The 72089-nt window shown below is 44.1% G+C and overlaps 2 long non-coding RNA genes across 2 annotated transcripts in view; one reads left to right on the top strand and one right to left on the bottom strand.

The window, feature by feature from the left end:
• Window positions 1–20153: 20153 nt before the first annotated feature.
• On the top strand, window positions 20154–52890 carry LOC142828092 (uncharacterized). The gene is made up of 3 exons (XR_012903065.2): window positions 20154–20338; window positions 29741–30011; window positions 51825–52890. It is a non-coding gene; the product is annotated as an uncharacterized LOC142828092 (long non-coding RNA).
• Window positions 52891–65099: 12209 nt separating this feature from the next.
• The window catches only part of LOC149525205 (uncharacterized), a 136457-nt gene continuing 129467 nt past the window's right edge, over window positions 65100–72089 (bottom strand). Inside the window, exon 4 of the long non-coding RNA XR_016349300.1 lies at window positions 65100–66473. This is a non-coding gene — a long non-coding RNA (uncharacterized LOC149525205). The remainder of the gene's footprint in view (window positions 66474–72089) is intronic.

Below are 72089 nucleotides of genomic sequence, written 5' to 3'. Positions count from 1 at the left end.
TGAGATTCGATGTGTAAAAGCATCAGGCACTAACTCCCATCCGAGCCTGAGTGGTTTGCCCAAGATGACACTGGAAGCCCGAGACAGAGGTGGGACCCAAACCCAGATGGTTTCTAAATCCCAGTTCCGGTAGCTTTAGCCCAGGCTATTTATCTATAGAGGAGAACTAGACAGGGTTCAGGCAGGATGGAATCCACTTCCTAGGTCAGACAGGACCTGCAACCCTCAATGGCCAGGATTGGAATAAAGGTCACTATCTCAATATCAGGGTTTGCACAGGGAGCATGGAATCTAACAACTATGCAGATGTTGCAAAATCCTCCTACACAGCCTTTAAATTTCACAGCTCTCCAGGCCTCCTGCTGCCCCATTCTACCAAAAATTCCAGTTACTGTGTACTACATCTTCAGCAGACAGATTTACTATTTTACTACCTGAATGTCTGTTTTGGGACCAGTTCTGTTCAATATCTTCATCAACGATTTTGATATCAGCATAGAGAGGACGCTTATTAAGTTTGCAGATGATACCAAGCTGGGAGGGGTTGCAAGTGCTTTGGAGGATAGGATCAGAATTCACAATGATCTGGACAAACTAGAGAAATGGTCTGAGGCAAATAGGATGACATTTAGTAAGGACAAATGCAAAGTGCTCCACTTAGGAAGGAACAATCCGTTTCACACATACAGAATGAGAATCAATTGTCTAGGTAGGGATCTAGAGGTCAGAATGGACCACAAGCTAAACACAAATCAACAGCATGGCACTGTTGCAAAAAAAAAAAAAAAAAAAAGCAGTAAACATGATTCTGATTAACAGGAGTGTTTAGAGCAAGACAGGAGAAGTCATTCTTCCGCTCTACTCTGTGCTGATTAGGCCTCAGCTGGAATACTGTGTCCAGTTCTGGGCACCGCATTTCAAGAAAGATGTGGAGAAATTGGAGAAGGTCCGGAGAAGAGCAACAAAAAAGGTCTGGAAAATATGACCTATGACTCTGAGGAATCATAGAATCATAGAATAATAGGACTGGAAGGGACCTCGAGAGGTCATCGAGTCCAGCCCCTCGCCCTCAAGGCAGGACCAAGATCCGTCTACACCATCCCTGACAGATGTCTATCTAACCTGTTCTTAAATATCTCCAGAGAAAGACTGAAAGAACTGGGTTTGTTTAGTTTGGAAAAGAGAGGACTAAGATATGATAGCAGTTTTCAAGTATCTAAAAATGTATTACAAGGAGGAGGGAGAAAAATGGTTCTCATTGGTCTCTAAGGATAGGACAAGAAGCAATGGGCTTAAACTGCAGCAAGGGAGGTTGAGGTTGGACATTAGGAAAAAGTTCCTAACTGTCAGGGTCATCAAACACTGGAATAAATTGCCCAGGCAGGTTGTGGAATTTCCATCTCTGGAGATATTTAAGAGCAGGTTAGATAGACATCTGTCAGGGATGGTCTAGATCCGTGGTCACCAACCAGTAGATTGTGAGCTACCGGTAGATCTCAGGGGCTCTAAGAGTAGCTCTTGAGCCCTCTCTGAACTGCGCACCTGCGCGGTACATTTACATTAGATTTCCTCATTTGAAGAGCAGCTACTCACTAAGCAACAACACAGGTGAGTAGCTGCGAGGAATGGTGGGAGCTGGGAGGTCGGGAGGCCTGAAACACTCCAGCCAGCTGACTGTGGCTTTCACAGCTGGAGCTAGGCGCAGCCTCCCTGGGCTGAGCACAGGGCAGCAGGGCTGGAGGGAAGAGAAGCAGCTGCCCGGCCAGCTGGCCATGGCGCTCAGCCAGAGTGCACCAAGCTCCACGTGGGCTGGCACAGAGGAGAAGCTGCCTGGCCTGCTGGCTGTGGCGTTCAGCCCAGAGGAGGCTGAACCGTGCTCCAGCTGATTGGGCGGCTTCCCCTCTGCGCCTGCCCATGTGGAGCTTGGTGGCACCCGGGCTGAGCACCATGGCCAGCTGGCCAGGCAGCCATTTTTCTTTGCTCCAGCCCAGCTGCCCTGCGGTCAGTCCGGAGGGAGCGTGGGTCGGAGGCTTCCCTCCATGGCTGGTGTAGGGAACTCCCTGCCCCCAACCTTGTTCCCTCACCTCTGCCCCAAACTTGTCCCCCACCCTCCTGGCCCCCTGTTCCCTCTCCCTTGCCCCCCCAACCCCGCTGCAGAAACCTGCCCCCCCCTGCAGAAACTTGTCCCCCGGCACCCTGCCTCCCCCGCAGAAACCAGTTCCTTCTGGTACCCTGTCTCCTACTACAGAAACCTGTCCCCCTGATCCCCTCTGCAGAAACCTGTCCTGGCACCCTGCCCCCTCTCCCCTGCCCCCACTGGCACCCTGTTCCCTGCTCCAGAACCCACTAGCACTCCTCCCCAGTACTGTGTCCCCTGCTCCCAAATGACTTTTCTATGGGTCAGTGACCCCTGACTCAAGGCAGGTTCCCTGCCATTCTCATAAATAAAGACAATGCAGAAACTTTTTGGCTGTGTCTACATTGGCACCCCTTTCCGGAAAAGGGATGCTAATGAGACACTTCGGAATTGCAAATGCCACGAGGGATTTAAATATCCCCTGCGGTATTTGCATGAACATGGCTGCCGCTTTTTTCCGGCTCGGGGTTTTGCTGGAGAAAAGCGCCAGTCTAGACGTGATCTTGCGGAAAATAAGCCCTTTTCCGGAAGATCCCTTATTCCTACTTGAAAGTAGGAATAAAGTAGGAATAAGGGATCTTCCGGAAAAGGGTTTATTTTCCGCAAGAGCCCGTCTAGATTGGCGCTTTTCTCCGGCAAAACCCCGAGCCGGAAAAAAGCGGCAGCCATGTTCATGCAAATACCGCGGGGGATATTTAAATCCCTCGCGGCATTTGCAATTCTGAAGTGTCTCATTAGCATCCCTTTTCTGGAAAGGGGTGCCAATGTAGACACAGCCTTTGTGTTTAACATAGTATTCTATTTAAAAATGAAGCCTGGCCAACAAACCCCCAGTTGGGGCCAAGCCCCCATCTGGCCACAACCACTCCTGCACTCCCCCTTCCCCAGACCCTAGATCTGAGCCTATCAAACACTGGAACCTCATGCCCTCAGCCTCTCACATACCCCAACCCAAATTCCTGCACCCTCACATCCGCAAGCCTGTGGTTTGCTTAGTATCCCAACACTGCCAAGCCTGGAGCCCCCTCCCCGAGCCAGTGTCCCCTTCTCCACCTCCTCCTGCACCCAGATTTCCTCCCAGAGCTTGCACCTCTCACCCCTTCCCACACCCAAATCCCTCATTCCCTCCCCAGAGCCTACACATCCTGTCTCAACACAGCAAGGCTCCAGCTAGACTGCAGGGCTGTGTCTAGACTGGCAAGTTTTTCCGGAAAATCAGCCGCTTTTCCGGAAAAACTTGCCAGCTGTCTACACTGGCCGCTTGAATTTCCGGAAAAGCACTGACGATCTCATGTAAGATCGTCAGTGATTTTCCAGAAATACTATGCTGCTCCCATTTGGGCCAAAGTCTTTTTCCGAAAGACTTTTGCGCAAAAGGGCCAGTGTAGACAGCACAGTACTGTTTTCCGCAAAAAAGCCCCAATCGCGAAAATGGCGATTGGTGCTTTTTTGCGGAAAAGCGCGTCTAGATTGGCCACGGACGCTTTTCCGCAAAAAGTGCTTTTCCGGAAAAGCATCCTGCCAATCTAGACGCACTTTTCCGAAAATGCTTTTAACAGAAAACTTTTCCGTTAAAAGCATTTTCGGAAAATCATGCCAGTGTAGACGTAGCCCAGGAGTTTTTCAGGATTCTGGAGATATCCCAGAAAAACTCTTCTGCATCCAGGGTTGAGTTTGTTCTTCTGCTTTTTTAGTGGAAGAGCAAACAGGCTCTTTTGGTCACCCCTCTATTCCTCTTTCCACAAGGAATAAGGTGGCTTCCAAAAGAAAGGTTTTTTTTCTGACATTTGATCCAGAGTAGACAGGCCAAATGTTGGAAAAACCTCTTCCTACAGAAGAATAAAAAAACAATAAAAATAAGCAGCAGTATAAGGATTGGGGATAGCAAGTGATGGAGAGGAGGAGAATAGAGAGGACGGGGCTTCAAGGAAGGGGCGGGGCTTCAAGGAAGGGGCGGGGCGGTAGATCTTGGCTTGGTCTGTCATTTAAAAAGTGATCTTGGGTGTAAAAAGGTTGGAGACCACTGATCTAGATGGTGCTTGGTCCTGCTGTGAGGGCAGGGGACTGGACTCGATGACCTCTCGAGGTCCCTTCCAGTTCTAGGATTCTATGATGGGAGGGGAAGGAACAACAAATGCACTGGAGAAAACAGGAACTGATGCCAAATGCTGGATAAAAAAATTCAGAACATGCATTAGGAGTCTGCTTTCTCTTCAATTTCTAGTGTGCTTAAAAAGAAGTAGCCTACCCCAAATTTATATAGTCTGGAGCTGTACTTTTATCTTGGTTTTCTGGTTATGATGTGGGCAAATCACTTGTAGGTCACCCTCACTGAAACGATGAATCAAATGCATAGGATGTACCATCAAGTGAAACTTCTTTACTGCATGTTTCCTGAATGGACTGTTCTTACTCTGTCAAATATGGGCATAGAAAGCTTGACCAGCTCCACTGAAGTCAATGGGAATATTTTCATTAATTTCAGGGGGACTAGATTGGCCTAATTCAATACAAACAACATACATGAACACATATGAGTGACTGGATTGATAAATAGTGTTTGAAAAACTGGCCAAATCCTGAGCTGATGTGAAGCAGAAGAGCTGCGTTGAAATCAGCGAAGCTACATTGATTATACCAGCTGAAAACCGAGTTCAATATTTTCAAGCTATATATTTAGCAACACAGGTTTGGCTCTCTCACAGTAAATCTACCCCAATGTGCTGGTGATATACATGCTCTGTTTCTAGATAACCCTTTACATGTATACATAAGGGGTTAGATATAAATTGTGTTTGTGTGCGCGCGCATGCGTGCTTTTAAATTAGAAAGCTTGTAAGTGCTGTATTTTGTAATGATGATCACCAACTGAGGAAATGAAGGAATTAGCCACACAATAAAAACTCTAATTGCTTGGCAACAGCATTTAGGCTCCATTAGATAGATTCGTAACTGCTTCTAGCGAAATAAACTCCTGTGTCATTAGATAACAAGGAAAGAAATAGGTTATTTCCTTTTTGAAAGGTATGAAAGCTTCCAACTGCCTGATGTATTCGCTTAGTAGATTATTTTCTGTCATCTCAGTTAATTGAATTTTATCCATTGCTCTTAGAATTCTTTCCTTTGTATAAGGTTAAAAAGTTCAGAGGAGTCACATTTTTGAACCATGTCCATTTAGTGCATAAACCAACTTCAACTGCACAAAGTACTTTGGGGGAACTGGAGTAACAAAAACTATAATATAATTGCTTTTTAGCGCCTGGGTGAATTGGCGTTCAAATAACTGTTTGTAAAACATCTCCTTGCAGCGCAGCGCCCAGTTGAGATGTTGTAATGAGTAACTCAAAGATATTTACTGCGCCAGCAATAAACTTCCTTTGCGAAGTTCCCTGAAAGATCTGATTGTGGGAGAGCTTGGCCCTTTTATTCCATAGAAAATCAAATTTGAAACCCAGAATGAAGTTGTGGTTTCAGTAAGAACTGGATTGACTAGCTTTCAGGCTGCCCATGGAATAGCTACAGGTTGCGTATTTTTGGGGCCTCTGTGAAGTGTGAATTCTGTGCATGTGTGTGTTTATACACTAGCCAGAAGGCTAGTAACTTTTGTGCTCAAAAGTTTAACTCTGTCTCTGGTCAGGTAACCAATGGAAGGTTGGGACTATATATTAGGTCAATTTTAACCCCAACCCCTTCTGTTGCTAAGGAGGTTTCTGTAACAGAAGGGCTTCTATCTAACTTGCAATAAAACTCCAATAGGTGTCTAAATCTTATTTTTCAGTGTTACCACTGCGTAGCTGAAGCTGAAATAACCAAGTGTCAGTTAGTCAATAAAGAGGAGCCTGAGAAGACTGACAGATTAGTTCCCCTTATCTCCCTGAATCAGCTCATACCGCAAGCTGAATTGAAGGTCAATATCTTGTGATTCTTCTGTGGTAAGCAGGTGTCTGGAGAGTAGGGATTTTCTGCTATGTAAGCTCCACTATCCCTCATTGTTGGCCTACATAGGGCCAATTTCAAAACCGTCAAAATGTATTATGGAAAACCTCCCCTGAACAAAACCCTACATAAAACGTTTCCAGGATTTTTTGTTGCTGTTCCTCCGTCCTATTCCCTCCCCCCTTCCCAACATACAGCATCACTCTCTCATGCCGTGGTGACAGCACTACTCAGCTTTTGAGGTAGCCACACGAGCAAACGGCCCAGGCTTGCTTTTAAAAATCGCTCCTTTTAAACCCCCGCCTTTCCCAAAACAATGGAAGAGAAAAAGTGGGTAGACTTGGGAACTTTTTTCTCAGATCAACTTTCTGTAAATTAACACGAGTCACCGAGAGCTGTGATTTCAAGCGACTGTCCTCATTTCTCCTCATGCTGATTTAAAAACCCCTTCCAGAGGCAACACATGTCATGAGGAAAGAGAAAGAAATAATTCTCCATAGATATGCTTTCTCCTGGAGTTAATTATCCCCACAAACCCCATCGGTCAGTCTAATATATTAATATGGCTCCTCACTACTAAGGTTTCTGCATGCCTCACACTTGATGCATTGATCCTCGTTACACATCTGGGAGGGAGGGCAGTGCTATTACCCCCATTTTATAGATGGGAACTGAGGCAGAGAAAGAGGCTAAATGACTTGTCCAAGGGGCCAGAGGATGTCTGTGTCAGAGCAGGGAAATAAACTCAGTTCTGCAGGAGTTGCCTTGCTTTTCCTCCCCCCGAGAATCTCTCCTACCCCCACTGGTCAACTATTTACCAGTGTTGCCAGTTTAGTCGTTTTCCAACCGCCTCTGTAAATTCGAACATCCCTTCTCATTTCAATTCCTGGGGAAGACGTTTGAGCTAAGCTTGGTTCTGCAGCTAGATCTGCACGGCAGACCACATGGGATGCCCTTTCATTTCATAGGGCTCGGTATAGGACTGAGGTCTGCCCACATGGAGCCAAGCTCCCCAAATCCTAGCTCAGGCAAGAAGCGTTTCCTCTGCGTGAGCTCCAAGCAGAGAGATCAGGACAGAATATTCGGATTCCAGAGGGCACATTGCTACACCTTGGAACGCTATGGGCCATCCATCCTGCTTAGTGTGCAACAAAACCGGGCTGTATCTGAATTCACTAGCAGTGGGGTTCAGCTGTACATCTTTAAACATGCACAGGGGGCCTCCGGGGCTGTCCTCTCAAAGGATTTAACTGGTGCATGCTAATAAAATACAGAAATTGATTTAGTCGCCTGAGTACGAAGCTTTTGGAATACTCAGACTCCCTAGAACCAAAGTTGACTGGGTTAGTTCAGGCCTTCCAGATCGATCAGTTGGTAGCATGCAGCTTCCAGTGTGAAACTCTCAACAGAAAGGTAATCAAATAAAAATCAGGAACATGAATCTTTTAGGTGGCCCTTTACAGTACACAGCTCCCTGCGTCCCTGTCACATCCCAGACACTTTTCATCAGTGTAGGGGGTTTGCCTGGGTAAACCTCAGCTAAAATTTCTTTTCTCCTTCCCTCTTCACTGTTGTGCAGCTTGTGGTTTTCTACTAGTCTGCAGAGCTGCTCCTATCTAGAGGTGGCTGCATTTTGATTGTGATTATGTGTGTGTAGATTTCTGCCCCTTTACCCAGGTCTATACTAGGACTTTATTTTGAAATACCCCTCCCCCCAGGTCAAATTTATAAGCGGAGTGTCCACACAACCAAGCCAGTTATTTCGCAGTAACAGGCCACGGAATCTGAAATGTGCACTCCTGCTTTTCATCAGGAGTAATGTGAATTCCAAAATAGTTATTTCGAAATAGCGATCGTGTGGCTGCACCAGTGCTGCTATTTTGAACTGACTGCTCCCCAGAGTAATTTGAACTACAGGCAGTCCCCGGGTTACGTACAAGATAGGGACTGTAGGTTTGTTCTTAAGTTGAATCTGTATGTAAGTCGGAACTGGCATCAGCCGCTGCTGAAACTGATCAGTTTCAACCGCGGCTGAATCTGGACGCCAGTTCTGACTTACATACGGATTCAACTTAAGAAACCCAGGCGTCCCCAAGTCAGCTGCTGCTGAAACTGATCAGCGGCTGATTCCAGGAAGCCTGGGGCAGAGCAACTCTGCCTCGGGCTTCCTGTAGTCAGCCGCTGGTCAGTTTCAGCAGCGGCTGACTTGGGGACGCCTGGGGCAGAGCAGCTGGGGTGCTGCTGGGTTGCTACAGTAGCGCGGCTCCTCGGCGCTACTGGAGCAACCCGGCAGCCCCCAGCTGCTCTACCCCAGGGGTAGGCAAGAAAAGCCTGGTCTGCTGGGGGGGGGGGGCCACTAGCTGCACCCCCCCCCAGCAGACCAGGGAGACAGGGGTGGAGGGACCGCCCAAGTCCTCCACTGCTTTGCTCCATCTCCCTGGTCTGCTGACCTGGGAGACGCGGAGCAAAGCCGCAGAACACGCGGGCAGCGGGACAGTCCAGGTGCGCCGCGGCTGTCCCACTGCTGGCGTGCTCCGAGGCTTTGCTCCCCATCTCCCTGGTCTGCTGGTCAGACCAGGGAGATGGGGAGCAAAGCCTTAGAGCACGCCTGCAGCGGGACAGCCCGGGCGCGTCGCGGCTGTCCCACTGCTGGCGTGCTCCGCGGCTTTGCTCCCCGTCTCCCTGGTCTGCTGGTCGGGAGACAGGGAGCAAAGCCATGGAGCACGCCCGCAGGGGGACAGCTCAAGCGCGCCCAGGCTGTCCCGCTGCGGGCGTGCTCCGTGGCTTTGCTCCGCATCTCCCTGCAGACCAGGGAGATGGGGAGCAGCTTTTCTCGCCCCGGAGGACAGGGGCGGCGAACCGCGGCGCATCTGGGCGTCCCGCCGCTCCCATCCTCCGGGGCGAGAAAAGCCCCGTTCGTAACTGCGGATCCGACTTAAGTCGGATCCGCGTAACTCAGGGACTGCCTGTAATGACTCCCCCATGCTTCCTGGGGCTCTAAGCTGGAGGTAGCGCGTCCACATTAATAGAGTCTGCCTCAGACGAATTTCGAGGCTTCCCTACAGTGTGGACAAACTAATCTAAATTTGTTGAATTGGGAGTTATTCGAATTTATGAATTTCAAACTAGCCTGCTAGTGCAGACATAAGGCCTTGGAGAAAGATAGTATTACATATACGCATTTTATATCCACATAAAATATGTGTGTGTGTGGGTATAGATGTGTGCATTCATAGATCACTTACATTCTAGCAATCCAATAACGTATTTATTATCCTCTGCTGTTCTTTCCTCTCCAGTGTGAAAATGGGCAGCACCCAGCCCTCATTTTTTTTTAAATCTTGTCATTTATTCCTACCTAAAGCAACCCTGAACAGCTGTTTTTAATGTCTGAGTAACCCATAACATATGCCATTTCCCTCATTATCAGTTAGGCTGTTGCCCTTGAGCTGGGCCAATTTTCTTGTTACTAACTAGCAGGTATTGCTTGCCTGCGTCAGGAACTTTATGACTCCCGGCTGTTGCGGCTCTACAGGGAGCTGATAAGAGGAGTTAAAATTTAATGCTGGTTGGGAGAGAGGCAGTGCCTTGATGCCACTTAATACTGTGGAGAGCTACCAACCAGTGTGTTCAGACTACCCTGGCCTGACTGAATCAACAGGGCAAATGGAGCTGGTATTTTCCTCCGTGAAGGGCCTTTCGTTGCTGTAGGCCAGGAGTGGCCAACCCGTTACAGGCAAAGAGCCAAAATAATTGGGAATATAGTGCAAAGGGGCGGGGGGAGGGGCGGGGGGAGGAAAAGTTGTTGAACAAAAACAAAAAAAAATGACTGCCCCTTTAAAAGGAGCCCTAGGCCTGCCGTTTGGAGGCTTTTTGGCCACATCAGGCTCCCAACAACTGACGCCATATTGAAAACGCCAGATGTTTCCCCTGCCTCAGTGAACACTGGGAGCCAGGGGTCGTTTTCAGGGGTGCAGGGGCCCCACCCTTGAGGGGGGGAGAGCCGCATGCGGCTTGCGAGCTGAGGGTTGGCCACGGCTGCTGTAGGCTGATGACCAGGAATGTGAGGGTCTGGACCTGTTTAAGGAGAGCTGACCCCCTGCTGGGGCGGCTCTGCAAACCAGTGGGTCTGATCCTGGTCTCAGTCTTGCCAGCTCAGCTTCATTCATGTCAAGGCAGGAGTGACTTCTGGTTTACACAGCTGTGAGAGCAGAATCAGGCCCTGTGGGAGTTGGTCACACTGGCTGGAGGGTTGTGGGGAGAGGTGGGGGCTCTGCTCTCTCTCCTCTCCTGCCTTCCCTGGGGGCTCTGGGCTGTGCTCAGTGACAGCCGACAGCAGCCCAGCGAAGTGATAACAAGCTGAGAAACTCCAATTGCAGCAGGCCTAATGGCCCATCCTGCCCATTAGACAGCTGTGCAAGTGGTGGGGTTTTCAAGGAGGGATTATCGATCAAGAAAGCAAACAGCCTTGCCTGCTGTGTAAAAAAGGCGCAGAGGGGTCGCTGTGTTAGTCTGTAACCTTAAAACCAATGCGTAAGGCCTGTGGCATCTTCGAGACTAACCAAAATATAGAGAATCATGAGCTTTCGTGGATAAAACCCACTTCATCAGATGAGCTGGAGTGGAAATACCAGAAACCAGGAGAGATATATAACAGTGGAAGAAGTACCTGTCAGTTGTAGGACCCGTGTTAATGAGGTTAATTAAGTGGGCTCAATATGTCCCATACAGAGCTTTTGATGTGAAAATGTGGATGTTAAAGGTAGGAGAAATTGGCTTTGTAATGCACCAACCAGTTAATGTCTTTATTATTCAACCCCAGGGTAACAGTTCCACGGGCTCTCTCTGTACTTGGCTAAGTCCTTTGTAGAAGAATGGCTGCTTTTAAATCCACGAGTGAGTGTCCAGGCAAGTAAAAATGTTCCCCTATGGGTTTCTGTGTGGTACCATTTCTGATGTCTGATTTGTCTCCATTTATCCATGCTTGCGTGACCGAGGTACATGGGCTGCAGAGGTACTAGAAACAAGGGTGGGACTGTCACATCCCTTGGCCTGAAGTGGTTTCCATGACGTACTGGATTTACAGTTTGGTTCAATGGCTCTCAGTGCCCTCACTACACAAACTGTTCCAGCCCGCCTGCCAAGAGGGGAGGCGGACCCAGGCAGGGAACCCATCTCTTGGTGCCTTGAGTCCCTCCATAGAGATGAGCAAGGAGCAGCAGAGGGAATCACTTTGCCAGGACCATTAAAGCATGAAGCCAGCCTGCAGCTTTACATTGGTTACAGACTCTGTAAGGCAGGCATGTCCAAAGTCCGGCCCACGGGCCAATTGCGGCCCGTGTTCCGGTTTAATACGGCCCCACAGGTAATTTGGCAATATCTATCTTTTAAGGCCCCCAACGAATCCATATATATTGAGATGAATACATTGTAAAATCTCAGTTAATGTCAGTTGGTCTAAATCAGTTATAAATATATTTGGACACAACATGTATACTTGGTGTTATGTTCCTGTTCATATTTTTTGAACTTAAAAGTTGACAGACAACCTTTATTACCAATAATATGTAATGTACTTTACAATGTTCCTGACATATATTTCAGTTTCCTGGATTTTTTTTCATCTGGCCTTCAGATATGAAAGGCAGAGTGATTTAACACCTGTTTAGATTTGTCATCCATGTGACGAAATGAAAAGTATGCCGTTTGCAATAAACTTTGCATAAATTAGTTAATTTGCATTTAATTTTAATGGTTCAAAGAATGTCAGGCAAAATGGTCGGCCCTCACGCATGTTCACTTCATCAAATCTGGCCCTCTTTGAAAAAAGTTTGGACTCCCCTGCTGTAAGGGCTTGATCCACAGACCAGCTGGAGTCCTTCTGGGTATGTCTACACTACCCTCCTAGTTCGAACTAGGAGGGTAATGTAGGCATACCGCACTTGCAAATGAAGCCCGGGATTTGAATTTCCCGGGCTTCATTTGCATAAGCGGGGAGCCGCCATTTTTAAAACCCCGCTGGTTCGAACCCCGTGCAGCGCGGCTACACGGGGTTCGAACTAGGTAGTTCGAATCCTAGTCCGAACTACCTAGTTCGAGCCCCGTGTAGCCGCGCTGCACGGGGTTCGAACCAGCGGGGTTTTAAAAATGGCGGCTCCCCGCTTATGCAAATGAAGCCCGGGAAATTCAAATCCCGGGCTTCATTTGCAAGTGCGGTATGCCTACATTACCCTGCTAGTTCGAACTAGCGGGGTAGTGTAGACATACCCTCTCAGACTTCATGGTCTGAATTTGGTTGCCTACGGGTACATTGCATGGAGAGAAGCAATGCTCCCAGTCACAAATGACTGCAGGTTTCATAACCCCCCTGCAGGCGAGTGCAGCCAAAAGGGATTGTGCAGCGCTAGATTTGGTTCAAAACGGGAAGGCCTCTTTTAACGTCACAGGTCGAAGGAGGTGCATGGAGTCCAACAATGCAAAGATGGCCAGGTTTCCCGCCAACATCAAGCTCAGCAAATTCACCACAAAGCACACGGACCCATTTAATAAACTGATGGGCACTGAAACCAACACAGCAGAAGAATTGACCAACTCAGCAGCACCCAGTCGGGCTAGCAACAGGCTTCACCAGGCCCTGGGCAATGTGAGGCGGGGACTCGGCTCTGAGAGCCCATAAAGGGGCGTGGCCTTGGGCAGAAGGAGTGGGGCTAAGAGCAGTCAGTCCTTAGCACTGCGCAGACCGTACCGCATGGTGGTGATCTAAAGGGTCCGGTGCTGTAACCGCTCCTAGTGCCGAGATAGTAGTGGCTGCCAAGAGTCATGGGTTCTTTTCAATCGCCGGGCCCAGGGGTAACTGTCCTCTTTGCCCCCCGACCCTGGTCAACAGCCCTGGCACCCAGCTTTAATGTAATGCCCTTGAAAAAGCAAACACAAGCTGATTTGAAACTCTCTCCCAACAAGTGAGATTCTGAAGAGAGAAGACCCACAGAAAAGCATTTAGGGTTTAAACAATAGCACTTCCAAAAATACACCACCGGTTATTAGCATAGCGGAGTCAAAAGTTTTGTGGAGAAGCATAATGGAGGGTTACATAAGTGACATTTAAACCCATCTTAAGGCAATTAATCTTTCTTCCAAATGTGAAGAGTTCAGTTATGGGCACCTGGTACTCGACTTCACTCTAAAACCTTTCTTTGCAAATTAAAAAGATAATCAGTCCATGAAGAGGATAAATTAACGGTGTAAGAATTTTGTTCTGACATAGCCATTTCAATTATACAAGTGACACTGCAGAGACAAAATCCAAAAAAGTTATGGCATTTTCTCTGCAGCAGAAAACTTGGCAAAAACACCTATGGGGCTAGGTTGGTAGGCAGACGAAAGAGTTTTCTTTTTGATAAGAGAAAGCCCATCAAAACATTTCAGCTCCAGTGGTACAATGGCTGTAGACAAAGAGAGGTGATCTGTTAAATTTGTCATACACATACACACAACCCAAGTATGCCAGTCATACATACGTATACACACTCGATATGTTTTGCCATACACATCACATCCCGATCGGAAGACGAGGCCATCTGTGTGGAGAGTTTTGCCAGTGCAACTTTACCATCCCCAGCTAAATGAAAACAAGCAGCGTTTAAGCAGCATTTTGCAAGAACTGCTCCTTTTTGGCCATGTGCTATTTGCTTTGTACAACAACACAGCCCTTAATGTAAGTTGATTGCCTGGCCACCAAGAAGATTACCCAAACAGTCAGATGATGACTTTAGAGCTGCTTGATTTTAAACAGTTTTGAAAAGCCAGCTCCATTTTCTGCTTTGGTGAATAACAATTCCCTGTACTGGCATATTAGAATAAATCAGCGCAGTTGGTACTGAATTGTTATAAAGTTCCCAACTATTATAACATAGTTTCTATTAGAGCAGTTTTCTCCTTAGCCAGTCAAGTGGAATGATCCCTGAAAGCAATGGTTTGCGGCAGAGAAATGTGCTTAGCTTTCTCACTCTGAACTCCCTGCCTCATCATAAATTTGTGATTAACACACACACAGAGTCAGACTATTCAGAGGACATTGTTTCTAAATGATAAGGAGAAAGTGAAATATACTACGGCCTAAGAATAGAGCATTAATCTGCTGGGAAGGGACTGAGCAAAAGAAAAAGGAGACAAATCATCCAAAATGGGTAATGTACACGGTGCAAAAACTTTCTGGAGTCTTTATTTATCATTGCATCTGTGTGTGTGTGCGTGTGTATGTTTCATTCTGTCTCTATCATTGTTTCTCCCTCTGTGTATGTCTTTGTATTGCACCCTCTGTGCGCGGGCGCATCCTGCACCTCACCAAACCCAACTCTGAATAGCACAACAAAGGTCCTGCCATCTGGGATACATAACTGCAGGGAAAGAGCCAAATAACAGGGTCCTTAGACCTGTGTAAGCAAACTGAAATACAGATAGACCAACAGGAGACGATTCAAAGAAGGAATCCAAACATCCCCCCCCCCCACCACCCCCCCCAAAAAAAGATGGGTGTGGCATGACAAAAGGTAAGAATGCTGAGCAACCTGGAAATCACTCATTGTGGGGGAAAATGCCCCTTCAACCAGCATATGCCAGATGCAGACAGATACATGAATTTAGACCATAAAAGGTCTGGGGTGTGAGGGTAGGAGGGTGGTATACTGTGCTTAGATGTGGTCACCCCATCTCCAAGATGACATACTGGAATTAGAAAAGGTTCAGAAAAGGCCAACAAAAATGATTTGGGGTATGGAACAGATTAATAAGACTGGGACTTTTCAGCTTGGAAAAGAGACAGTGTGTGTGTGTGTGGGGGGGGTGATATAGAGGTCTATAAAATCATGACTGGTCTGGAGAAAGTAAATAAGAAATGTTATTTACACTTCATAAAACAAGAATTAAGGATCATCAAATGAAATTAAGAGGCCACTGGTTTAAAACAAACACAACACACGATTGACCTGTGGAACTCCTTGCCAGAGAATGTTGTGAAGGCCAGGACTTTAACAGGGTTAAAAAAAAACTAGATAAGTTCATGGAAGTTAGGTCCCTCAATGACTATTAGCCATTATGGGCAGGAATGCTGTCCCTAGTCTCTGTTTTGGGTAGCAGGTTTAAAACTAATAAAAGAAAGTTCTTCTTCACACAGTGCGCAGTCAACCTGTGGGACTCCTTGCCAGAAGACATTGTGAAGACTAGGACTTTAACAGGGTTCAAAAAAGAGCTAGATAAATTCATGGAGGTTAGGTCCATCAATGGCTATTAGCCAGGATGGGTAGAAATGGTGTCCCTAGCCTCTGTTTGTCTGGAAATGGGTGAGAGGAGAGGGATCACGTGAGGATTACCTGTTGTGTTCCCTCCCTCTGGGTCAACTGGTATTGGCCACTGTCAGCAGACAGGCTACTGGGCTAGATGGATCGATGGTCTGACCCACTATGGCTGTTCTTATGTTCTCACACAGAGCAGACCCTTGGGCACCCGGAGCTATCCATGACTGTGTGGTGATGAAGGTTCAGTTGCCGTCACAGAACCAACCTTCTTGCCCCAGGGCCTAGGGATGGAAGTGGGTGTAGGCAAGGGAAGGGCTCACCAGAATGAGTATTACCCACGTCTCTGCACACACATACTTCAACCTAACATCCTCCAGTAGGGAGTTCCTGGCTTTGCACAGTCCTGGAGAAGAGAGCTGGGACTCAGAGCTGACGTGGAGGTCAGGGCCTCCATATGAACCCTCCTAGGCTCCTGAGGAGCTGCGTGGATTTGGGAGGATCAGCAGGATCATGGGGCAGAACCGGTTTTTTTCAGAAAGAGCAACTCACCCAATGGAAAGGTTTCAAGGGGCCTCCGAGGAGGGCCTTTTGGATGTTCCTTCACTTGCTCAGAGCATCCACCCTCAACAGCTTTTCTCCTACCCCCTTTCCTTTTCCACTGCACCTAGCTCTGGTGGATGCAGCCAGGAAAAGCCCAGCAGAGCCTGGGAGACAGCTGCATGAGCTTCGCCAGCCTGGAGGCCCTCGTTGCACATGTCAGGGGGTACATCAGATGGCTACGCTCCTTAGCCCTCTCCTCTGAGCTTGCCCAAGCAATGCCATTCGTGGGGGTCGTTCTGTGTTGTAGACTCTTGTCCAGGAAGAAATAGGATGTGGAGCAACAAATTGTTTGGGAAAGGCTTCCAAAGAGCCACCAGAAGGTGACAGTATTACTACAAAGCTGAGCTGGGTCCAAAGAGCCACCCATCTACACAGCCCCCAAAACTCGATATAAGATGCGCAATTTGCGCTATGCAAATTGCATATCTTATTTCGATTGAATTTCAAAATAGGCTATTTCAAAATTTGGTGCATCTAACAGCACCAAAATTTCAAAATAACGCGCTATTTCGAGACATTCCTTGTCCCTCATGAAATGAGGTTTACTGGAGCGGTCGACAAAGGCTGCCGCGCTGTGCCGGATCAGCTGATTGTCGGCTCAGCACGGCAGCCATTTTTATTTTAATGAAGCGGGGATTATTTAAATCCCCGCTTCATCGACTATGTCGAGTAAATTACTTTACATGGCTCAGTCGATGGAGCCATGTAGTCTAGACGCACCCCTCGGGAAAACATCAACTCATCCAGATATCTGTCTAGTTTTCAAATTGGCTACAGAAAAAGCACTAGAAAAGTCAGCACAAAGTAAAATTTCATGTAGACAGTGACTTCTTTATGCTGCTCTATCTACCTTATATTTGAGAGAGTTTGCCTGTGCGTCTATTCTGTCTGTTCAACTACTCCTCCTAGATGGGAAGAGCTAGGACCACCACATTCAGAATGCAACTTTCTCTGATTATAACTTAAAGCAAGGCCAGGGATTGGTTGTGCCAGGACAATGGGATGTGCCTGGAATGGGACTGCTTCTCATGAAACCATTCATAAAAGAGACAGACTCCTCAGGCAGGTGAAAGGGGGTGGGAGCACCCTGAGCCTCTCGCCTCCTAAGCAGCCTTTAGGGAAGGTGTGTAGTTTCTAAGTGAGGTAGAACTTGGGGATATGCACGACAAGTCGGACTCCTGGAAGGGTACCATAGTGTGGAAAGGGCCAGGCCGAGAACCACTGGCTCCTAGGATCAGAAGAAAAAAGGGACCTTTCCTTTTACACGTGCAGCAAAAGCAAATAGCCACGCTGGTGATCCATAGCAGGAAAATATTCCATCCTGCCCTGTACCATATGCAACCACCTGCAGCATTCACTTGGCTTCCTGCACAGCCAGTTGCCAGGAGGAGAGACACTAGTGTAACAGTTTGCAAAATGGTACACCATTTAAAAAAAAATACGGACACCATAAAATCTCTCTAAATGTGGGCAATGAAAATGCTGTTCCCTATCGCCCTGGGATGGCCGCTGTCACGTCTCTCGCATGGCTTTGCCACTGGTGAAACTTTCCTTTGATGAAATAAAAAGCAAGATTCATCGCCCACACAAAGAGCAGTTTCTCTGTCTTTTGTAAGTGGCTTTTTAGTGTAACTAGTTGGTTGTGTAAAAATAAATCAAGGGGCGATTCACTGGGCTGATGACACATCTGGGGCATGAATTAGAACCGGTCGAAGATGACCACTGCTTTTCACAGATCTTGACTTCCCGACTTCCACATGGTGTTAAAAGAAAGGACTGGGAGCCAGTGTGCTAGAATGTCTTGCCCTCATGCTACTTACTTGCTGGATGGTGCTGAGTGAGGGAATTAGGCCAGGATTTGAACGTATGCTGAAAACTGACATATCCACTGGAAGTAATGGAGCGGCAGTTGCTTGGCTGATCTGAAAACCGGGCTTGAGGCGTGGTCTCTAAAGAATCATAGACTGCTAGAACTCAGGAGGGCATCAAGTCCAGTCCCCTGCCCTCACGGCAAAACCAAGCACCATCTAGACCATCCCTGACAGGTGTCTGTCTAGCCTGCTTTTAAATATCTCCAGTGATGGAGATTCCACAACCTCCCTAGGCAATTTATTCCAGTGTTTAACCACCTTGACAATTAGGAAGCTTTTCCTAATGTCCAACCTAAACCTCCCTTGCTGCAGTTTAAGCCCATTGCTTCTCATTCTATCATCAGAGGTTAAGGAAAATCATTTTTCTCCATTGTCCTTGTAACACCCTTTTAGGTTCTTAAAAGCTGGTTCCCTCTCAGTCTTCTCTTTTCCAGACTATGACACCCCAAATCAGAGACCGCTTAAAAAAATAAGCCCAACGTTTACAAATATTTATAAATGTGTACTGCCACTTTCGGGCTCTTTGGTGAAAGGGCATTCGGTCAGCAGGGAGCTTCCTGGATAGAACCTTGAAATCTACGGCAGCCTAGGAATTGCTATGCATGTTAAAGCAAAACTAAATAGTAATGTTGTGAAAAACATTTGTATATAAAAAAAGGCACTTTAGAGGTAAGCAAGAGAGCCTGACTAACTCAGACCACTGTGGGATAATGACAAATACAATCACAGGCATTCCTTCAGTTTTGTTACCACTTGCCTATCCCAGTCACTGTTTGTTCTTGATAGAAAACCTTAAAATAAAATAACTTAATTTTCTTTTAAAAAATGTGTAATTGTCCTGATTTGACTTAATTTTTACAGAAAAGCCCTTTTTACAGAAAAGCCCATTTTACAGAAGGTTATGATGTGTGTAATATTCACCACAAAATGAAACAGCTCATTTGAAGACAGCTCCAGTCTGTCAGGGAGGGAAGGAGGGAGGGAGAAAGAAAGAAAGAAAGAAAGAAAGAAAGAAAGAAAGAAAGAAAGAAAGAAAGAAAGAAAGAAAGAAAGAAAGAAAGAAAGAAAGAAAGAAAGAAAGAAAGAAAGAAAAGTGCTATGTGATGATAGATAGATGGAGATTTCTAAATTATTTTAAAATGCATAATATTTACCTGCACACACAGCAGGCATTGATAGTCAAATCCTGCTCCCTTTGAAGTCAATGGGTATTAAACCTGGATTAAATACCCATGGGTTCAGAATTGTGCCCTTTATCAGGTACACATTATTTAGTGTTCTTGTAGCCATGTTGGGCCATTTAAAAAAAGGAGTTGAAGGGCATTGTGCTTAATATCTTTGTGTACAAAATAAAACAATTAATGGGATACTGGGCCCAATCCTTTACTCCCAGGAATACTATTTACTCATGCCAGAAGACCCATTACAATCCCATTGCAAGTGTATTGACAAGGTCATATCTCATCATAGTCATCCGCTAGTTATCCTGTAAAATTATTCTCCCAAATCTGAAGGAAGGCAGCAAAGTTAACCTCATGTTGCCAAAACACAGCTTGCTAACCTGAGAAGAAAAGAGCTCTCTTCCTGCTTCCTTACAGAAATAACAATGGGGCTGTTGGGATGACTAAGGGCTAAGAATCAAGTCTGCTGTCAGGTCAAATCTGAACCAAAATGAAAAGGTATGTAGCCAGTTTTCAGATGAGCTCCCCTGATGCCAATGGAAACATCATCATAATTATGGGTAGGATAAAAGGCCTTAGTTATTTCCTTTGGACGCATACTTTCCCAAAATCCATGATGACTGAAACTGTTTCTATTTTTTTAAACAACCCTCATGCAAATAGATTTTTAAAACAAATCAATACGCTCTCTGTAGCATTTGCAGCCCAGAACAGTAAAGAGGCAGAAAATAAAACTGGCTGGAAACAAAAGAGACTGACTTTTCTTTATTTGTTTATTTATTTCTCTCTTTTCTTTTTTTTTTTTCTTTCTTTCTTTCTTTCTTTCTTTCTTTCTTTCTCTCTCTTTTTTTTTTTTTTGCTGAGAAAAATGCAAAAAATAAACATAATCATGACTAAGAAAAAACATGAATCGTGATTTTAAAATCCCTTCCGCTCTAGGACCTGCTCCTGTAGCTCCTTTTAGTAACAAAGGGCAAAGAGATTTTTATGTTATTATTTTAAATATATTATTCTAAAACTGACAACATTACATTAAAAGGACTTTAGCTACTCTCAGAGCCCTTTTGATCTACTGCATCAACACATGGTTAAAGAGTAATACCATGCTCAGTAATAATACATACTCAAAATTCTTCTGGGTAATGGTAATTATACATTCACTGCAGCTCCTCCTAAAGCTGAATGTCTCAGCTAGTCTAACTTGGTGTTTTAAACTCTTATTAGGGATTTGGCTATCCTGTGAACGAACATCGCTTCATCGCTGTAGGGATCTGATCATCAAACCAACTCTATTTTGTGAAAAAAGAAGGAAAGGAAGATGTAAGTGTTGATTTAATGTCTATTGATCTATCCGTTCTATAAAGTTATATTGAATCCAGCCTATATTTGCTCTTCAGCTTTGAACAAATTCGGGCTCCAAACTTGCTCCAATTCAGGTCAATGGCAAAATTCCCAATTCCTTCAGTAGGTGCAGGATTAGACCCCTCCTGTTATTAACATTTGTCTGGCATGGTTTTTGCTACTACTCCTTGTCTTTTAATTGCTTCTTGCACTTTCTAGGCATTAACCAGAATGTGCAAAACAGTGTGCAAACGTCAAATGATTCAGTGTTCTTTACCGCCAGGCTGCAGCTACCCTGTGTTTTTCAATGCTTGGCACACAAAAAAAGTGATCATTAAATAAATGACACATGACTGCATTCAACAGAAAACTGGCAGGGAGAGCATGGAGAACTTTTGGGGTCCCAAAGGCAATCCCTGAACCAAGACTATGTTGTTTGCAAGCAAGAATATTTGTATCTTGTATACTATCTCCTCGGGAGCAATAAAGTCCTATGACCTTATCATAGGAGGGTAAGAAATTAGGATCTTCTGACTAGATCATTGACGTGACTTTGGAGTTTTGTCATTCAGAGACAACATTCACAAAGAGATTTTTGTCCATTGCCATATTTATAGACACATACTTCCCTGACACCACATACACAGAGAGAGAGAAAGAGAGAGAGATTTGGAACGTGTGATACCTGATACTGCTTTATATGGAGGTAATAAACACATCAGGGCCATAAACCTGATCCAAAGCTACTGTATTCAAGTCAATTTCCTTTGCAACTGCCAAAAGAAATTGACTTCAGTGGACTTTGGATCAGGCCCTGTTTCCTGGAATCAAGGAAATGTTTATGCTATCCACTCTAAAAACCACTCCACAGATGGGGAGCCGTTCACACTCTGTGAGCCAGAGGCATGTGTCAGCTAGGTGACATGTTTACAAACAGGCAATATATTTGTGCAGGAGATATATGTAAACTTGACTCTGTCTTCCCAGTAGCAAGCAAGACTTAACAATGCCTCTGAATGCTCAGGGCAGAAAGAAAGAAAAAAAAAGTAAAAGAGGACCCATCAAAGGGGGGTGGGGAAGGGATATGAAATACCTCCTGGATCTTCCAACACTAGTCAAACAGTTACTCCAGGATGACTGCTAGTGATGGACAGATCCTTATTGGTAAGTATTTAATGTTTCTTAGGAAGCACTTCTAAAAGAAATTGGTATGTAATGACAGCTCTCACTGGAAAACAGGCCGATTAGAAAATGCACTAACTTATCTGGTATTCATTTGAAAAGTAAATGGATGCAAGTAAAGGTGAGAGGTCACTACCAATTCAAATATTTTGCTTTAACAGGCTCTAGCACTCCTGCTTTAATTCAAGCAGAAACACAAGTATGAATAATCAAACTGGATGATGCTCATCAAAACCTTTGTGCCTTGCACCATTTCAAATGGTCATTGAAGCTTAATGGCAAAAAATTTACATTATTCCTTTAATTTGTATTCTGTTCCTTCCTTCTGAGTGATGTGATTGTGATTTTCTGTTGCCTGCTGTATTATTTTGATGCAAATGTTATGTGTTACTGGAGTCCAATTTCCTGCTTCTCCGTCCCTTCTCCCCCCCCCCCCTTCTTTGCCTCTACTAAAGAAAGGACTTACTAAAATAGTTCCAAATTGGGTGGTATTTAAATAGTTTCTGAACTACTGGTTCTAATTAAGGCAAACAATGCAGGGTCTTGAAACACCTTGAAAATTAATCATTGCCAAAGGGGTAGAGAAGATGTCAACATTTGTGGCTTTGCTTCCCCCTTTTCTCTCCCCCCTCCAAAGCGAGGAATCCAAATTCTTTCCACAAAAAGAATTAAAAGAAATTTGTAATTCTGCTTAAAAAAACCTCCCTTTGGCTGGCAGCTAATCACTCGGGGATGAATGCTTTATGGAGATACACGGGGTTGCAAGCCAAAGCCTGCAAATACAAGGCCCCCAGGGTGTTCATTGCATGTAATGTATGCACAAGCTAATTTATTATCCTGTGACTAATTTCCATTTCTTGTGCTTAGAGTTGCCTGGCTAATTACAGGGATGTTTTCTTAACTTTCGTAATTATGTTCCCCGCTTTATACCAGGCAACAGAGCAAATGAAGGCGGGCTGGCAGCCCGGGGCTCCCAGGCAGATGCACCCAAGTGAGATGAAATCAGCAGCAACCCGAGCAGGGCAGAGCAGCCTCATCAGAAGTCCCCCCCCAGTCTTTGATCAGCTCCAACAGGCTGCATGGGCAGCCCGCGTGGAGGGGCCAGGCGAGAGAACGCCGCGTAATTAGATTGACTGGCTTAATTAGGGGGAAAGTTGGCTGCTAAATGGAAGCGAGTGCGTCTCCGCTGCGCTCTGATGGAGAGCGGGGGGTCCCCGGCACAAAATCTTCCCCGCTGGGCGCACTGACTCCGGGGCGCGCCGCAGTGGAACCCTGACGCCGGGACCGGCAGCACCCCGGCCGCCAGCCGCTTTCTTCTGGCTCCCTTTGAGGCGCGCAGCCAGGCAGGGGCGCAGCAGGGGGAGCGCTCTGTGCCCAGTTTGTCAGAGCGCCGAGCATGAGGGCCCGCCGGCCCCCAGCGGGCACAATTAGCCAATAAACCCCTCAAGGCTCGACTCGGCCACGCCGAGGGCTCGCTGCCACTCGGACAGCGCGCTGCGCCAGCCTGGCTTGGCCGGCGTCCCCCGGGGCGGCTCGCACGTCGGGACCGGCGAGCCCCTGTCCCTACAGATCGAGATGGGGGGGGAGGGAGGGGAGAGAGACGAGAGCAACATCATTTGCCCTCACTACACCCACGCGTGTGCAAAGCAGGCAGCTAGTTTATGGGGGTCCCCAAGCCAAATGCGCAAAGAGCTGGGTAAGGTTCCCAGGGAGAGAAATCGATTTAAGCGCCTGATGTGGAGCTGCGAGATCCGGCGGGCCTGTGCGCCTCCCGGGTGTCTTTCTCACTAGCTGCCTGTGCTGCTTTGAGACGTTCGTGGCGGGCTAAATGCGTCCACAGAGGAGTGTAAAGGGGGGGCGTAGATAGAGACCCCCAGATGGAGATACACGCGTGTGCGGGACTAGCCAGGTGCCTGTTAGGTGTGTGGTATCGATACTGACAGCGAGAGGGGTGCGGCGTGTGGTGCGTATCGACAGGTAGACTCAGGTGTGCGTCCGCCTGCCTGCGCTTCTACCAATGTCACCAAGCGGCTGTGCTCCGTGGCAGGGGTTCTACACCGGGTAGTCTCTTCTTTCCCACGCTCCAGTGTAGCCAGGCAGGACCGGAACAATTTGGCCCCTTTTTTTGCAACGCCCAAAGAACTTCGCCAGTGGCGACAAGGGGCCGACCCGGCGCGAAGGTCCCACGCACCAACTCCGGGAACTGACTCCCGGCGCGAAGATTTTGTTCCTTCTTCCTCCCCCGAGCTGGAGCAAGCTCCCGCCGCGGGCCGTGCGTCTGTGTCGCTTTCGCTCTCCGCTTTGACTTCTCAGGCTCCGCGCACCGTCCTCCCCCAAATAAAGCAAAGGCCGCGCAAAAGAGGCGCAGGCCGCGTGGCGTGCACAGGGCGGTCGCTGCCGGGAGGCGAGGGCTTGCGCGAATGACCCCTGCCATGGAACCATGTCCCCGAGAAGTGCTGGGTGTCGCTAAGGTTGGCAGCTAACCAGGGGAAGCAGCGACGGCCAAGCGTTAGTGGAGACAAAACCTAGGAGTGCGGGGGCACCTGAGAGACCCAATTGCATTAGGGCCGTGAGCTGGCGGGGAGGGGCGTTTTCAGGGGGCACGCTGCACCCCTCCCCTCTGCTATGTAAATCCCAGTATTCCGAATTAAACCACAGCCCAGGTGCGGATCAGCACTCCAACGTGTCAGTTTCCTGCCCTTGTTAATTTCAGTTCGGCACGAAGGGCGCCACGTGGAACAGGACAGAGAGTTCGGACCAAACTCCTCACTTCGATTCTCTTTCGCCCTGGGGGATGTTTGGGGGTGGCCGAGGCAGATCCCCCCCCCCCCCCCTTTTTTTAAACAATCACAGACACAGGATTTGGCCTCCAAACCGGCTGCCTTTTGCGCCGCTTCCCGACGTGCGGAGCCACGTCCCAACGAAGCGCCAGGCCCTGAATCGGATCCGCCCCCGCTCGCAATTCCGCGCGGCAATTAAAGAGCGAGGAAGGCGCTGGAGTGGAGCTAGACGCACAACAATGCCTGCCGAGCCGCCTTTCAGCCCTGCGAGCGATCCAGGTTCCGCGCCAAGCACGGGCAGCCCAAGGAAATGTAATTACTTCGCCGGCGCTTTCAATTTTTTTAAGGTTATTATTCCTACTTCGGAATGCAAAGTGCTTCTGAAAGAAAGTCGCCTGGCCTTGGTCCCTAAACCGCATTACGTTAAAGGTCAGGCGTGTGTCACACACAATCTACAGTTACTAATTTAATGGCGCAGCGCTGCAAGGCACTGGAGTAAAATAAAAAAAAAATCCCCAATCGTTCGCAGTGTCTGCAGCTAGGAATTGGGTGCGTTTCCCTTTGCTTGTTAAATAGGCCCCACAATACCTTTTGTGCGCAGGAGAACTCATTTTCCTGCGACTCCCCCTTCTCCCCTTCATTAGTCATCTATTTGTCTCCTCTCTAGAGTCTCCTGCGGAAAAAACAACACAAGACTTCAATGGGGCTATTTACCAAACACAGGGCTCTAAATGAGGCTTTGTGGGGAGGGAAGTGTGAATAGTGTCCTTAGGATCTAGGCAAACTCACGCCCGGGCCTGGTGTGAGGAGCGATTGTTGGCGGCGCTTAATCAATGTGCATTAGCAGCGCCTCACTCCACAAACGCGCTGGGGTGGAGATTTCGCCTGCCTAATACATATTGTTCGCGGGGAACAACTGTTTCATCTCAGCAGAGGACCAGCAAACGCACCCCTCCCAGTCACTCTGCCCATTGCACCCGGGAAAGCTCCCAAAGGCCAGTGCCTAATTCAGGTCTCTCTCCTACTCAGTGATTTACAAGCTCAGGGATTTTTAAAAAACCAACCACTCATCCTAAGACACATGCACCTCTGGGGTGAACAATGTATGGAGCTTTCCAGTGAAATGCTCTGGTTCAGGGCTGAACCCACCAAAGATCCCATGAGCCAACAATCAAGTCAATGGAAAGAGGGTGTGGCTTGGGTCAGGTTCCTAAGGGTCGCACCTGTAAACTGTCAGGTTTTGAAACCCGTGACTGATTGCACAGGCACATAATTGGGAGGTGGTCCTGCCATCACCCACACCCCGTTTTGGCCAGGTATGCAAACGGGATTGAAAAAAATTACAGTGAAGTCCATCTTGTCTAATCAGGTATCGCATGGCCTACGCTAATGGTGCCCTGTCAGAGAACCTTCCAAATTCATTCCTATGAAGAACTAGGTGCTGTAATGACTGATTTGCTCTCTCAAACAGCAACAATTATATTTGTGATTTTATGTGGCTCTATCTTGGACCAATAGCTTTATACACACCAAAATGCCCTTATCTACACCAATTTTATCTCCACTACCCTGACTGGATAGTTTGGGATTTTTTCCCCAGTAATCATAATGTATCTCATAAAACACCAAGCCTTAAACATTCAGCTATCTGTGCTGCTTATAATATTTTAAACATATCTCAGTTAGCTCTAATTTTTATACGCTGAAATCACTCATGCATTAAAAATTATTAGACAGATAATCACTTCCTTGAAATAATTTCAGCACTCGTCTATAATAAAAAAGATTTCTTTCAAAGGACTCTTAGTTAAATGGGCTCCGTGCTACTTTCTGTATCATGTAGGTCAATTTAATTCTGCTCTCTACTCTCTATACAGCTAAACAATTGCTTTTCATAAACTGGAGAGCACAGTGAATGCAGTCTGTAATATCCATCCAGAGATGGCCTTGAACACTTTCATTAATAAAAGCTTGACATCTGAAATTCCACTTCTTTATTCGTCTCTTATCAAAGAGTTAGTCAAGATTTCAGAAAATTAATGTCATATTAATAAATATTAATAATTTAGCAGTGAATGGTTCAGAAATGGGGAGCATGGTAAGCATGTCAGATACAACATCCATTTACTTTAATACAGCTACACATGGACAATGCAGGGACAGGATTTCTGGGACAAGAATCTTAAAAGCTCAAGAATATGCCTGAAAAGATGCTGTTTGTAATTCTAGATTTGCGGGTGGCAACTCATTGCTCTGATCCTCCAAATACACATGGACTTAGCTTTACTTGTGTTGGTAGTGCCACTCAAACTGGACTACTCTAGGGTGTCAAGTTCAGAGTGTCTAAGCTGCCAATGTGCTGAGATCAGAGTCTATCATGCTTGCCAATCTGTCTCTCTGTTTCCTTGCACTCCTCCATCTGTCTGCCTGTTTCTGATCAGGTCTTGTCTTGTCCTTAGAGCAGGTCTATACTGTGGGGAGAAGTCAATTTGAGTTATGTTAGTAGCATAACTCAAGCCGACCTAGCCACAAGGTCCACATAGAGTTGGGTCAACAGGAGAAACTCTCCCATTGACTCCCCTCACTCATCTCCTTCTGGTGGATACTGAAATCAGCCAGAAAGCAATCACTGATTGATTTAACAGGCCTTCCCTAGTGGATCCATCTATGCAGCTGTAACCCTCACCAAGCGGATTTGAACCTGGGATCTTTGGAACAGAATATAGGCACCTCTGCTCTCTGAGCTAAAAGCCAGCTGCCTCCCAGCCCCTCCTGTAGAGGTCTCTTGATATTAGCTGTTGCTGTGGTGTAAGTGCCACTTGCATTGCTCAGTAATCACACTAGGGCTATGTCTACACTCATGGCTTCTTGCTCAAGTAATATGCAAATGAGGCTAAGCATGGAATATCACTGAGCCTCATTTGCATACGTAATGAGCTACCATTTTTTTCAGAAGAGGCTCTTGTGCAAGAAGGAGCGTCTACACTGCCCCTTCTTGAGCAAGAAAAACCCTCTTGCGCAATGCCGCTACACCTATTACTTTTCAGGTGTGTGGGTTACACAGCATTAATCCACACAGCAGGCTGGGCAAGCCTTTTTGGCAGTGACCTTTTTTCCCTGTGTTTGTACAATACCTAGCACAATGGGGTTCTAGGGCTCACAGGTGCAATCCCCATTCACATAATAACGTGTGTAAGTCTTTACAGTCTGACTGCACTCCAGAAGAGCATCCTGTAAGATACTAGCCATCCTCAACTTCCATTGGCTTCAATGAAAAAAGCTAAGACTGTTGCAGTCCGGAGACAGTAAAAATGTTATTGTTGCACTCCCAGACAGGGTGGCACATTAGAATGAGCTAATTAAGTCCCTCCTACCTCAAAACAGGGCATTCACAAAGACACATACATATGGGTTCATTTGTCTTCTGACCTACACATACACCAGGCACTTCTGTGCCTCAAATTTAAAGCAGCTACTTGCCACAGATACTGCATAAGTGTAGAAGACAGAATTCCAGGCCTTTGGTTTGCATGCGAATGGTGTTAACTGAATAAAATCCAGACCATTGACACATACACTTGGTGCTTTGAAGGGACCCATTTCACCACACTGAAAACAATTATGAGTCAAATCACTTGGAACCAAGAAATTACTCAGAAAAAAGTGGATGATCATTAGGAACTGTTTAAGAACATTTTATTAGAGGACCAAAATACCAGAATTGAAAGGCCATACTGGTTTAAAAACTCATCGGGTTCAGAGAAGAATTGAAGGCTCATATAAAAAAATTAAAAAATGGAAGAAAGGGGAAGATGGTAGTAATAAACATGTCAGAAGATAAGAACTGTAGAAAATTGATAAGGGATGCAAAGAAACATGGAGAACTCTGTGACCAGAGTTAAGGACAAAAAGAAGCAGTTTTCAAACATATATTATGAATTAACAGAATCCCAACAATGGTATTGGTCCATTACTAGATAAAAATATTAGAATTATCAATACTAATGAAGAAAAGAAAAGTATTCAGTAAATATTTCTATTATGTATGGTGGGGAAGACAATGTAGTCATATCATATTGTAAGTCTTTCCATTCCTCTGCTATCTCTGGAGGATGTTGAAAAGCAACTATTAAAGTTGAACATTTTAAAATCAGTAGACAACTTGCATCCAAGAATTTTAAAAGAGCTGTCTTAAAAGGTCACTGAGCCATTATTTGTTTTCAGTAAGTCTTGGAACAATGTGGAAGTTCCTGAAGACTGGAAGAAAACTATTGTATCAATATTTTAAAAGGGTAAACAGGATGGCATGGATAATTATAGGCCTCCCAGTTTGATATTGATTATCAGCAACATAATGGAGCAGCTGATGAGGGACTCAATTAATAAGGGATTAAAGGAGCGTAATATAATTAATGCCAATCAACACAGGTCTATGGACAATAGGTTCTGTCAAACTAACTTGGTATTTTTTAAATGAGATAAGTTTAGTTAATTAAAATAACAATGTTGATAGACTATACTTCAATAAGACATTTGACATTTTGATTTACATTTGATTTACAAATTAGAAAATCACAAACAGAGGTTGGTCCAATAAAAATATTACTTTACTCACTGTGTCTAATAATTGGGGAGCCACACAGCTGCAGCACACCAGGGCATATATAAAAATAACATGGCACACATGAAACAGTTTAAAAGCTGGGTAACTGACCAGTCTTAAAGCGTCGTTGTAGATAGGGAATCATCCTCAAATGACTGAGTTTCCAGAGAAGCCCCTCGGGGATCAGTTTCTTGGCCCTACACTATTTACCATTTTTATTAATAAGTTGGACAAACAAAGTCACCACTGATAGGCTACGTCTACACTGGCATGATTTTCCGGAAATGCTTTTAACAGAAAAGTTTTCCATTAAAAGCATTTTCGGAACAGAGCATCTAGATTGGCACAGACGCTTTTCCGCAAGAGCACTTTTTGCGGAAAAGCGTCCGTGTCAATGTAGACGCGCTTTTCTGTAAAAAAGCCCTGATGGCCATTTTCATGATCGGGGCTTTTTTTGCAGAAAACAAAGCTGAGCTGTCTACACTGGCCCTTTTGCGCAAAAGTTTTGTGCAAAAGGACTTTTGCCCGAACGGGAGCAGCATAGTATTTCCGCAAAAAGCACTGATTTCTTACAGTAGGAAGTCAGTGCTTTTGCGGAAATTCAAGCGGCCAGTGTAGACAGCTGGCAAGTTTTTCTGGAAAAGTGGCTGATTTTCCGGAAAAACTGGCCAGTCTAGACACAGCCATACAGTTTACAGATGACACAGAAACAGAGGTGGTGGTGGTGGGGGGGGGGGGTGATACATAGTGAAGAGAGGTCACTGACTCAGAGCATGTCCATAAGCTGGTTGCAAGAAAACTTTATGCATTTCACAGGACTGTCAATGGAAGCCTGGAGGAACAAAGCACACTGGCAAGACTCACAGGATGAGGGACACTAGCCTGAGAAGCAATGGCTCTGAATTTGGGGGTCGAGGTGATAATCAGCTGAACATGAGCTCCCCGTGCAACACTGTGACCAAAGGTGCTAACGTGATCCTGGGATGCATGCACCAGGGAATGTGAAGGAGGAGGAGACACGTTATTTTAACCTGTATTCAGCGCTGGTGCCACCACTGCTGGAATCCTGTGTCCAGTTCTGCTGGCCGTAAGTTCAGAAGGACCTTGATAAATTGGAGAGGGTTCAGAGAAGAGCCAGGAGAATGATGAAAGGGTTAGAAAAGCTGCCTTGTAGTGATCAATTCAAGTAGCTCAATCTAGGTCTGTTAACAGAGAGGAGGGGAAGGGCTGACGAGATGATGGTTGAGAACAGGGGTGGGCAATAATTTCTGACGGGGGTCCACTCCAAGAATTTGGAAAGTGGCCAAGTGCTGTTCTCTTCCATGATATTAATGGAAGAGGTGTGGGATCTGGAATGGAGGTTAGGTGCAGAAAAGCTTGGGGTAGAGGATTGGGGTGCAGGAGAGGGTGTGGGGCCTGGGAGGGTATTTAGGTGAAGGAGGCAGTTGTGACCTAAGATACTGGACTAGGGAGCAGGGGGTTGGGTGGTGACCTAGGGCAGGGAATTAGGGTACGAGGGGGTGCACGGGTTTGGGTTGTGAGCTAGGGCAGGGGATTGGGGTGCAGAGGGTTGGGAAAGGGAGGGGTTGCAGTGACAAAGGCAGGCTCTGGCCAGGAGACATATCAGCCCAGCAGTTTCTCAGGCAGGCAGGCAAGGAGCCTGCCCCACCGCCGCACAGGCTGCAGCCATGTGCTTTGTGAAGAATTATGAGCCCTGGAGGGGAGGGGGCATGGTGATTCATGGCTGCCTGTTATGGAAACAGGAAACTCCCATTGGCCAGTTTCTGGCCAGAAATTGACCAATGGGATTGCGCTAGGGGCAGGAGAAGAGCTTCAAGCCTTCTCCCTCCCCTATGGGTTCAAGGGTTTTTAAAGAAAATGTGCCCTATAGTCATGTTTCTGAGTGGCAGGCAGGTGGGGCGAGGCAACCTGGTGCCCCAACCTGGGGTCCCCGCAGCATCCGCAGGCTGGATCTGGTGGCTTAGAGGGTCGGATGTGGCCCACAGGCCATATTTTGCCCAGGCCTCATCTAGAAGTACCCATGGGAAACAAATACTTAATAATGGGCTCTTCACACGTAGCCGAGAAAGACATAGGACAAGCCAATAGAAGCTGAAACTAGACAATTTGAGACTGAAAATAAGGTGTAAACTTTTATCATGGAGAGTAGTTAACCACTGGAGCAACTTGGCTTTGAACTCCATGAATCTCTTACAAATAGGACAAGGAGAGTGTAATCCTTCGTGGGTCTTTCTTCCACGCAGTGGAACCCTAAAGCTTTCCCTGTGTTCGCAAACAAGGAGTAGGTTAAAGTTCTCCTGCCTCTGAGCTCACTGGAATCCCCACGATCTCACCTCTCCTCTCAGCTGGGCAGCAGAAGCTCTAAAAGCTGCCTCATCCAATGGTCTGAGAGCTATTTGCCCCATGGTGCAGAAACATTAAGGGGAGTTAAGCACCTGAGGCCTGATCCAAACTAGAACAACATCAATAGAGAGATTCCTGTTGATGTCAGTGGCTCACAAATTGGGCTGCTGACTCGTCAACCAGGCATGCACCAGAGAAAGAGGCCAGGACAGGATTCCTTGGGAGAAGGATGGTCAGAGCATCACATTCTGCCTTTGGTTAGGCATAGGTTTAACTCTGAAAAAATTCTATGCCCCGCCCTCCCCAGAAAGTGCAGTGCCCAAAAGTCAGTCACGGGGTGAGCACTCACTGCCACGGAGCCTCCTGCTGGTCACCTGGGAATTAGCACCATTCAGCGCTTAAGCGCCCCCTTCTGGCTGGCATCTCCCCTGCTGTTACCTTTTATTCTCCACCACTTTGCGTTAGCATCCACATCCCTCCCAGACTGCGGTGTCCTTGCCTCTGGGGACTGCCCTGCCACAGGGCCACCACACGCTGGGGTTCTCCCCTTCAGGGAACCTTCAACCTCCTATGCCCACCTGGCCTTGGCGATCTTCATCTAGCCTCTGTCATAGGGGCAAACTGCAGTCTGAAATGACCACTCATCACTGGTAAGGGGTGTGGACCTGCCACCTTCTGCAGCCCTAGTAGCCTCAGGCCTTGTCTCAGGCCCTGCAGCCTGGTAGCTTGCCTGGCCAGAGCGCCGCCGCCCCCCCCCCAGCCCTGTTCTAAGTCAGGAAGCCTCTAGCTTCCCTGGCAGCCAGGTCCCTCCTGCTCCACAGCTGAAGCAAAAGTGAGTCTGTCTCCACCCCTCCAGGAGCCCTTATTTATACAGCCCCAGGGCATATAATTGGCTGTCTCCACCTCACCTGGGCCCTAATTGGCTGTCTCCACCTCAGCTGCTGGCTCCACCCTCCAGCCCTCTCCCAGGCCTGGGTTTAACCCTTCTTTAACCAGTGCGGGGCAGATGCCCCATCACAGTCACACAGATGGTTTAACCAAAAATACAAACACCCTCCCACCTCCGCAAAAAAACAAAAAAACCAAAAAAACAACTACAACAACACAAACCACACCACCCTCACACCACCAGGGAAAAAGTTCTGTTGAGAAAAAAAAGGGGGAGTTATTTAAAAAATAAAAAAGCATTAAAATAGCATGGCCCCTTTAAGAAAAGTCTTTAGGCTTTTTGCCAGCAGCCATCTTGTTTTCTTCATCTCATGCCAGAAGGCAGCTTCCCCGTGGAACCAGATAAGCGCTGGAGCAGGGTGGCTGAAATCCGGGGGGGCCGGGAGCCTGGGGGGGGGGGCCGGGGGCTGAGCCTGGTTGCTGAGTGTGCCATAGGGTTGCCAGGTGTCTGGTATTTTTGCCTCCTGGTAGGAAAAAAAAAATCAGAAAATACTGGATTTTCTGCCAGGTGTCCGGTATTTTCTGAATCTTTTTACTGGACAGGAGGCGAAACTACTGGACTGTCCAGGTCAATACTGGACACCTGGCAACCCTAGTTGTTCAATCATCCAAAGGAGGGAATGGTTCCCCTCCCCAATGGATTCTTGCAATGCACCTCAAAAGTTATTTCTATGCTAACATCTAAAAATAGGGCTCTAGGGTGAAAGTGACTTGGTTTATATTAGCTGGAATAACATTTGCCTATGAGCCTGAATTAATGCAAAGCTAATAGTGGTTGCCATCAGGTTATCTGTCAGGTAAAGCAGAGAGACAAATGCCAAACAAAGTACTCAGGGCATCATGTGGATTTGTCACTCTCCCCGGAGAGCTCAGAGGCCATAAACAAATGAATGCATTATACTGCTCCACGAACGTGGCTATTTTTATCTGTAATGCACTATTGATAGCGATCTCCTTTAGAATTCCATAGGGCAGGCAAGAAAATCACAACAGATGTTGCTTGTATTACTTAGAGGAGCGGCAATAGGAGGAGATAATCCAGGTATACAAAAGAATGACTGGTACACCTAGAAGGTTCAATAGACATTCTTATTTATCCGTTTTCATAATACAGGGGGACATCCAATGCAGCTGAAATGCAACGCATTTAAAACAGATGAAAGAATACGCTCTTTTAGAGAATGTATAATTTTAACTGTTGAATTATACACTGAAATATATCATGAAGGCCAAGAACTTAGCAGGATTCAGAAAATGATTACAACACAAAAAAACAAATATGGGAGTTGTGCATATAGATAGATAGATGAATAGATGAAAGACATACACATAATATACCTTTCATATACATTTTGTAGGGCAATTAGCCATAAATAAGAGACGAGGACAATTACAATGTGTATAAATATTCCATCACTGAGCCACGCATATATTGCTAAGCTGTTTAGTTTCTATAATTCCCCATATACTAACTGTGTAGAGTTATGATGCTCTATTAGGTCCAGTAAAGAAATGCTTGTGACAGAAACTCTAGACTTCTAGCAATGGGAAGCCAAAAGGAAGCATATGTTAGACACAAAAATATGTAAGCAGGGGCACATATAAAGCCACATGTATAGGTTCAGCATTGGTCAAAGGACTGATCCAAAGCCCTTGAAGTTCATAGAAAGACAACCACTGGCTTCCAATGATGTTGGAACAGACTTTAAGTAGAGTAGCACTGTAAATCTGCATACAGCACCAGCCCCAAATCTACAAAGTAAAGATCCATTAAAATGTGAGGGATAGGAAATTCCTGCTGCTTCTGTAGAACCCAGAAATGCCCCATCAGTTTCATTGCACGTCCTTTGTTCCTTCAAAAGGGAAGAATATGGGACCCTGCAACATTTCCAGAAGAGCACCACATAAAATGGTTCCAAAGGGCTTGTTACTTTAGCAGTGTAAGTATAGACTCCCTGGATGTTACATAAGAACGGCCAGACTGGGTCAGATCAAAGGTCCATCTAGCCCAGTATCCTGCCTGCCGACAGTGGCCAATTCCAGATGCCCCAGAGGGAGGGATCACAACAGGTAATCCTCACGTGATCCCTCCCCTGTCATCCATGTCCAGACAAACAGAGGCCAGGGACACCATTCCTACCCATCCTGGCCAATAGCCATTGATGGACCAAACCTCCATGAATCTATCTAGCTCTTTTTTGAACCCTGTTAAAGGCGTAGTCTTCACAACATCCTCTGGCAAGGAGTTCCACGGGTTGACTGTGTGCTGAGTGAAGAAAAACTTCCTTTTGTTTGTTTTAAACCTGCTGCCCATTAATTTCATTTGATGACCCCCAGTTCTTATATTATGAGACAAGTTAATAACTTTTTCTATTCACTTTTTTCCACACAAGTCATGATTTTATAGACTTCTATCATATCCCCCCTTAGTTTCTTCTTTTCTAAGTTGAAAAGTACAAATCTTTTTAATTTCTCTTCATATGGAACCCATTCCAAACCCCTAATAATTTTTGTTGCCCTTTTCTGAACCTTAAAAGTAGTTGTAGCTTAAGTGGCACTACTACGTTCCTTGATGACATGCAGCAGGGAGTTACACTTGTAAATTTCTATGCATGCTCACGTACTCTATGCTATGGAACACAAGGAGACCGATTTTGTTCTGACCTATAGTAGTGTGACACTGCCATTGCACTGTGGCCTTCAATGCAGTTACACGCCCATAATCAAAAGCAGGGTCAGGCTTTAATCACTGAAAACATTACAAAAAGTAGCTGTTCAGCATATGCATAGCCACTTTTCACCCCTAAATAGTGCCGTCATTTCCAAATGGCATGTACTGCCTGACACTGTGACATTGTTTGCACTCACACCTGTGTTCAAAACAGACAGCTGGTTTCTTTGAGGTGAAATGGGGGAGGAAGAGTTCCCAAGAAAAATATGCAAAGGGGGAAGGGTAACAAGAGGTTGATGGTCCTGTGGGAAATTTACCATGTGACAAAGAAGCAGACAAAGCAGGTGTATGAGAAGGAAAGTGGCACATCTCCCACAGATTTTCAGCCTTCTGGATGAACTCCACTGTGTACAATGTACAATTTTGCAGAGAACTTGGGTGTTGTTATTTATTGTCAACAGTATATCGGCTGTGCAAAGAGCCGAAGATATTACACATCCCCTTGCTTCTGGAGACAGAGAGAATAATATTTACTTAGTTCTCAGACAATATGTGTCATCAGTAGATCTCCAAGCACTGTACAAAAGAGGCCATGATTACTGTCTCCATTTTACTGATGGGGAAACTGAGGTACAGAGAGGGAAAACGATTTGCCCAAGGTCAGACAGCAAGTCAGTGACACAGACAGGAATTGTATGCAGATCTAAGTTCCAGTCCAGGACTTAACCCACTAGGCCATATAGACTATTTGCTTTCAGAAGCTTCAATTACGACTAACGTTTTATGAACCTCTTTGGGTACCTTAATAGAGGTACATGGATAAGACCTGGTGAATGTAGAAAATAGATGAGGAGGAGACTGATTTTTTTTAATTAAACAATTTTCCCATGAGGTGGGACACTTATGCTAAAAGGGAGGAACTATTCATTTAAGAGGGTCAAATCTTTTTGACAGAAAATAGTATTTTCAACAATACAGACGTTTGTTTGAAAAATGTCAGTTTCCGTCCTTTCATTGTGGTTTCATTAAACAAACAAACAAAACATCAAATAAAATCTTATTTTCACCTAAAGTCAGTTCCCTACAAGCTGTATTATTGTTCTCTGAAATGCACATTCATGCTAAAGTTAAATGGAAATGCTTTACAAATAGATTAAAGACAGGGACCTGCTTTGTGTCCCAGATAATTAATGGCCACATTCGGACCCAGTTTGCATGACTAAACAGGGAAGTAAAGGGGCATAAACTACTTCCACATGATAGTTACCCAGACCATGTATGGCAGCATCTGTAGGATACCAGTGGTCAGGATGGGGTTAAATGGGGTTTAGAATGGGCAGGGCCAACTGCTAAGACTCTTGGCATAGCAAATAGCACATCTCCAGGGAGAAATCAAACCATGCCAGGTACAAGCATATAGCAAGTTACTTACACTGCAAAACAGGGGAAATCTATGAGGCAGATGGAACTGACTGTCAAGATCTTCTTCCAGGCAGTTCCTAGGGCAGCATAAAGAGTTAACTCTTGATTGGGCTCCCAGCAAAGCCAAAAGTGAGCCTTGAACACTGCCAGCTAAATATGCCTTAAGACCAAAAATGACTGAAGCATCTTTTCTTTACTTCTCTGCCAAGATCTCAGTTTCAGGTTCTGTTTCCCCTGCAAGTGTTGATGTTATTAACACCTAAAGAAATGTAGAGACCGGGGGGGGGGGGGGGGCTGGAACAATTTTTATAGTGAGGGTGCTGGGAGCCACCGAACCAAACTGTAAACCTGACCCCTTCAAATCAGGGGGTGCTGCAGCTCCTCCAACACCTTTAGTTCCAACACCTATAGCAGACTAGAGTTCTATGCACTGTTTGCCTCTGAGGCCACATCTGTACTTAGTGGCAGAGATAGATCTTCTGGCATTTGATTTAGTGGGTCTAGGAAAGACCTGCTAAATCGAATGCTGAGGGCGCCACCAGTCAGTGCCAGTATTCCTTGCAGTCGCAGGGAGTAAGGGAAGCTGAGGGGCGCTTTTGCCCCCATTGGCCTCCCACTGTGAAGACGGTATAGTTTAAGGTATGTCAACTCCAGCTATGTTCTTTATGTAGCTGGAATTGTGTACCTTGGCCGACTTGCTGGGTCTAGTATAGACCTGGCCTAAGTAATGACATCTACTGTTGCAGGAGAGACTGAGAACCTACAGTTCAGGTCTTGGCAGCAGAATAAACTTTGAAGTTCACCCTTGCTCCTTGCCAGTTATGTCTATCCTATGTTTCTGGAGGAACATGGCCTCATAAATATAGCATGTATTTGTTTGTATTTTACACCAGGGGATTCCCTGAGTTTGAAGAATTCAAGATAAAAAAACAAGAGAGGGAACTCTGCAGGTCAATCAGAGAAAGCAATAGAGATGTATTCAAATTAGGGAAATAAAGGGTTAACCAGTGGGGGTTGCTCCAGCCAGGTCCCACTGCAGGTGAGAGCTGCTACAGCCCGGCCAGGCCATGGTTAACCTGTTAAACATTCCATTTAACTGGTTAACTTTTGAACCAGGATTTTACACCCCTAATTCAAATCAGCTGGGAGAACCTTAAAATGTTTATTTGGAATGAATTGAATCCCATCCCTGGATTCTGCCAGACCCCACACTTGTCTGAGAGCTTTAAACCTTCATTAAATCCTCCCATGCCCTGGGCTGCATGTTTGGTATCTCAAACAGCTTTGCCCCCCAAATCCCAAAGTATTTATTTTCCTTCTCAGCTCACTGCTCGAGGTAATGCAGTAGATTGTTCATCGAGGGCCCAATTCGGAACCAACAGAAGTCAACTGGAAGACCCCTCCCCCACTTATTCCAAAAGGAAAGAATTCAAGTTTCTTTGGTACAAAATTAAATTAGTGCCATGTACAGTAATTCCTCATTTAACACTATAGAGATGTTTCAGAAAAGGATCATGTTAAGTGAAAATGTGTTAAGCGGGGTCAATTTTCCCATTGAAAATAATGGAAAAGGTGGGGGTTGCGTTTCAAGCGGTGGTGTCTGTTGGGACCGGGACATAAGGTTGGGGGAGAAAGGGGACTGGGTCACAGCAAGGAGGGGAGGGGATTGGTTCTGGGGAAGGGAAGGGGAGGAGAGAGGAGCGGGATTGGGTTGGGAGTATGCCCCTGTGACGGGTCTGCCGGGCCCGCACTGAGTCTGGAGAGGGGGTGGTCGCTGGGGAACAGCGCAGCGAGCGGTGAACTCTCCGCCGCTTTGCAGGGAGGTGAGGGAAGCCCCGAGCAGCTGCCGGTGCTGGGCTGGGCTGCAAGCGGGGGCAGAGGAGAGGGGGCAGGGCGTCTGGCGAGGGGGAGTCAGTGGGGAATGGCGCAGCGAGCAGCAAACCCTCCATCGCTTTGCAGGGAGGCGGGGGAAGCCCCGTGCAGCCGCCGGCAAGAGGCCGGCAGGGGAAATCGTGTTATTCTGGGGACAATCGTGTAATTAAAAAAACGTTCCCTAAAAAAAAATCATGCTATTGCGAAAACGTTTTACGTGGGCACGTGTTAAATGAGGAATTACTGTACAATCTAACATTACAGGCTATACAGGCATTTCCCCATCCCTCGCTGTCTGAATCTAGCTGGAGCGCACCAATCCGGGAGGGTTATAATCCCACTCAAGAATAAACCAGATTAACAAAAAGAAGGGAATGGCTGTGTCTTTTAACAGCCCCTGCCCCCTTCCAAATGAGGCGCTTCCAAGCCCCTCCTCCCCTGGCTTACAATGGAAGGGTTCTGAGTGTGCTTTAAAAGAGAGAGCAGGGAAAGATCCGCCTTCTTGGGCACATGTTTCAAGTTGGAGATTTGTGGGAAATCAGCGCAAACCTCCCCCTGCTGCCCTGAGCTAACTGAGTGTGGCATTTCTCAGATGATTGTGTGCCACTGCCCACTGATGGATTGGAACTGGAGAAATAAGAATTGCTCCAACCCTGTGCTACCTTCTTCCCATCCAAAGATAAAAGAGCCACCACTAGTTTCCTCATCAACATCCAGCAATTTACTGCACGCTGGGGTGGGAGGTTAGTGGGAACTCTGGGGATCACGTCCCATTTCCAAGAGGAGACAGAATTCACAAGAAGAGCTGTTTCTTACCTTCTTCCCCCAGACACAGGAGCGGTGATGAAAAGGAGAATATCAGGCAGAAGAGAGAGCTAGAATATACCATGTATTGAGATCTGGCTTGAAAATCAGTGGGAAGTATATTCATGGTGGGGTGAGGACCACTGCAGTATCGTATCCAAATGTGCATCATCTAAAATGTCGCCTCCAGGCAAAAAGACAAACTGGCAGGTGTGAAATCTTTAGTTGTATGTTTGTATGGACCGAGCTGTCGATCGATGGATCTTGTCTTCTATGACGCTGTTGGTGAGTGACTAAGCCAATCCTCCACTGGCAAATCCAATTACAGCTGTCACATAAAAATCCACCAGCTGTGGGTGTTGTGCACTCTTTTCAGATCCTATACGTGTCTTGTAATGTCTGGGTACATTGATTCTCAAAGCGTTTGAGAGCCTGGACAATAGTTTCCCATCAGAACAATCTGTCCTGAGTTATGATTTCCAGGTCACCGGGAGATATGCCATATGACTTTGTTGGCCTTTAAGATATCTTTGCAACATTCATACTGTTGCAACAGAGCACTTTCCATGAACAAGCAGGTCATAGAAGACCGTCTTCGGGATCTGTGTATCATCATCCATCCTCAGAACATGACCAATCCAGTGAAACTGTTTGTTCATAAGTGTTGCTTCTATGCTCATGACCCCACACAGGTCAAGGACCTCCGCTTTAGGAAGTTTGTCCCACCAATTCACCTCCACAGTCTTCCTGAGGCAACACATATGGAAGTGCTCAAATTTCAAAATGTGGCAGCAATATATGGTCCATGACTCCGAGCCATACAGCAGGATATGCAGAAAACCTGCCTGATAAACTGTTACATTTGTATGAAGTTTAACACCATCGTCATTCCATAAGCGCTTGGTCAATCTTCCAAAGGCAGTGCTAGTTAAGCAGATACATTCCAAAGGTTTTCAGCGTTTATGATGGAGGATAGCATGCTTCCAAGGTAGCAAAACCTATCACTGCCTTAAGGATAGCATCAGCAACAGCGATCACTGGAGTGCTGGCCTCTTTCTGAACAGGCTGCGATATCATCTCTGTCTTCTTGAGGCTCACAGTTAGTCCAAACCAGTGAGCAGATGTAGCAAAATGATCAGGAGGTCATGGATAGTTGTAGTGAACACTTTGGTGCGAGCCTGAAGTATTCAGAGGTTGAAAATGCTACCATCCATTGTAACAGAATAGGTATGCCGAACGCACAACCCTTGAAAGCAACTAAGAGCATCATTGAAAAGTAGATGCTGAACAAGTAGATGCTGAACAAGGCCACACCCTTGCTTTGTACCATTTGATACTTCAAAAGATGCTGATGTCTCTCCATTGTTAAGGACCCCACCCAGCATACCCTTATGAAAGGACAAAACTATATTGATTAATTTTTCAGGACAGTCGAATCGCCCAAGTACCTTCCAAAGACTGTTTCTGTTGACTGTGTTGAACACCTTGGTCAGGCTGATGAAAATCAAGGGGAAAGATCCTGATGTTGCACTCTACATTTTTCTTGGATCTGCCTGGCTGTGAATATCATCTTGGCAGTGCCTCGACCTGCAGGAAATCCACACCCACTTTCAGGAATGATGCCATTTGTGAACACATGTAATAACAGCTGGTTGTGGAGGATGTGGGCCAGGATCTTACCGTCTATAGACAGCGGTGAGATGCTCCAGTGGTCATCACAGCATGCACAGTCACCTTTTGACTTGAATATGTGCACAAGCAAGGCATCATTGAAATCCTGGAGGACTTGCTCTTTCTCTCACATGATGATAAATAAATGGACTGGAGGGCATATCAGCTGGCCACCACCAGCTTTATAAATCTCTGATGGGCTCATGTTGCTGCCAGGTGCCTTTCCAGATTCCAGCTGCTTGTACCTCATCAAGAGTTGGCGGTACAACCAGCTGTGAATCATTAGCCCACTAAGGAATCTCTTCAAGAACGTGGCTGTCAAAAGCTGACATCTGGTTTAGTACATTGAGAAAATATTTGGCCCAGTGGTCAAGGATTTTAGCACGGTCTGTAATCAGAGTGCTGCTACCACACATAGCCCATTGACTGCTTCAGCCCATCATGCAATGCTTTAAGATCATTTCTGTCGGAGGTGTCTTGAAGTTTGACTGCGTTACATTTCCAAGAGTCCTCTTTCATTTGCAGCAATTTGACTTGTGCCTTTTGCTTAGCTTGAATGTAGGCTGACTTCCTGGAGGCATTCTCTGTATCCTTTATCCAGGCCAGGTGTGTTACATGCATCTTCTTAGAAGAGCTTGAGCATTTTTGTCCTTGTCATCAAACCAGTCCTTGTCTTGCATTTTTGAAAGCCTCATATTTTGACAGCAGTTTTATAGGTTGTTTCCTTGATGTTACTCCAGTCCACCTCAGTAGTGCAAGGCTGCTCTGGACCTTCATTGTTGATGACTAAGGATGTGTCAAGACTTAGTTGAAGCAAAGATTGTGTGTCTGGCTTTTCAAGTTTATTTTCCTCAGCATACAGCAGAATGACGATGTTTTGGTGGACAAAAGTATCAGAGGGGTAGCCGTGTTAGTGTGAATCTGCAAAAGAGTCGGGGAGTCCTGTGGCACCTTATAGACTAACCGAAGTGCTGAAGCATAAGCGCTCGCGGGCAAAGACCCACTTCGTCAGATGCATGTAGTAGAAATTCCCAGAGGCAGGTATAAATATGCAGGCCAGAATCAGGCTAGAGATGACGAGATAGATCCAATCAGGGAGGATGAGACCCACTTCTAGTAGCTGATCTGGAGGTGTGAATTCCAAGAGAGGAGAAGCTGCTTTTGTAGTTAGCTAGCCATTCACAGTCTTTGTTTAATCCTGAGTTGATTGTGTCAAACTTGAAGATGAACTCTAGCTCAGCAGTTTCTCTTTGAAGTCTGGTCCTGAAGTTTTTTTGCGGCAGGATGGCTACCTGTAGATCTGCAATTGTGTGTCCAGGGAGATTGAAGTGTTCCCCTACAGGTTTTTGTATGTTGCCATTCCTAATATCTGAATTGTGTCCATTTATTCTTTTACATAGGGATTGGCCGATGTATATAGCAGAGGGGCATAGTTGGCACATAATGGCATATATTACGTGAGTAGATTTGCAGGAGAATGAACCAGTGATGGTGTGGCTGATCTGGTTAGTTCCTGTGATGGTGTTGCTGGCGCATATATGTGGGCAGAGTTGGTACCGAGGTTTGTTGCATGGATTGGTTCCTGAGTTAGAGTTATTATGGTGCGGTGTATAGTTGCTGGTGAGAATATGCTTCAGGTTGGCGGGTTGTCTGTGGGCGAGGACTACACTGTGTTTGTTTGCCTGTTGAAAGAACGTGTTTGCAATAGTAAGTTCATGCTGTGCACACGTTTGAAGAAGAAGGGTGCTGTTTGAGTTCTTGCTTCCAATACCACGATGTCCAAGCGCCTCTGGCCATGTGGTGCAGTCCTGACCAACGTTAGCATTAAAATCTATAGTAAGTATCTATAGCCGTGGTGTCCAGCCACTACTGGTTTTCCAACCAGTAGCCACTAGAGTAGCTACTTTTATAGCCAACTAGCCACTCTCAACCGGCCAAATAGCCACATGTAGCTAGTGGCTAGCATGCTGGACACCACAGATCTATAACTTAGATTTAAGAGGTATGGAAGAGAACACTGAATTCAGGCTATTGTAGAAAGTCTCCTTTTCGGCATCTGCAGCAGGCAAAGTGGGTGCATATGCACTAACAGGTACAAGGCACTGTCCCTGCCTCAGTCTAAGCTTTGCAGTCATGAGGTGAGGACTGATGGCTTGCGGCTGGGATTCAAACTGGGGAACTAGTGACGTCTTGATGGAGAAGCCAACTCCTGTTTGTCTTGGATGCCCCTCAGGATGGCCCACACAATCATATGAATAGCTTGCTCCAACCTCTGGGATCTGGCTGGTACCAGATGCGTTAACTAAAGACTTTACACCTGCCAGCCAGTAGGTAGAGAACTTGGATGTTCTAATGTCCAAGTTTTCTACCTACTGGGTGGCAGGTGTGATGTCTTTAGTTAATGTAAAATCAAACCCTTCTCTTCCCTTGAATTATTTAATTCTGCAGGAGAAACTCCCCATTTGCTTCCCTTGGTGCAAGCCAGCTACCAACTGCTCAGAACTTTTCATTTGGCCTATTCGATACAAATAGGGATCCTTTCTCTTTACCCAATTGGCATGGGGTGAAAAGATATCAAAACTCCCCATCCCTAATGCTTTTCATCATGTATGTCCAGTGAATGTCATCCAGAACAGGGTGAACAAAATGGGTGCACAACCAGTTCTAAGTGGTGCATAAAATTCTGCTTTTCTTAGAGGGGCAGGTAACAGAAGGGACCGAGCTCTGCATGGACATTCTTATGTGCTTGTTTTAATAAAACACTGAGTCACAGAGCTAAGGCGCAAGCCTGGGGTTGAATGTGTAGAGCCTGCAAATTCACAGAGACCCGCTTTGTCTCTGTGGCCCATGTTTGTGGATTGGATGCAGATACAAATTTTGCATCCGTGCAGGGCTCCATGGATGTCTACACTGTTATTTAACAGCCACGAGGCCCAAGTCGTGCAAACTGTAGTCAGCTGACTATAGGGGTTTTATTGCAACATAGACATACTTTACAGGACTTGTATCTCAAGCCCCACACATACTCTTATTGTCCATTTGGTAAGACATTCACTGGACATACATGATGAAAAGCATTAGGGATGGGTCGCCTGACCTTCCCTGTGTACCATACACCAGGACTCTCCTGTCTCCACTTCTCTTTGCACCCACATTTGTGTCACTCCTGAGCTAGAGAAACACAAACCCAGGTGTATGACTTTATTGTTAATTACTCGGAGCACAGCAGCTGCTAGAGACCTCTGGTCCCATTATGCTAAATGCTCCAGACACATGTAGTCCTGCCCCAAAGATCTTACAGTCTAAAGAGATAATACAGACAAAAGGAGCATTATTAATCCTGGAAGCCCAGAGAGATTGAGTGATTTGTCCAAAGTCACGGCAGGAGCCTGTGCTATGCTCCATTTGTGCCAGGCCTTGCCAGGGCCGAGCTCTGGCCCCTCTTGGCTTGGCAATTCAGAGCTCCAGCACGCATCGGCTGGCTGCTCCAGTTATAAAAGTAAAAAAAAAAAAATGGTGTGAGCCCGACTCCTCTTTCATTATAAATTAAGCACTGAACCTTTTGTGCCATCGTTTAAAATTAAACCCAAGTTTTCTGGGTCCTCAGTTCCATGCCCTAAGCACATGACCTACTTTCTGGTCTTAATTTTTAATCTTTCACACAAAAAATGGGGGAGGGGATAATTGTTATTCTTTAAAGGAAAACCAGAAAAGTTTATTAAAAACCTTTCCTTCCAATGCGGAATAAATGTTTAAAAATATCGTGACTCTGTAGTTTCTTCTGTCACTGAAATTAGGGATGGTAGATGGCAAACTACAAAGCTCTTAAATCTGACATCTCTGCACCAAACAGCTTCTCTCTCCCCCTAACCTGACAGAAACTATTAATTGGTTTCTATGAAATTTTATTCAGGCTGGAAGCAAGAGGCAGCATTGAATTATGTGGCATCCTACATGGTGGAACTCACTGTTTTCCTATTGGACTCAGACACCAGGTAACATCTCTAACTAAAGGGATGTTTTTGTGGACCACATATAGTTAACCTTCAGTGAGTCATGAAGACGCCAGTGGGATAGCTTTAAAATCAATTTGAGAGAGAGAGGGGGTGAACATTTATTAACATCTAATCATGTTAAGACTTTCTACACCATATGTCTGAGCAAGAGAACATGTGAAATGGGTACTAATTACCACAGCTTGTGTCATGTGTGTATATTTTATATGCAGTCCCTGACCTTTTTGTTAATAACTTCACATTATATTCATTGACCTGAAACTAATTGAATTCAGTGGCACTCACTCAATAATTGAATTACATAGTCCTTTTAATTGGGCTCTGATTTAAATGTGAAAAAGTAACACTTTACCACCTGTATTTTTTCCCTAAGAAATTCCTTAGAAGAGTTAGTTCAGACTGATGGTAGGAAGTTAGAGTTTGTGAAAAGCACTACTGAGATTTAAAAAAAAATTGGAAAACCTTTTTGTTCTTTCCCATCCAAAACACTCGTGAATGCTAGTGAATACACCAAAATATTATCCTGCTGCTTTGTTTTCATTTCATAGACTCCTAGGGTTGGGAGAGACCCCAGGAGGTCACCGAGTCCAACCCCCTGCTCAAAGTAGGACCAACCTCAACCAAATCATCTCAGCCAGGGCTTTGTCGAGCCCGGACTTCAGTAGGGCAGTGCAACAGCAAGATAGCGGCAAGAGAGGAAGATCAAAATCGGTGGGGGCTTGGTTGGTTGAGGAGCATCACGTGTAACACGCTGCTACCGCTGTAGCGGAGAGTTTTTAGCTGTGCCTCTCCCAGCGGTGATTTCAAACTCCCTCCGCTAAACGCGAGGCTTTGCTAAGCATCACCAGGTGTTTCCCACCGGCCCCGGGCCGCGTTCCAAGCCCTTGTCTCTCCGCGCCCCTGCGTCAGCGGCCTATTGTTCCCATGGAACGTTCAGACATTCCTCGGAGGATCCATCCTCGCGCGTGACAGACGCGGTCTTGAAATTTCTCCTCGCCAGGGCTCGCTCGCGGGGAAAGTTAATTGCCCAAAGCCGCGGAGGAGAGCCCGGCTCTTTGCTTTTACTATATTTAACTTAAAAATGCAAATGTCATTAGCATCCTGATCATTGATAAGAGCGCCTCGTGCCACGCTTTAACCTCCATTAGGGGAGGATTAGGAGCCACCTTGGCATTTGGTAAGTGTCACTCCGGCAGCACTTGCTGCACAAATGCCTGGCTGTCACAGGGAGCTTTATCGCTCGGGGGGTCCCCCCCTCCCAAGGCAGACTAATAAACCCAGAAATTACAATTGCCTCCCTGCCGAATCTGTGATAGGCGGAAATAATGATATCAGCGCCCTTGCTAATCTCTTCGCCTCTGCGCTTGGCACCAGCCTATTGAGTCACCTGTCATACTCCGCTTTGATGAGGCGAATTCAATCTCTCCGCGGTAATGACAATGGAGCCATTTTCATGTGTGGGGATGATTAGGGGACGGTTTCTCTTTGCTCTGGCGCGGCAGGCACCCCGGGTCAGGCTGCAGCCCCTACCCGCGTGGAAGGAGGCTGGCGGGAGTGAAGTGAGCACGCTAAGTTGCTAGCAAAGCGACCCTCATAGGCTGATTAACTCTTGGGGAGCTACAGAGTCCGCTCCCACACGCCTCTGTCCCACCCACCGCATCAATAGACACGCACCCATAGCCACCACCAGACAGCCACACACTTACACCCTGCACCGCACACATCACACCCAGATCTCTCCTGCACCAGGACACCCCTCACACACCACTCAGCTGCACGCACTACTAGACCCCAATCCTCCCCCCTGTCTCTCGCTGCTTCCTGCCGCAGCGTGGCTCTGCACTCACTGTACCTCCCTGTTGCATCTGACGAAGTGGGTTTTACCCACCGAAGCTATGCCCACATAAATCTCCTTGTATCTTCTCCGGTATTTTATTTAGTTGCCCCGCCTCCTTCTTTTGCTACTCGATGAAAGCCCAGAGAGAATACAAAGGCAGCAGTGGGCACTGAGGAAGAACTGTAGTGATTGTCATACATACCTATAATTCCTAAGCAATGAAGATCTGTTCCTCCCAGCAACAAGTATGCTAGGCACAAAACAGTTGGCTTTTAGGATGACCCTGTGCTGGTAGCCAAAAATTCAGTTGTATTACAGGCAACAGCATATGAGCTTCCTTCATGGCAAAGTTTCCCATGTCTGTCCTCACTATAATGCAGAAATGGCTGGCAAGGTGCCAATGAGGGGTATATTACTGCTCTCCATGCAGCCGGGTAGCACGCATAATGGGTTTGGTTCACTTGTTTGAATCCTCTTCTTACGGCGACAATAGCCATAGTCCCCCAACTGAGATGCTACCACTCAGGATAGCTTGGGTGGGAACTGGGTATAAGCCAGTTTGGAGGTCTCCCGGTAGGCAGATTACCTTTCTTAGCATGAGCTCTCCCAATTAGCAATAGATTTTTAGCCTCATCTGGACAATACCTAACTTTTTCAGATGGGAAACTGAGGCATGGGGTAGCTAAATGGGCTGATTTAAATTCACATTGGAACTCAGTGGATGAGGCACTAACCAAACCACATAATCCAAATCCACCCTACTTCCCAGCAGCCAGACTCAAGCAGGAGGCGATGACGACTGTAGGGATATTGCCTATAGTGCTCTATGATTACCATTCTTACCCCTTCTTGGATCTAAAAGACAGTGTCCCTATCTAAAGGGAGAATTTGGCTCTAGGCTCAGGCCTCTAAGAAAGCCCCAACTTTCTGAACTTGATTGGGCACCCACTTCTACCACCCTGCCATGAGTGATGGGAGTTTTGATATCCTTTCATCCCACCCCTGTCATTTAAGGGAAGGGATCCTTATTTGGACATGTCTGCCAGGAGATACAATCATTAAAACCATAAAGCAAAGTTGGTGCATGGTCATCTTGGGTGACCACAGCCTGGGGAGTGGCCATATACACAGCATAAAGGTTCATCTAGCCCAGTGACCTGTCTTCCAACAGTGGCCAATACCCAAAGGGAAGGAGCAGAACAGGGAATCAATAAGCCATCCCTCCTCTGCTACTACTGTCCATATCTATTGCGATGCAGATGTAGCCTGAAGGTCGCTGAAGAGCCTCCAGAGCTTACTCTCAGGCTAAAACCTTGTCTTGGGGTATTAGCTGCCATTCGCACACCCTTCAAATCCTCCCATCCAAAAGATCTTCTATTTCAGAAAAGGAAGGGTGGGCCTGCATAAATGTGGGAGGAGTAAAGGCAGAGTCCAAGTAGCATGGGCAAAAGCGTCCCCTCCAGATATCTATGCACAAGGGATCTCCGCCTGTCTCTCTAGGAAGGGCTGTCTTTCCAGTCTGCCTATGTCTGCACTGCAACGCTATTTCAGCATACTGGAGTATCCCGAAATAGCTATCCCGTGTCTTAACAGCAAGCCCACTATTTTGGGCTCACTATTCCAATGTCCCTGTAAACCTCATTACAAGAGGAGTAAGGGACGTTTCGGAATAGTGGGTTATTTCAAAATTTGGCGCTGTGTAGACAGCATTAGCTTACGAAATAAACTATTTCAAAATAAGATCAAAATAAGATACACAATTTGCATAGCTTAAATTGCATCTCTTATTTCAAGCTACAGTGCAGTATAGACGCACCCTCTGTGTTTTCTCAGGGCCTCGCACAATTGAGTGCTGGCCAGTTACCGGGGCTCCAGGGTGCAGCAGTAGTACAAATACATAACATGATCAAAATAAATGAAATAATTAGTAATACAAAAGCGGCGAGGAGTCCTGTGGCACCTTATAGACTGACCGAAGTGTTGGAGCATAAGCTTTCACGGGCAAAGACCCACTTCGTCAGATGCATGTAGTAGAAATTTCCAGAGGCAGGTATAAATATGCAGGCCAGAATCAAGCTGGAGATGACGAGGTGGATCCAATCAGGGAGGATGAGGCCCACTTCTAGTAGCTGATCTGGAGGTGTGAATTCCAAGAGAGGAGAAGCTGCTTTTGTAGTTAGCTAGCCATTCACAGTCTTTGTTTAATCCTGAGTTGATTGTGTCAAACTTGAAGATGAACTCTAGCTCAGCAGTTTCTCTTTGAAGTCTGGTCCTGAAGTTTTTTTGCGGCAGGATGGCTACCTGTAGATCTGCAATTGTGTGTCCAGGGAGACTGAAGTGTTCCCCTACAGGTTTTTGTATGTTGCCATTCCTAATATCTGAATTGTGTCCATTTATTCTTTTACATAGGGATTGTCCAGTTTGGCCGATGTATATAGCAGAGGGGCATTGTTGGCACATATTACATTAGTAGATGTGCAGGAGAATGAACCAGTGAAGGTATGGCTGATCTGGTTAGGTCCTGTGATGGTGTTGCTGGCGCATATATGTGGGCAGAGTTGGCACCGAGGTTTGTTGCATGGATTGGTTCCTGAGTTAGAGTTATTATGGTGCGGTGTATAGTTGCTGGTGAGAATATGCTTCAGGTTGGCGGGTTGTCTGTGGGCGAGGACTGGCCTGCCTCCCAAGGCCTGTGAGAATGAGGGATCATTGTCCAGGATGGGTTGTTGATCACTAATGATGCGGTGGAGAGGTTTTAGCTGAGGACTGTAGGTGATGGCCAGTGGTGTTCTGTTGGTTTCTTTCTTGGGCTTGTCCCGGAGCAGGAGGCTTCTGGGTACACGTCTGGCTCTGTCAATCTGTCTCCTCACTTCCTCGTGTGGGTATTGTAGTTTACAGAATGCTTGTTGAAGATCTTGTAGGTGTAGGTCTCTGTCTGAGGGGTTGGAGCATATGCGGTTGTACCTCAGTGCTTGGCTGTAAACAATGGATCGTGTGGTGTGAGTAGAAGTAGGAAAGGATGCCTAAAGAGACTGAATCCTGAGGGCCATGAACAGATGCTGGACAAGAAGGAATGAAAGCAGAGTGATAGAGGCCTAGAGTAAAGACAACCCAAGGATCAATCAACTATCAAATAATTGTGTCAAAGGCAACAGAGAGATCAAAGAGATGAACCCTGAAAAACTCCCAAGATTGAGGTCAGGTCTACACTAAAGGGGAAGTTGAATCCAAATACGCAACTCCAGCTACACTAATTATGTAGCCGGAGTTGACGTACCTTGATTCAAGTTTCCCCACCTTCCCCATAGTGGGAGGCCGATGGGAGTAAATGCTCCCATTGGCTTCCTTTATTCCTTGCAGGAGCAGGCATACTGGCTGATGATGGGGGTGTCCTTTGAGTTCGATTTAGCGGGTCTTAACTAGACCCACTAAATCAAATTCCAGAAGATCGGTCACAGCAGCATCAATCTTCCCCAGAGTGAAGACATGGCTTACAAAGAAAGAGGTCATAGGTGGGTGAGGACAGGTCAGCAGAGTGCAAATGGAAGCCACATAAGAGGGGATTAAGTTTAAGTTTACAGAGAGAAGAGGAGCTTACGTGAGCTATGCATTTAACCATGAAATGAATCATTGTGATGAGTCCAAGTCTACTACTGATACTGTCAAGCTGTCCAGACTAGCCCACAAGTGCAAGGACCAACCTCAGGGCTCACTGTTAGGAAGCAGGGCACAAACTCCAAATTGTCTGGGAGATCTATACTTAGATTTCACCAACCAAGTGTGAACGCCTCACACACTAGAATACTCTCAGCATAGCATCACAAAGAGTCCCCTTGGGTACACTGACCTTTTTTGCCAGTCAGATAAGCTTACTTTTGTGATAGATGATCTCCTATACCTAAAATCACAATATCCAGGTTACTCCCAGTCTTAAAGGACAAGTCACTTAACCCTTGTCAATTGTACCTTAGGCTAGATCTATACTAAAAGGAGATGTTGAAGCAAAATTCGTGATTCCAGCTAACTCACTAATGTAGTTGGAATCAACATACCTTGTTTCGCATTTCCCCGCCATCCCCACAGTGAGAGGCCAACAGGATCAAACACTCCCATCAGTTTCCCTTACTCCTAGTTCAAGCAGGAGTACCCTCAGCCAACGGGGACGCCCTCTGAATTCAATTTAGTGAGTCTGCAATAGACTTGCTAAATTGAACTCCAGAAGATCGATTGCAGCAACGTCGATCTTCCACAGAGTGAAGACGTAGCCCTAAAAGTCTCACCAAAGACAACACTTATAGCCAAGTAACAAATTCACTAAAGCAAGGCTACTCAACTTTGTAAGCTCCGGGGACCACAATGATACTCACAGCACATGCCAAGGGCCGCAACTTAAATGTGGTTACATATGCATGCAAATATATACGCAAATATATACAAATAGCTTCTTTCACACTGATGGGCATGAGATTAAGGCAAGACTACACAACACACAGGCCCCATTTAAGTCAGTTCTGCTGACATTAATAAAATGCAGTATTTACCCAATTTCCACCCATATGACAGCACTTTTAATGAGCAATGACAGTCCAGGAATGTAACTACTAAAATGCATATCAACAGAAGACCAATATATTGACTACTTTTTTGTTTTGGCTCTCACCTGCAGGCCACATGTTGAACCCTGTGTAAGCCCAAACTGCACGGCTAACAGTGTTGGCGAAGCATTTTTGCCACAGTGCCTGGGCTTGCCAGGTGCCAATGCAGGATTTGTCATAGTAACCTAGCTGTCCCATCCAACGGAAGCACAATATATACAACCGAGGGAACAATTGTATAATGACCATGATTCCCTTGGATTTCTCAGAAATGAATCTGGTCAGAGGAAGAAGGATGGTATAGTCTAGTGGTCCCCAACGCAGTGTCCATGGGTGCCATGGCGCCTGCCGGGGCATTTATGTGCGCCCACCAAGTGACCAGGGCCAGCCCAAGTCATTCTTGTGGCCCGGGCCTTGGTGCATGTGTGGCCCCCGGGTGTGCGGTGCATGTGCGGTGCCGCCCCCCTGTGCGTGCAGCACATGAGCGGCTCCGCCCCCAGGTGTGTGGCGCATGCGCAGCCCCGCCCCCAGGTGCCTGGCAGCCCCAAAAGGTTGGACACCACTGGCTGTAGTCCTTCCTTTCACGCAAAGATAGGGAAGCTGCAGAAACACTTCTAGGAGGCTAGAAATAATGGGACTAAATATTATGCACGGCTGTTATGATGTTGAAAACTGACTTATTTTCATTTTATTTTCCAAGGTCACCCCTTTGCCCCATCCCTTCTCCTCCCTGTAGCTGCTGATCTGGAAGACAGCAGAGAAAGCAGCAGTACTCCTATGGCAAGGCCAGATGAAATTTGCAACAACGTGGCCTCCTTCAGCAGCACTATGGATTCCTGTCAAAAAAGGAAATGCACCAAGACCAGTGCTGAACTGCTCAACAACCTAAGGAAGTATAAGATGTGGACAAGATAACCTACAGTAGCTGCAGGACAAGGAGGAAAACATAATGACTTCTACATGGATTGTAAGGCATCGGTGGAATGGAAACGCAAGTCAGCCAAAAAGCATTCATTTCTGCCATCATTTCTAGTCCCAGTGTCAGAACCGAACAGTATCACCATGGTTTACTTTCCTAGCTGTCATTCAACCCATCATCTATCACCAGCCAGAGTTCTCCTGACACCAGCCTCCCAACTGTCTTCTGGTCCCTGCTACCCATGTTTTTCACATTAGACTTGTTTTGAAAGTTTTCTGCTGTGCTGATGTGTATGTTCATGTGCATTTTGGACAAGATTTTGGTTTTCTAAAATCATGTGAATGATGATGCCTTAAAGATCTAGAAAACATGACCTATGAGGCAAGATTGAAAGAACAGGGTTTGTTTAGTCTGAAGAAGGCCGAGAGGGGACATAACTGTTTTCAAGTGCATAAAAGGGTGTTACAAGGAAGAGGGAGAAAAATTGTTCTCCTTGGCCTGAGGATAGGACAAGAAGCAATGGGCTTAAACTGGAGCAATGGAGGTTTAGGTTGGACGTTAGGAAAAACTTCCTAACTGTCAAGGTGGTTAATCATGGGGGTATGTCTACACTACCACCCTAGTTCGAACTAGGGTGGTTAATGTAGGCAACCGAAGTTGCAAATGAAGCCTGGGATTTGAATTTCCCGGGCTTCATTTACATCTTGCCGGGCACCACCATTTTTAAAGCCCCGCTAGTTCAGACTCCGTGCCCGCGGCTACACGCGGCACGGAGTAGGTAGTTCGGATTAGGCTTCCTATTCCGGACTACCAGTACACCTCGTTCCACGAGGAGTTCCCTTCCAGTCATATGATTCCATATGCTCCTCAAGAAGTGTGCAACCTCAAGCAATCTGCACTGTCCTATGGCTCCAAGGAGACTTCTTATACTATTGCTTCTTTATTTAAAGTCAAGCATTAGTCCTTGCCTATACACTAACCCACACAGGTTTAGTTAAACCTGGTTGTACTAAACCGGTTTACTTAAGTCAGTGGAAACTCCCATGTGGACACTATTTCCATTTAAAAGTGGCTTATTTCAGTTTAGAGTAAACCTGTTCCTAACCAACTTAAGGTGTTATGTTCAACCAGTGCTTATTTTGGCTTAATCTAGGTTTATTTCAGTTTACTTTAAGCCAAAGCATTCCAAGTTTGTAAGCAATCAAGCTCATAGAAACACTGACCACCGAACACTGACTACAGTCTGCAGATGACCTCTGCAGCTACTCTAGTCCCCTTAACCTTACAACCAATAGTAATAGCAATACACACATCACAATGGTCTACCTCCTTCTCAAGACATGTATCTCTTACGGTATAGTGTATAAAGTATAATTAGCGGTACAAGGATGAGACTTTAATAAGTGACTACTGAAAATTATTTTTTTCCTCTTCTCAAAAACCAACACAAAAATATCTCTAATTAAAAATAAAATTCTACAGTAGGAAAGCTGATAAAACAATTTTACCAGATTGCACAAGGAGCTAATTATGGTGTATCTGGGTGTGTGGTTTTTGCAAAGAGTTCAGTAGCATGTGATGCCTGGTGTTGTGTAAAAGTGAATGTTGATTAAATATGTTGTTTCTGAATTTGCTTTGAGTTGGGACTTCTGTTATTCATAAAATGTTTTGCAAATAACTAGTATCTGAATTTACACACAAGCAGTTATTTCGACATAATGTCGAAATAATATTGGGCTGAAGGACTTCTTACTCCGACTACTGTGACCCTCATCGTACAAAGAGTAAGGGAAGTTGGGGGAAGAGTGCTCTATCTTGAAATAACAGCTGTGTAGACAGCAGCAAAAGTCAAAATAAGCTATTTTGACTTAAGCTACACAATTAGCATGGCTTAAGTTGCTTAGCTTATTTCGACTTTAGCCCTGCTGTGTAGACTTGCTCTAAGTCTGTATAAATATCTCTGTATAATACAAGAATCAGATGCTGAGCTGGTGAAAACAGACACACCTCCATTCAGTGGCTGAGTTAAAACATGCTGCAGAAGTTTCAGGGAGATTGTTAGTCCTTTTATCTTCCTTGGGTCGTTTTAACCTCTCTCCCACCTCCCCCCCCAAAAAACCCTACACAAGGATGTCCAAAGTCTCTCTTTTTCTCAATTTTTCTAATCACTCAATAACTTACTCAGCATGCCAGCATATGGTGTTGCTGGATGACGTTCAAATATTTCCTCTGGAATTCTAACTGATCTATAATTTGTTTTTTAAATTCACTCATTGTTCCTTGACCTTCACCACAGTGACAATGCTTGCCTGAAGAGCAGTGAAGGTCTGCAATGATTAATAAGTTATTGTTCTTGTTTATTACCTTGAAAATGGACTGACATGCAGTGCTTTTTTTGTAAAAAAAAAAAAACAAAAAAACTGCTGGTACTCTAGGGGTACACTCCGTTCTTTCCAGGTAAGCTTCTGACCGGAGGTGCCGGTACTGTGTGTAGAGGTACCGGGCAGTACCATCACAAAAAAAGCACTGCTGACATGCGTTTAGCACATGTAAAGGGAGGGAGAAAGAACATACCGGCTTCATGCAAGACTGATATGAGGAGGCACTATTGAGCTTCCCTATCCAGCTCTACTATTACATCTCATTCCTGACCAGAGCCTTTCTGAGTTAGAGCCGAAAAATATTGTGTGGAGATGCTTTGCAATATTCAGAGATGGGGACTTGGCTGTGATGAATCTTTCATTTGTAAGGTTCATGAAACACTGAATACTAGTCATTGACAAGAATTTTCAGACTTATTCTAAGGGAAGAGATTTGGGTGAAAAAAGCCCTCTATTTTGAATGGGAAATTAAAAATAGCTAAGCGTCCCACAAACTTTTTGTTTGTGTGTTGTTTGATGAAAAACAGAGACCAAGATTTTATTTATTTATTTTACTGGGGGGAAACCCCTCCATGTTTTATGTTGCTTAGTTTCCAATTTTCTATTGAAAAATTGGAACATTTCTGTCAAAATGAAAATTTCTGACTAACAGTTTGGTCAAAAAGTCATTTCACACACAAAAAATGTTTCAATTAAAACAGTGACCAGTTGAACAATACAAAGTGGGTTTTCAAAAGTACTCAATGAGTGAATGCTTTTGAAAATTACATACTTAGGAACTGGTTTTTATTTGGTCCTTGGAACTGCTCGGCATCTCTGAAAATCAGGATACATATATAAAACTACATTAAAAAGCAATATTTCATACAGAGACAGAGCACATATTTCATACACAGAGACAGAGTTGCAAATTTAATGGGGATACACTGAGGTTGCTAGTGAAATCTTAGAGTGCACACAGTGGAATGTATTTGTTTAACTGGCATCAGAAAGAGAAGTGCTGAGAGTATTTAATGAAAATCAATGGCATTCTGGCTCCTAAGTCTCTTCAGTCCTTTTGAAAATTTTACCCCTCGTGATTTAAGCAAAATTTGGAAGCCTTATAGAATTTAGTTTCCACCAGTCTTTTGGGATCATTTCCCATGGCACGGCAGGCTCTTACATTTCTCTTTCCACTGCATTCTCATTAACTGGAGATTGAGAATGGGGTAGCAGATCTATACGTGTCTTGTTTGCCCTCAGCCTGTTTTTTTTACAGGATGCTGGATAACTAACCTTTCCTCCAACAGATAGGTTTAAAAACTAGGATCCATCACACCACAATAGTATATATCCTTGTTCTTTTCTGACCTTGCTGAACCTGTCTGAAATTAATTCCCCAATCTTAGCTTCTAAAACCAGAGATTGAAAAGGCCTATTAGATTGGCCTATCCATCCTATTACTAGCAACTAGAGACCAGCTAAGGGCTTGCCTACACAGTGAAGGGATTTATGGACTAAGGATTTGTGTGAATTTAAAGCACAGAACTATTCCAAGACATCCTCCCGTATGGACACTCTCATTCCAGAATATAAGCATCCACACAGGAATGATTCTGAAAGAGCTATTGTGTAATACCTTATTCCAGTCAATTTTGCCATGTAGACAATGCCTAAGAGCCGTACTCCTGTTATGATGGACGCTGTTCATGTACAAGGTATGAAGCAGTTCCCTGCCCTGAAGAGCTTACTGTCCAAGTGGACTTGACAGAAGAGGTTGTGCCCATTTTACAGATGGTGAATTAAGACAGAGGGGAATTCATTGACTTGCACAACATGAAGAAAGGGACTGTGTGAGAGAGAGTGTCATTGGATCCAAAGCACCTGAATCACAGCTGAGTGCCATAATCACTTCCTCCCAAATGACCCGCATCCTCCCATCTCCTTGCCAAGGCAAGATTGCTCCATATCACACATTTTCTAGTGCTTTTAAACCCCTAACCCATGGGATTTCCAAAATGTCCTTTGGTAGCCTGTTAACAGCCAAATAAATCTCTCTGCCATGAAGTTCTTCTGCTTAATTTTCCTCCTTTCTACTTTTAACCCAGTTTGCTGTATTCTCTATGGGTATGTGTACACTTGCACCCTAGTTCAAACTAGGGATGCAAATGCAGGCATTCAAAATAGTCAATGAAGCAGGGATTTAAATATGCCGCGCTTCATTAGCATGATCTCGCCGGCACGCTGGTTCGAACCAGGAAGTGCGCGCCGGGACATGTTAGTTCGAACCAAACCCCTTGGTTTGAACTAACGTTACTCCTTGAGGATTCATTTGGTTCGAACTAACGCGTCCTGGTGCACACTTCCTGGTTCGAATCAACTGTGATTCGAAGTAGTGTGCCGGTGAGATCAAGCTAATGAAGCGCGGGATATTTAAATCCCTGCTGCATTGTCTATTTCGAATGCCTCCATTTGCATCCCTAGTTCGAACTAGGCTGCAAGTGTAGACATACCCTTTGAAACAATTCTTCTTATCCTTTTTATGTTCTCACTCTTTGTATGGTTCTTCTAGAGTTTTGCTCTTTAAGTAGGCTGCTAGTGTTCACCTAACCACAAGATTCATTATACAAATACTAACACTAGTGTACCTAATAGCCTTGCTGGCATCCTGAATGGATCTAGGAGTATCATGATAAGCTCTAGAATACAGGAATTGCTCCTCTGGATCACACTCACGGTCCATCTTCTCTAGAATCCTATCTCCGATGGCAGTGGTCAGCATAGACTGTTCCAAGAGGAAGTTGCAAGAAATCTGAGAGAATAACTGCCCAAAGAGGAAAAGTTCTTTCTAACCCCAAAAGTTGGTAGCTGGCTTGGAAGCATAAGGGTTTATATCTCTTTGAACATTTTTTAACTCTATCTAGTGTAACTGGGGATATGATCATCCACATTCTCTACTATAGGTTGCACCTCTCTGGTCCAGCAACATCTGTGGTCCAACATGATTTTAGTTAGCTGCATGTCCATTTATCATGGATGTGGCCAAGTTTTCCGTGGTTCCATAAAGGCCACAAGTCCTGGCTCTCAGTGTTCTATGTTGTTATTTAGTTCTAATTTATCCCTAAATGGCTTCTAAGAGTCCAGTTGGCAGTGGCAATGCTGGTAATGCTGCTAGACAATATTGACCTTCCATGGTCTGGCAGATTCTCTGGTTTGGCACTGCTCAAGTCCCAATGGTACTGAATTAGAGAGGTTCGACTTGTAGTGTAAATCAAGGAATTCTGCTAACATATACCAGTGGATAATTTGACCTTATGCATCTAAACCTTTCTAAATATTTTGTGGCAATGAGTCCCACATGACAGCCATCCCTTGTATAGAAAAGTGTTTTCTTTTATGCATTTACAAGTTATTGCATTTCAGTGTCCTTTATTAATAGCAGTAGTAGCTACTGAATTAGTAATTACTAGGAGCTCAAGTCATCGGCCAGTATCCCATTTTACTAGGTACTGTACACATGTGTGGCGCGCGCGCGCGCGCACACACACACACACATACACAAAAAGAAGAGATGGTCCTTCCCCAAAGGGTTGAGAATATAACTGTTGATTCCCTTCTCGTGTTATGAGAGAGTAAATAAAAGCATCCAATTTACGTTCTCTATATTGGTTGTTATTCCATATAGCTATAATGTATTACCTCTTGTTCATTTCCGCTCTCAAATAAAGAGTCTGGCTGAAACTCTTGGGTCTTTGAGTGGAACCAGTGTTTGAATTCTAAGTGATTAATCCCTTCCTGTCAGTGTGTGTGTGTTTGTGTGTGAGCACCCTAAACCATGAGATTTATATATTGTCAGTTGCCAGGCAATCCCTGAAGCAGGTAAATAAAAATGGCACACAGGAGAGTTTTGGAAGGAGGTAAAAGAAGGAGATCTTTAATGATCTGAAACTCAAAAAGGAACCCTACAACAAGTTGAAACATGGACCAATTGATAAGGAGGAGTACAAAAGACTTGCACAAACATGTAGTGACAAAAGACTAAGGCATAAAATGAATTACACCTGGTAAGGGACATAAAAGGCAATAAAAGAAGTTCTTCAAAAACATTAGCACTGTGTCTACACTGGCATGAATTTCCGGAAATGCTTAAAACGGAATACTATTCCGTTTTCAGTTTTTCCGGAAAAGGAGCGTGTACATTGGCAGGCTGCTTTTCCGGAAAAGCCCTTTTTCTGGAAAAGCGTTCTTGGCCAATGTAGACGCACTTTTCCGGAAAAGAGCCCCGATCGCCATTTTTGCAATTGGGGCTTTTTTCCGGAAAAGACTACTGGGCTGTCTACACTGGCCCTTTTCCGGAACAGTGTTCCGGAATAAGGACTTATGGCCGAGCGGGAGCAGAATAGTTTTTTCGGAATAGCGGCTGATTTTGTACAGTAGAGCATCGTTGCTTTTCCGAAAATTCAAGGGCCAGTGTAGACAGCTCACAGCTTATTCCAGAAAAGCGGCTGATTTTCCGGAATAAGTGGTCCAGTGTAGACACAGCCTAGGAGCAATAGAAAGATAAAGGAAAGTGTGGGACCTCTACTTAATGGGGAAGGAGAGCTAATAAGTGATGCCCTCAAAAAGGTTGAGATGTTTAATGCCTATTTTTGCTTCAGTTTTCAGTATAAAGGTTAATGGTGACCAGATACTCAACACTATTCATATTAACAGAAATGGGGAAGGGACACAATCCCAAATAGGGAAAGAATGGGTTAAAGAATATTTAAATAAGTTAAATGTAGTCAAGTCAGCAGGGCCTGATGAAATGTTTTCAAGTCAGCAGGGCCTAGGGTATTTAAGGAATTCACTGAAGCAATTTCAGAACTGTTAGTAATTATCTTTGGGTATGTTTACACAGCAAAGTTATTTCAAAATAACTTTACCAGTGTCTCCACAGCCAAACCACTATTTTGAAATTAATTCGAAATAGTGGAGTGCTTATTTCAAATTTGGTAAACCTCATTCCACGAGGAATTATGCTAAATTCGAAATAGCTAAATCGAAATAAGTGCTGTTTAGGGACGCCGAGGCCCCCGCATCCATGGTGCTGGGAGACAGTTGGGCCGGCAAGACCCCCAACCCTGAGCCCTGAGCTTCTCCTCCCCCTTCCTCCCCTTTCCTCCCCCTGCCAGCTGCCTCCTCCCAGGTTTCCCCCTCCCATCTTCCATCCTCCCTCCTCCCCTCCCATCTTCTTTCCCCAGTCTCACCTCAGTTTCATTGGCCCCCCCCCACCCTAGTTTTGTTCAGTAAAGAGGCTTTGTTGTAATGAACACATGTGTCTTTTATTGTACAGCAGGAAGGGGAGTTAGGGAGGGGTAAGTGGAAGGATGTGAGGGAGGAATGAGGCACACCAGGGAGACTGTTACTGCCTGCAGAATGTGCTGCCAGGCTCACAGCAACAGGTCCAGGAGAAGCACCAGAGTGCCCAGGGGCAGCTCTGGCTCCATGCTGCAGAGTGCTGTGGTGTCCTGAGTGAGGGCAACCAGAGCACGCAGAGAAAAAATCCCTGCCTCTAAGAATTTACCAACTACAATGAGAGACAAGTGAATGGAACAGAAAAACAGAGGGAGAGGAAGATAATAGTCTGCTGTGTGGTTTATTCCTATCATGCCATGTTCATGTTGGTATTTTGTATTTCTGTCTTTAACTCTCATTTCAGCCAGTTTTCCTGGAACTTAAATAAGGCCAGACCTAGATTAGGGGAGAAAGTCAACACAAGATACGCAACTCCAGCTGGAGTCAACCTATCTTAGGTCACTTTTCCATGGCATCCCCATTCTGGGAGGTTGATGGGAAAAAGTCTCCTGTCAACTTCCTTTACTCCTTGCAACCCGGTAGAGTATTGGAGTCAACAGGCACACTGTCAGTGGTCGATTTAATGGGTCTTTACTAGACCCACTAAATCAAACCCCGGGAGATCAATCCATCTTCCAATAAGCGGAGAAAAGCCCTAAATGTGGTTGGTCTGTATGACCCAGAGGCCTCCTGATGCACACTAACAGAGGTGGGGGCATACTGATTACAGAAATCCCCTGGATCTGTTATCTATATACTGGTTCATTAAAGGATACCATGTAAGGTCTCTAATGAAAGCCTGAGTCACTCTAGTCATCATAATCACTGCACAAAGGATGTACAGATAATGTGCAAAGACTTAGGTATACAGACCGAACATTCTTTTGTTATGGTTTGTGACTTGGAGTTGGTCACTGGAAAACATGAGAGTCAGGGGTTTTTTTAGGCAAGAGATGTTTATCTCTGTCTGTCTGTCTGCATGATGGGTAAGGTATGTTTCACCCAGGCAGGCAGCTAATCAAGTGAATACAAAGCAGGGTGATGTTTTTACAAAGGCAAACAATATACTGTATGTATATTTTGGACTATGACTCTAGAGATAGAAACAACATCTTGATCTTTCCACTGAAGTGGTAAAAGGCCAATACCCTCTATGCAGACACACACAGTGTATGGAGGGATGGCATGCCAGCAAATAAAGCACATGGGTTTGACAGTGAAGGTAATTAAATACGAGAACAACTTACCTGAGGATACGGTGGATTTTTGATGGCTTGGAATCATGAACTCAAGGCTAGATGCCTTTCTGAAAAATACACTTGCATTCAAACACAAGTTATGGGGCAAGATGCAGTGAAAGGACCTGCAGGAAGGGTGGAGTAGATGCCCACAATGGCCACAAAAATCAGTATTTTTTTTTTAATCTTCCCAAGGCGTAGTGGAGTGATGGGATTTGTCACAGCTTTGTCAGCATTGTCTTTGGCAATTCAAACAGTGGATAAACTGAGGTGGGCTAGACAGGTGTTGCTTGTTTCACTGGTGAGGGAAAGGCCTTGTAAATGGGCACCTTGTTAATGTTCACCCCCATCACACCGCCCAGGTCCATCTAAGGATTAGGGAGTGGAGGGGGAGGGGAGACATGAAGACTGATGAGCTTGAGTCTCCAGGCGCTGAGCTATCCAGAAGAGCGACATGGCTCTGGAATTAACGGACAGCCCCTGAGGCATTGCCCTACATATAGAAATTAAAAGTTCCACTCCCAGACTTAATTTCTGTTCGTGATGAAAAGTCTCAGCCGGAGGCCTTTATCCCAGAATCTGACTGCAGTGTATTTAGTTTTAGCTGCCACCTGGCACCGCTTTTCTATCCACTATTTCATCACATGTATTTGTTTAGGCAGGGAATACTGGGCTAAATTTTCTCATTTTGGCGATGTCTACATTGTGCTGCTATTTCGGGATACCAAAATAGCTATTCTGTGTCTTTTCAGTACGCCCATTATTTCGAAATATAACGGGCTCGTTATTCCAACGTCCCTGTAAACCTCATTCCGCGAGGAGTAAGGGATGTTTCAGAATAGTGATTTATTTCAAAATAAGTGCTGTGTAGGCAGCACCAAATTTCAAAATAAGATATTTCAAATTTGACTTAAAATAAGCTACGTAAATTGGGTAGTGTATTTCAAACTTTGGGTGCAGTATAGACGCTTCTTTACACCAGTGCATTTCTGGAGTAACTTCACTAAATATAGTTACTCCAGATTTACACGGGTGTAACTATAATAGGAAGTTGCCCCACTAACTTTATACTGAAGAACAAACTCTAGTCAACTTTGAACAGTGAAGTGCCTTCCTAGCTTGGGCAACTTACACCATACATACTGCTATAAACAATTGTAACGAGAGTGATTTATTTCTTCACTTGGTTTGCAACCGACAACTGATCCTCACTAACCAGTCTCAAAGTCTTTCTTTGGCTTAGACTAAGAGAAAGGTCACTTTACCCAGTAATCTTCTACAGAGCAGCTAAGTCGCCTACTTCTAAAAAGAATGCCAAAAGCATAAAACATGATGTGGGAAGCCACTAGTGATATACATTTCAGCTGCTATAGTTAACTGATATAAATATCATTATGGGTCTTAGACCTAAAAAAAGAGGGAAAAGAAGATCAAAAGGAATAATGAAACCATATAAACCATTCAGAAGTATTTAAAAACAAATTTCTCGGTATCCAGTTCTAACAGGGGTATGCCTACATTGTGAATCAGCACTAAGCATATTCATAAATGACTTGTAAATTATATATATCTATATATGTTTCAGTTAATTTTTTTTCTATCTAGTATTACAGTTTGGTTCACAAATCCATTTCTTTTTTCCTATTAAAATGCCTCTATTGTGTCTCTGTAGTTATTGCCCTTCTTAAATATCACTGCATTGTGAGAAGCTGCCACTATATCCATACAATAGGAAGAATCAAGAGCCCATAGATAAAGCAATGCTGTAAACTTTATACACTCAACAAGTCCTCTTTGCAGACAATTAGGGCCAAAAGATAAATATTGACACATTAGACTATTTTCTCAATTTGTTTTTGTTGATTGTCTGCGCAATCTGATGGGGCAAAATTCCACTTTTCTGATATCTTAGCTTCTTGGCTAATAGAAACAAATAAAGTAAAAGCTTCTGTCCACAATGGGTTAGGAACATCTATTGTTGGGAAGCACTAATCGGATTAAATTGGCTCCCAGTTCTATTGCCAGGAGGGGAGGGGGGAATGCTAACTCATTCCAAAATTTTTCACATCTCAAGGGGATGTGTCATTGTTGCTTTTTCACTATTTAAATCTGGTGGATAGACAGAAACAAGTAAAGGCTGGAGATTACACCAATATGCCTGCTACAATGTGAACAAAGAACAAAGATCAGTGCAAAAGCACAAATATATAACACTGCCGTTAAACTCACTTCTGGCACAGAACACTGGTTTTGTACTGTGCCTCTGAATCCCGTTTTCATGGCTGGAATTTGTTAATCATAATGAGAAATTGAGGAAAAAAATCAGTGAATATGTAAATAATATTGAAGTACCTTTTTTTTAAAAAAAAAAAAAAAAGCAAGGTAGAAGTTGCTGTTTAGCATGAATCATGATATGCTTCCCTCTGTGTATATTTGTAGAAATATCGGTTAAACACTGCTAATGAAGGAGAAAAGGTAAAACGCTGTTTTCTATTTCAGGTTGTTTTCTATTAGCATTTTAATACGTATCCATTGCATTAGCCCCTTAAAAGAAACAAACACATTCATGCAAGTGACAATTTTAGTTAGCCTAAATAGACAGCTTTAAATAATGTCACTCAACACTACATTTGGACTGAAGCCTATGAGTCATGAGGTACATTTTTGCCTACAGTCTGATAATTTTCAAAGCTATTGGCAACCTGGGAATTTTCCTTCCTTATCACTAGGGCTCAGCTAACTTCACTAACACTAATCAGAGCTGGAATCATTCATTCAAGGATTGCATGATCATGTTTTTCTTTAGCAGTGACAGCTGCCTGAGCCATATTAGCAATGCAGATGAGTCAGCCTAATAGGTTAATGCAGAACACGCGAAAATTAGGTTTAATCCCCAGTGAAATAATCTAACATTTTCACATTTCTTGATGTTGGGATAGAGACATTGGTAGTGACTCAATTAGATGTAATGTAGATCAAAGCAAATTTACCTTCTGGCGGAACCTTCCCAGTAGTTTAGATAGAAGAATATAAGGGTTCTTTACTAATTGGTGAATGGCTGTAGGGGAAATTATTTTAAAAGCATGTATAATGCAAGAATTGCTTTTCAGCTTTAGGCCAAATAATTGCTGCATTTTCCAGACTCCCATGTACACAATTTAGCTGGATACCAATGTTTTGTGCCCGATACCTACAAACTTATATCTCTTTCCCATTGCAGTGCTTTTAAATGAAAACGTTTGGAATTTTTTTTTAAAAACATTCTGTTCATTTTTAATGTCCCATCCTAAAATATCACCACTGCGGTTTGAAAGAGCTTGTATTATAAGGGAAGCATAAAAGAAAAAGCCAGCGTGTTTCTATCTAATGTTTTCATTCTTGGGGAATAACATATCAAACAGCAATCTCTTTCAGTCATAAAGGGAAGGAAACAAAAAATTACATGCCCTCAGTTGCCAAATTATTTTTTGCCTTGACATCTTAATTCTTAATCCTTGTGTGTGGTCAAATCAGCCTACTATAGACAACCAATCAAGCAATTATTCCTAAATTATATTTGCCCAACTCACATTGATTGGTTATTCTTTTCTTATTGGGTAAGCTCATTAATTCTGAGCAGCTTGCTTATTATGCTTTCCACATCATTTTCTTTCTGAGCCTATCTACTCACACCAGCCTGCTGATGTTTCAAGATGCCACACAGAAAAAAGGCCTAGTGATCTATTGCATTGTCTCTTCCAGCAATTACAATTCACATTGCTGATTAACTTTGATGTGAAAACTAATGAGATAAGGCAAGTTATCAAGGCGGACCTGATCGTCATCTCATTTATACAGCATTTGCCATCGGTGAATGACAAAAACTAATGAAGATGTATCTGACAGCAGGCTGAGCTGAGACAGAATTTCGTTTCTCCTCAGCAAGTGCTTTGCTTCTAATTCATCAGTCTATCTGAAACATGTTGAAATTAGCTTAATAATGAAAACACTTCATCTAAATGGACAAATGTTTACATTAAAATAACTACATGATAAATAGATGTTAAAGATTTTATGCCATCTTGAGTCTAAACAATAGAGTAAAATATGTTCTAATATTCATTAAATCATTCCTATGAAAATTCAATATATGCTATTACACTTATAACTGAATGGTCCCCTATTTATGGTTGAACAAATGGTGTCTGATTGTTGTTTTTCAAATTTACTGTTAGGACAGCAATGACTTATTTCCCTGAGATGGTAGAAAGGAGAGAAACAGAAGTATGTGCTGGTAAAAGTTTATGAAAAATTGTTCACCCAGTGTTTCTCAATATGCTATTAAAAACAGAAATAAAAAAATACCTTAGAACTATAACATTCTCAGGTGTATATTTTTGCTGCTCCTGTAAATTAAACAAGCATATGCTAATGTACACTGTGCTCTGAGAACAAAATAGATGTATACAAAGTATCTATGTTTCTCCAAACATTAAACACAAACAATACACTAAACTCACATAAATACATCAAAATTCCTTGACCAAGGCACTGTGTCTATAAAGTTTAATATTACAACACAGTCTAGTTTAGCATTGTTCCTGATAAAACACAAAGACAGAATTAGACCAATTTTTTTCAGTATTGTGGTTTGAATATCATTGTTTATGAGAGACTATTTCCTATTTGTGGTGAATATTTCCAAATATTTATAATATGCCTAAATATGATTCCAATATGCTTTTGTCTGGAACAAAATAATCTCTAATCTAATGGTCTTCAACCATTTTTCATTTGTGGACCCCTAAACAAATTTAATAATGAGGTGTGGATCCCTTTGAAAATATGACACAGACTGCAGACTCACAGGTGCCCACAGACCACAGTGTGAAAACCACTGCTCTAAAAATATGAGAATAAAAACACTGTATATTATAATAGAAAAACAAATGTTTCTTCAAAGCACCGTTGTGCCAGAACTGTGAAACTATCTTTTTACAAAGTTTTTATTTAAATAAATTATTGATGTCTGAATAAGAAAGTACGGCTGTTAAAAGATCCTTCTCCATTGTTGTGATTTTTCTCCCTTCTTGGTAATAAACATACTGATAGTCTATACTGCTGTCTCCTCAAGCAAAATAAAATTTTAATACCAGAGTAACATCAATTTCAGCAGGTGAGAGAAATAAGCAATTCTAAGCGATTAACAGTTAACATACAGTGACATCAAAATCACAGTAATTCCCAGAAAAGATTAAAAAAATAAAAATGAAAACACTAGGCCAAACTCATGATGCGATTACTAAAATCAGATCAGTGAATCACTTTTACTTCAGTGGTTTCTGAAGTTGGCACAAAGTTAAGAATACTGACTGTTGTAACATAGCTATAAAACCTGGAGGATTCTTATTGTTTTAGGAGTATCACTTGTAAACAAATTTTATTTTATCAGTCTGGTGAAGACATACGTTACCAGATTTCATGCTTCACATTTTAAGGACATCTGTGATCTGCAACTGAAACACAAGGAAGAAAAGGTTGACATTGTTTTTCAAGATTAGCTCAAACAAAGTGCCTACATCCTAAGAAAGTGAAAGGCAAAAAAAAAAAAAAAAAAATCTGTTTTAAAGCCGTGGCAGAAAATTGCTATTCCAGTGCTGGATTAAATGTAAAAGCTCTTCACAGAACTGAAGATGAATCCTATATATTAGAAGCAAAACCAGAAAAGTACTTGTTCAAGAGCTAAAGGCACAAGTGGAAAGTTGACTCAAGATTTTTTTTAATAGTCTGCTAAGTTGATATAATTTGTCAAGATGTAGAGAGAAAATTGCATACTTTATTCCCACTATAGAAGCATAATGCTAACACAGGGATTATTTTGGTTGAGTAATAGAATTAAACAAGCCTGCAACAATGAATACAGTCCATTAAATGAAATGACTGCAACTACTTTTCCTCACCCACGCTCAGAAAACAGAGAATCGTGTTTTCCATTTCACCATCTTTTCACATTTTGTCCCACCTATATTTCTGTCTTATTTCCTATTTTAACCATTTGCAAAAATATGCAAACACATTCACCCTATCCTGATAACACGCATTTTCATTAGAACTATCTGCATGCTAAATACAGTGGTCAGGATGCTAGTATTTTTTCGTTAAATCTATACCTAACAGATCCTTGTGTTCTGAGGATCCTAATCTTTTCTGTCTGAGGATAGATAGATAGATAGATAGATAGATAGATAGATAGATAGATAGATAGATAGATAGATAGATAGATAGATAGATAGATAGATGGGATGTATGGGGATAGATAGATCCCTTCCTTTTGTGCACCTCCCCTTTCTTTATCTCTACAGTCTATTTTCTAATAAACAACTATAGGCGGAAAGGATTTATTCATTCCAAAGAGACCCCCCCCCCAATTCCTCAGAAATTTGGCTCAAGGAGACCCTGCGATAAAAAGGGTGACATAGGATCCCTACTTTACAATGTCATTACGAACTAGTGTTTAAAATGAAAAATAAAAGTACATTATACCTCAAAGCATTGCAAGATTACAATTTCCTCTCTAAGCCTCCTTTTTGTTGGCAGAAAGGCAGCTCTGGTCTACTAAAGACAATATATTTTTTGAAATAGATATTTATTTTTCTACATGATCGTTACATTCATTTGATTTATGATTAGGACTAATCCTCAGCTACCACAATTATTTTTTTTCTTATGGCTTTTCCTAATTAATTTCTAATTTGCCTGCTAGCTTTATTTTTTTCTTGAATGCCAAGCACTTTACTGCCTGATTTTAAGGCCAGACAACCAATCATTAATGACCAATGGTATGGTGTTGCTCAGAAATGTATTAAACAAATGCTCATGCAAAGGTACCCATTTCACTATCCAAAAGACTGAATCTAAGTATCTAATGAGCCAGAATTTTTAGACTTGTCACTGAACTTGGATTTCCTGTTACACGCTAAAAACTATTACGGGTTGCACTGTTGGCTGGAATCCAAAAAATAAAATAATCACAATAGATTAGCACACTTTGTGCTGGTTTCATTGAAGAACTGAACTGTATCATTATATTTAGATCTTTCTACAAACTATGGAAGATTAATCTTTAAAGTCCTATTCAAAATGGCACTTAGCTGAGACTTAAACATGAAACTGTAGCTATATCTTAATTTTAATATACATCCTCTATTTTTGAGGAGCTCACAGCAAATTACATTATTAAACGCCTGTTTGAGACTAGCTGCTAAACTGCTATTCCAGTGTCAGCCTAGAATTTGTTAATAGTGACTGTTTCAAATAAATTATTAAGCGATAATGGAAAAAAATGCCTGCTTTGAATTTATATATATTTCAGCAGAGAATAATGTTTTATTTAAAATAGTTCCTGTGTGCCTTTTGATTTGGAGTTTAAAGTAAATAATATTTGTACATCTAAAACATACTCAAGACAAATGAAAAGCCTCTAGATGCTTTTGTATGAGACGCTGAAGAGCTCTACAAACTTAAAAGCACAACCTCAATTAAGCCCATCTTCATCTGGAAAAAAAAATTAGCAACTGAAAGCTGAATATATTAGATAATGCACACTTGCAGAAGAGCATTCTCTTAGCAAAAAATTCTTGATAACCAACCTAAAGCTGGCCTGAGAGTTGCTCAATGCTAATTTTGTTTGAAACTGTTTAACTAACTATGAATAGATATCCATATTCAACAAAGACATAATTAATGGCAACCTTTTCTTCTGCTTAGAAGACATCATAACAAGCAGAAAAGTACAAAAAGATTTCTATAGTAACTAATTTAAGGACAAAGGGTTGACCTCTAGCATTTCATTAAATAAACTGAGTGAATAAAAGAAGACTGACAGTATTCATCCTTGTTCAATTCAAGCAGCCAATTTCAAAATGCAAATCATAATCTGCAGATGTCGCAGCCTGATATATTTTTAAAAAATATAATTTGTTCAATTTAAGAACATCAGACGTTTGCATTTTAAAGGAAAATCAAAACCAATTTTAGGCTTCAGTTTTAGGCAGAGAGCAAATTTATTCATGGTACAGAAAAGGTCTCTAGGTTAGCTGGTTGGGTCCCCCCCAAACCTTTCAAATGTTTAAAACCATTCTTGTAAAGCATTAATTTTATATATTATTTCCAAAACCTTTTCATGGAGAAGTTATATTAAGAATCAGATTATTTCTGATTATCACAACAAGTAAGTGTCCTTGTATTTATGCCCTGGCATTCGCCAGATGATAAAAGCAACAATCAAATCCACAGACATCTACTTCAGAGATGCCGTAATAAACTTTGCATTGCATTCACAGTGTACTTTATACACACCTACAATTAAACCTAACACTACACTACCAGTATGAAACACCAGTTAACTAAGCCAAAGAGAATCCTACGTTTCCTCTATCTAAAACCACTAGATTATTTTAAATATACTCTTGCTGGATAAAGTGGAGGCGCAGAGTACTTGAGCTCAAGGGGAGGCAAGAAGCAGGCTGTCGCGCTCTCTGTTAGGCTGTGCACAGAGCAGAGGGTTGGGGGAAAGCTACATGCCACGGCTCTGCACTCTAAGTGCCACTGGAGGAGCTGTGGGGGAGGGGAGACAGTGCAAGAAAATATAAGCGACATCCAATCAGGATACAAAGCAGCAAGTTTTCGGGGGGCGGTTGCTTTTATTTAGGGGCAGATCCTGACACTCGTCCTCCTACAGGCTGTTAGGGCTACTTGTGGAGAAGGGGGGCTACTCCCAGGAGTGAGGGCGCTTGACTGGCATGTTCTAATTGCCTTTGTTATGCTTCCCAGGGCAGGTAAGTAAGGAAGTTGGCATCAGCATGAAGGTTGCTTTGCAGACATCCACGGAAGGAATGAGGGGAGGGTCCTGCCGGAGCCTCCTTCCAGGCATGGAGGCCCAAATCCCATTGGCATTTAGGAGCCAAACACCTTTGAGGGTCTGGGCCTTAGTTTCTCCTCGGAAAGGCTGAGTGCCCACCCATTTCAATGGGAATTGAACTTGCTTAACCCCTGTGCACTTCCCGAGGAGATGGATCTGTCAGTCCAATGGGTCTCTTCCACCTCTTAATGTCACCGTTGCTCCATGGTAAGCCACCCTGGTTGCTCTCCAGCAGGAGGGCAGTAATAAGGCATCGCCAAGTAACAGAGAGAGGTTTAACAATGAACTTGGGATTAAAAATGGCCCAGGCCCCAAACCTGAGATTGGTGTGGCTTTGTGCAAGTTGAAGGAGCCTTTCCATATAGATCAGCTTGCAGGATCAGGGCCCAAGACAAAAGGAGCAAGGACCTCAGGTTCCAAGGGGCTCCGTCCTTCACAAAGCACCTTTTAGGCACATAGGCCCAGATGCTGCAAAGTATTATAGCTCCTAACTGCCATGGAATGGAAGCACCCCTGTATCTTGGAGAATGTGATCCCTAGACACCAGCCTGAGCTCCTAAGCAGAACAGAATAGAAGGTGGATGCACAGAAAAGAGTATCTCTATTGTTGACCCCAAAACACAACTTCACACTTCAGGCGATGACACCTAAGTTCTAAAGCAAAGTATTATCTCTTTGGAGCATTTATCATTCTGGTGACAAGGTCCACAATGCATACTGGAAAGAGAGAAAAATGTAAGATAAAAGTATATGTATTTATCTAACCAATGTAAAACAGAATTTCAAGGGTCCCTTATTTTCTTGGGATCTTGGCCAGAGGCACGAGGAGGACATTTTGGTGGATTATGAGCGGTTTGCAGTCTTCTTGGTGGGGATGATTAAGGTCCCAGTTCATCAAAACACTTAAAAATATGCTTAACCTTAACACTGATTCAGACCAATTTAAGCACCTACTAAAATGCATTGCTAAATAAGGATGATTTTAGGTACATATTTAAAGTTAAGTGCATGCTGAAATGTTTTGCTGAGTATGGTCTTAGTTTTTAAAGAAGCCAAGTCCAATATATCTAGGATTTCCCTTACATTTATACATTTTTCAATAACAGCATTTTAAAGCTACGCACTAGGTGCTTTCCACAGATATGGAGAAATTAAAAAACAATGACAAGTATAAAAATAAAACTAACAGAAAAAAATCTCTTCTAAATATAAAAATGGTTGTGAAATGAAAAACTAACAGTAGAAAAAGTTAGTGGATACTAAACCATAAGGAATATAATGTATAATAATGCACAAAAATGAGGAAAAGAACATCCCGTTAAAAAGTTTTTCTGCTTTTCAGTATTTCAATATTAATAGTTAAACCCCTGGGATGTGTCTATACAGTACCCCAAACTCAAAATAAGATACACAATTTTGTTATGCAAATTGCATATCTTTTTCGATTCTATTTTGAAATAGCTTGTTTTAAAATTTGGCACATCTACACAGCGCCAAATTTTGAAATAGCGCACTATTTCAAGACATCCCTTAACCCTCGTGGAACGAGGGTTATAAGGATGCTGAAATAGTGTGTCTGTTATTTCGAAAAATATTTTGAGTGGCTTGTTAAGATGCGGGGTAGCTATTTCAGGTTACTGAAAGTATCCCGAAATAGCCCTGCTGTGTAAATGTACGCTCAGATAGTAAACCCTGACCACATTAACATCGGGGGGCTATGCCATTGTCTATAATGGGCCAGGGTTTTGCCCTCAGTGGCTGGTAATTTCATTCTTTAAATAAAGAAATGTCCATTAATTAATTCTAAACGATGACAGAAAACAATACATGGCCCTGACAAGAAAATACAATTAATTGCGATTGCTATTTTCTAAAACTTCTTAATGATGTATGATATTAAAAAGACAATTAAAATAGTTGAAAATATTACTAGAGGAAATAATGGCTGAAATAAGTTGTGTTTGCCTGTTAATACCATTGCCCATATCAGGGCAAATAAACAACAGATTTCCCTGAGGTATGTCACTGCTATGGTGCTTAAACATTTTAAACATTTCTTAAACAAGTTCAATTAAGCCTCCTAATTCAACAGCATATACTTGCTATTACGCTGCTCTTTACGTACAAAATGCTAGGCTTTACCCAATTACAGCCCATGGTTTCTCCATCCTTGCCAAGTACCCTGCAACCATCATACGTAAACAGACCCTGC

This window comes from Pelodiscus sinensis, chromosome 3 (assembly GCF_052426305.1).
Source record: "Pelodiscus sinensis isolate ZL-2025 chromosome 3, ASM5242630v1, whole genome shotgun sequence".
Taxonomy (NCBI): Eukaryota; Metazoa; Chordata; order Testudines; family Trionychidae; genus Pelodiscus; species Pelodiscus sinensis.
This window is presented reverse-complemented; position numbering and strand designations above follow the sequence as displayed.